The sequence below is a fragment of the Nelumbo lutea genome, chromosome 1 (assembly GCF_056320005.1).
Source record: "Nelumbo lutea isolate HS-2025 chromosome 1, American lotus-T2T, whole genome shotgun sequence".
Lineage (NCBI taxonomy): Eukaryota > Viridiplantae > Streptophyta > Magnoliopsida > Proteales > Nelumbonaceae > Nelumbo > Nelumbo lutea.
Window position 1 is genome coordinate 183553324 of NC_142684.1, and position 72089 is coordinate 183625412.

At 38.6% G+C, this 72089-nt stretch overlaps 2 protein-coding genes and 1 pseudogene across 5 annotated transcripts; 2 read left to right on the top strand and 1 right to left on the bottom strand.

Moving 5' to 3' along the window:
- The first annotated feature begins 5785 nt into the window (after positions 1 to 5785).
- LOC148879704 (uncharacterized) lies at positions 5786 to 17938 on the top strand. 3 transcript variants are annotated; one of them, XM_088961339.1, is made up of 5 exons: positions 5786 to 6065; positions 6358 to 6410; positions 6736 to 6900; positions 15732 to 15833; positions 17371 to 17938. In XM_088961339.1, the coding sequence occupies exons 1-5, from the start codon at positions 5867 to 5869 to the stop codon at positions 17503 to 17505; spliced, it is 654 nt and encodes a 217-aa protein (XP_088817465.1). In that variant the 5' UTR covers positions 5786 to 5866; the 3' UTR covers positions 17506 to 17938. The 3 variants fall into 3 exon arrangements, with proteins under 3 accessions (XP_088817465.1, XP_088817467.1, XP_088817466.1); XM_088961341.1 differs by lacking the exon at positions 6736 to 6900 and having other exon boundaries at positions 5788 to 6065; XM_088961340.1 differs by lacking the exon at positions 15732 to 15833 and having other exon boundaries at positions 5795 to 6065.
- Positions 17939 to 21103: 3165 nt separating this feature from the next.
- LOC148879705 (Galactosyltransferase family protein) lies at positions 21104 to 52736 on the bottom strand. Of its 2 annotated transcripts, XM_088961343.1 has the most exons (12): positions 52219 to 52736; positions 51906 to 51969; positions 51370 to 51419; positions 51071 to 51264; positions 40737 to 40800; positions 40582 to 40654; positions 39889 to 40012; positions 29767 to 29854; positions 29602 to 29652; positions 21884 to 21955; positions 21667 to 21779; positions 21104 to 21553 (listed from the first exon to the last, which is right to left on the bottom strand). In XM_088961343.1, the coding sequence occupies exons 1-12, from the start codon at positions 52329 to 52331 to the stop codon at positions 21531 to 21533; spliced, it is 1029 nt and encodes a 342-aa protein (XP_088817469.1). In that variant the 5' UTR covers positions 52332 to 52736; the 3' UTR covers positions 21104 to 21530. The 2 variants fall into 2 exon arrangements, with proteins under 2 accessions (XP_088817469.1, XP_088817468.1); XM_088961342.1 differs by lacking the exon at positions 51370 to 51419 and having other exon boundaries at positions 51071 to 51293; positions 52219 to 52524.
- On the top strand, positions 32163 to 33553 carry LOC148879706 (putative methyltransferase At1g29790 pseudogene; annotated as a pseudogene).
- Positions 52737 to 72089: the final 19353 nt, after the last annotated feature.

Genomic DNA, 72089 nt, shown 5'->3' on the forward strand with positions numbered 1-72089 from the left:
TTCAATTAATGAATATCACTACCAACTTATATCAAAATATCAAATGTAAAAACACAAAGCCAATGTGAATTAAAATTTTTTAGAATATGATAAAACTAAAAATTAGAACAACAAGAGTCTTTATTCCTAGTTGCTTTTCAATTCAGTGATTATTCAAATTATAGAAATAATAAACAATAAAACTAATATTTTGATAAAATAACATATGGTAAGTTGGTAATAGCCTAACAGGGATAGGGGGACCTAAAGGGTGATTTGAGTTTGACCCATACTACATTTCAAGGCTCGGCTCATACTGTATTTTAGGGTTCGGCTCATACTGTATCTGAGCATTTCATTTGGGTTTGGCTCATACTAATTTGAGTACTACATTCCAGGCATTCTATCTAAAGTCTGAACTATATTAGAAATTATTTTCTAGATTCTAGAATATAATGGAAATCAATCAAAGTTGAGAGAAAGACTGAGTTTGAGAAATTGAGACTGAGAGAGAGAGAGAGAGGACCGTTGCGAGAGTTGAGGTCGGCAACAAGAGAGAGAGTCTAATGGGCGACGATAGATGAAGGTTGAAGGAAGACTAAAGAATTAAAACTCTTCTTTGAGTATCTATTCTTTGTCCTATGTCCAATGTCTGACGGGCGAGTGGCGACAATGACGATGGTTGACGATGAAGACGAAGCTAGGGTTCAGAGTTCTCTCTTCTCTCTATCGAAGACTCGAAGTCAAAGTGTTTTACTGTCGAGTGTTTTAGTGCTTTACTATTTTTTAAGCTTTACTCTTTTAAAAAACTGAATAATATTTATTATAATTATATAATATATAATATAATATTATATTATATATATGATTATAATATATATATAATATATATATATATATATTAATTGGGGTCAGGGCAGGGCAGGAATTGCATTCCCCATCCCCGTCCCCGAACCTGATCGGGAATTCAAGGATCGCCCCATCCCCGACCCCAACCCCACCAAAGTACCCCCCATACCCAACCCTATCGGGTCAGGGAGCCCAGGTACCTGTTGGGGATGAGGAAAATTGCCACCCTTAGCGAAGAACACCTCTAAACGCTGTTATTCTATATGCGAGTAGTTTTTCTTTATCAGATCCAAAGTCCTACTGGCATAATAGATAGGGCACTTGACCTTTTCATCTTTCTCTTAGGCTAACAAACAACCTATAGCTTCTGAGTTGGATGCTATATATAACCTGAATTCTCAACCGCTCTTCAGAGGGGACATGGTTGGGGTTTAGCTAGGGTCTGCTTCAATTGGTCAAAAGCATGTTGGTGTTGCACCTACCACTGGTATTTTGTGGATTTCTTAGTGAGCTTAAGGAGAGGCAATATGTGTTCTAGACCAAGGATGAACCTTCTGAGGTAGGAGACCTTTCCTAAGAATGTATTCAACTATAACTCAATACTCGGGGTGGTAAATCGATGACTGCTTTTACTTTATCCTCATCTGGGTGAATTCTAGTGTGATCGACTCAATAACCTTAGAATTTTCCCGATTGCACTTCGAATGCGCACTTACGTGGATTAAGCCTCAAGTTGAAGGCTCGACATCACGTAAACACTTTCCTCAATACTTCAGAATGATCCTCTTTTTTCTTGGCCTTGATTACGATACTATCCACATAACACTCTATCTCCTTGTGCATCATATCATGGAAGACACTCGCCATTGCTCTCTAGTATGTGGGCTTGTCCGCTGTACAGGGTGCATCTATGGGGTCCATATAGATCTGATTATAGCCACTGTATGCATCTAGAAAGAGAACATCTAGTTCTTGGCCATAGCATTAATAAGGGTTTCCATATTCGGCAACGGGAACTCATCCTTAGGGTAGGCTTTGTTCAAGTCCTTGAAGTCTACACAACACCTAGGGTAAGAGAGAATGGAAGTTAGTGCGCTAGACCTTCACTAATGACTATAGGCTAGTGTGTTGGGATCTGGATACTAACCTTAGTTAGCCATTCTTCTTCTTGATTGGAACAACATTTGCTAACCACTACGAGCGAGCGATTGGCTTTATAAAGCCCACCTTCAAGAGTTGTTCAACTTTTTTGATCTTTAGGGCAATTTCTAGTTTGAAAGCACGTTGCAGTTGTCTCATGAGCCTAAACTTGGGATTAATGCAGAGCGAATGCTTAATCAGTGCCAAGTCCAACTCAGGCATCTGGTCATATGACCAGGTGAAAACATCTTGGAATTATTCTAATGGGAGAGGAAGTAGTTTAGTTATGTTTGACAAGGCTTCTAGTCTTGCGATTAGGGTGAACATTTAGTACCTTTTAAAAGGTTTATCAGTTTTGTCTTTTCTTCAGGGTCTAACTTGGCTGACACATACAACAACCTCTTTTCCATTCCTTCGGTAGCCATTTCAATTTCTTCCAGGGGCTCTTCCACGACGCCATTTGAGTCTTGCATGTGCATAGGAGGCACGTAGACCTCGTCATAGTATTCCATTGTTTCTCTAAGATGGTCATGTTATTAGCACCATCTCAGTATTTCTCCTATCACTAATGGAAGTTTGAGAATGTTGATTCGTGTACCTTTACTATTGTTGTTTTGTCATGATTGTTCAGATTTTGTTTGCGATGGGAACATTGCAATGTCGTTGCATGGCAATTTCATGGTTGTGCCTTTAATGCGGTAGTTCTGACAATGACAGAATCCATAATGATCAATAAACCATTGTATTAGCATGTTCACATAGTCACCATCTAATGCAAGTGCACGGGGAGGGGATTGGTTTCCACCTGTTTTGGTTTTCTTTTAACAAAACCTTTTGCACGAAGAGCTGCCAAAGAGTGAAGTAGTCCACCAAGTCATGGTTTGGCGACTGGTGATAGTTACACCTCCTCCCTCAGTGTCTTTCTTTCTCAAGATCAATCCTAGATGGTAGTGGCAGAAAACTAATCACATGGTCTTCCACGAGTTTGTCCATGATCATTAATACTTCATTCTTGCTGCAAGGGAAAGCAGGAGGGGGTGGCAGCAACGGGCCATTTTGTTAGCTTTGATTGCTATTGTGATAGTAAGGCCCTTGGTTGGGCCCTCTGGTGTTCCGGGGTTTGCGATTGACAGCATTGCTTTGTTCCTAGCATACGGTGATCTTGATGTAATTGACTGCGATGTCAGGGTGGCAATGGCCTGTGCTATCCTCTCAACGCACTTCCAGAGTTGGCTCAAGGTTTCAACCTCGATGTTCTCGATCCCAATTCTCTACACTACGTGCATTGCATGGATTCACTACTCCACAATGCCCTTTTCTATCACATGCTCTTCGAAGACTGAGTGCGTTAACTTCTGAAATCGCATGATGTATGTCAAAAGGTCTTCTCCAACATGTTGTTCGGTATTGCAGAGGTCCGCCATCATTAGTCTCCGTTCGAGTGTGAACCACTTAGATAAGAACTTCTTTGTGAGCTCTGCCCACAAATCAATGCTCCCCGTCATTAGGTTGATGAACCATGAATATGTCGGTATAGTAAGAGATTTAGAAAACTCCCAAACTTTCAAGTCCCCATCCAAGGCAAATGCTCCCAGTGCATCTTCGAATTTGTTGACATGTTCTTATGGGCTCTTTCTTTGCCCATCATATTGCGGCCACAACTGGGGGAACATAGCTAGAGGGATATAGTTTGTATGAGATACGATTGGAGTAAGCGTAGGCTGGGTTTTGTTTTGGCTCTCCTCCACTAGGCCTTATACATATTCTCTTATCTCCATTTGGCTTATGGGTGCCTTCGTCATTGTATTACCCCATGGGATTGTACAGGGTTGTTCAATGGCAAAGAGGCGGGTCCTCTGTACTACGTTTGGTGCAAGTGCAAGGTTGGCTTCGAAGGGATGCTCAGTTGCTCCAAGATTCAAGCCTCCAAGGTGGTTAGTAGGGATAGATGTAGAAGGGCCATTAGGGGTGAATGGGGAGTATTCGGTTGCTGTCATTTTCTGTAGGAGTAGTTGTAGGGTATTCCTCATCTCAGCTTACATCTATTCTAGGCGGTCGAAACGGGCCTCGAAGTCATACACTTTGTTGGTCAATATCTCAATATTAGCCTAGTCAGTGGTTTCCTAACCAGCTTGGTCCTCAACTTCCAAGTTAGCATTCTTGAAGTTGTTGGGTTGTTCTTCTAGGATAGGGGAAAGGTTGATTCATTGAGCAGCCATCCTCAATGACCAAGGATGCATCCAGAGATTCTAATGTATATGTGGTGGTGAGGCTAGGTAGAATAGTCTCCTTGAAGGATGGAGAAGGGCTAAGTTAGTGAAGCTAGGTGATCTGTCAACTTTGGATGAGTGAATATGGATTCCCCCATTTTTTGTCTAATCCCCCTTAATATAGGGAAGATCTCAAGGCCTTATAGAGAAACACCCAAAAGGATCCAATTCCTATAGGGAAGGGGATCTTTGATTCGGCGTCAGCTGCTAGGAGGATACTACTCGGGGGTTCGCCACGTGTCAGACGAGATTTTCCTAGGACAAAGTTTCCTTTCGTTCGAGGATTCTCATGATACATGTGCGCTATTTCCTTTTGCGGATCTCCTGTGTTGTCGTGTCATAAAGATTAGTTTCAACATGTCTTATCTGATGGCTTCATTATCCGCTCGATATTAAGAATAATCACAACCGCACAATGTTTTTTTCGTTCATCGTGCATTCCATGGTAACCACGAACCTGTTGCGATGCAGTCCTTTTATGTGTCTATGTGATTTTATTTTGGTGTGGACATTACAGTTATAGTTACAGTAAATTACATATGCTTACAACATGTTTTTATTATTTATCTTTAACTTAACAAATCCCGCACATTGCATGGGTCCCTACTAGTTTTATATTAAAAAGATTTTGTAAAAAACACATGTAATGCAAGTATGTTGATACTTTGAACGTACCTTGACCATCGATTCATTTATTAGTCCTTCAATATATGCCCATTTCAATCCCTCTCTCTCTATACCTCCTCTACACAATTGAACAAAAGAAAAAGTACAGATAGGCCCAATATAGATTTCTGAATTCCACTACAGATCTATAAACATTCGAAATGTCAAATATCTCCACTCTATACACCTATGCCTCAATTGGCATCAATTCTGAGTTGACACCTATCCAAACGGTACTTTGGGCTTAATAATTGTAACCCTGGACTGAACCGTGATTCTCCCTAAATAAAATCATTTTAGTAGAAGGGTCAACGATTCCTTAAGAAAAAATTAAAAAAAAAAATTAAGAGGGACTTGTGGCAAATCAGTGCTCTTGCTTATTTCCTCCCAACCACTCACGAAGACCATTGCCGTCTTATTTTGTTAAATACTGTTGGGATGAATTATAAAATCCCAAACTGGAGATTTCAATAATAACAGATACCCATTCTATCCCATCCTCCCATGTTTCTGAAATTGCAATCACCCCCTTTAGTCAGATCCCAAAATAGAGTAGGTGATATTAGTAATAAATGCAATATCAAAATGATTTTACACAAGTAACCCTAACTTTTTACATATACTAAATCCATTAATTCATTGTATTCAAATAATACACCAAAAAGGATGGCTCAATTCTTAAAAGGTTTGAGGGCAGTAGGGCACTCATAAAGGTTGAAATTATCACAATTTTTTATAAAAAGGTTGAAATGATGATTATATGATAATAGTATGGTACTTGTTTAAGGTAGCGATGGGTAATTTAGAAACTTGGGGTACGTATTCGATATTATTGAAAACATTTTTGTAATTTACACAAAGGGCCGTTATTTCCCCGAAGATTGTTTCCTCTCTCCTCCCAGGCTTCCAAACTCTCTCACTTTTTAGTTTTTTCCTGCCCGTCTGCTTTGTTCTCGGCTTCGATGGATTACGATTTCAGGAACAGAGCAGGACCACCATACGATTCGCACAACTCGATGTACAGGCCAAACGCGAGCTCATCATCATCAAGCCATCCACACCATGGCTCATCTCTTTACCCCAGAGTTGGCCAGCCAGGTCATGCCGTTATCCCTCCGGCCAGCCGGACGACCCCCCATCATCAAATTGCTTCACCTTCCTGTAATCTTTCACCTTTACCGATTTGAATTCAAATATAATTCAATTGTTTTTTCGGTAGCTGCCAACGTAAATTTGAATTCAAATATTTAATACCGATTTGGATGATTTCTGATTGATGATGGTCTAGGTTTCTAGGCTTTATAATCACACAATCAAACTAGTCACAGACCTTATATTTCCACCTATATGGTGAAAATTCTACTAGAATTCGAAGTACTTTATTTTTATCTTCTGCATAATCAGCTTTGATATTAGGGTGCATAACAAGTTTATTATTTTCTTTGGTTTGCAGTAGGATTGGGCATTAGAGTTGCAATAAAACCAGAGTATCGAATAACTCCACCAGTAAGTCTTTCATAACATATTTATTTCAATTGCACCAATGAGTAAAACGCAACATATTCACATGTTCTGCTGAAAGTTAAGCTATCTTTCGGCCATCTTACTCCATAAGTAAGAACGAGCAAATGGTGTTTTACATTTAGGATGATGCTAATTACTTTAAAAGCAAGTTGAATCTGGAAATGCTGTGTGTGTGTGTCTTGACCTCCTAAATCGACATGTCATTACAACTCCAAATAGTTTCATGTGTACAAATGCTTGTGATTCTTTATTTGTTCTTAGTACTCAATATGGATCCATCTTGCATGTTAACATGCTAAATTTGCAGCCTCAGCTGTCCCCACAAATGGTAGATATTCCCCGAAGCACGTTTCAATTTGATTTTGAATTTGAGAAAAAAATTCTAGCTGAGGCAGAGAAGGAGAGCCAGAATTGGAGCAAGCTTGTTTTGGAAAACCTTCCATCTAGAGGGACGGAATCAATTTCTTCTTTGGTATGATGGTTTTTCCTGGTATTTTAATGATAATACTACTACTAGAAATGCATACATTTAACTTCTTTTTTTCGCTGAAGGTTTTACTATAGGGTTAAGTTACCTTGAAATGGGCATACATACCTTTTCCCTGTAGTAAAAATTTAGTTTTATCACACTTTTTTTTTTAGTCATCTCAATCTCAATTCTGTTAAATATGTTATATAATAAAATATCAAGCGAAGTAGAAAGATACAGAAGGAGATATGCTTATGCAGAAACACTTGGAGGTTCATCATAAAACACCAAGGTGACCAATTAGGATGAAGATGATTAGTGGAGCTGCAATTGTGGTCATTGAATTTGCATAACATTCAAGTACCAAAGTGGTTTAGAATAATTAAAGTTGAGCTTATTCTGTAATTCCTGCAAATTCTTGGGGCATGGAAGCAACAAACTGCCTTGATTTCTTCTCTAGCACGAGTCAAAAAGACCACTACAAATTCTCCATTAGCTCTTGAGAGTTTTTTGTTGTCCTCATGATATGGTACAAGTTTGAGATTCTCTTTTTGCCAGCAGATCTGAGCACCTTATAGGGAGTGCTTGTTTTCATCCCCTTTGATTATTATTATTATTATTTTTTCGTACAGGTTTGATAGGTCATTTAGAATTTGAATTAACCTAACCAGTAGCCTTATAGGCATAATAATAGCACTCTAATACAGAAGAAATACCACTATAATGCAAAACCAAAATGATTGTTACCCTTCAAGTATCTAGATACTCAATTGATTTCTTTCCAATCCCCATATTTTTTACACAATATCAGGAAATTAACTCCAGTAGGCTGCAGGTACTATGAATTTCTGACCCAATTGAGTTGTCTTCCTGTGCCTTTCCAGTGCTGCTTGTAGGTCATGATGTGCATGTGCCTTGGGACAGCTGTCTCCTGTCCCCCTACTGGTGGAGAATCCGCTCCAGAGTTGTCAAGTATCAAAAGTTTAGTAGGTTATCATCCCTCTTAAACAAAAACAAAGGAACTCATCATTCATCCCATGGACGGGATGTCAAGTATTTGTGTTTTTTATGGGCCTTCCATCTCTAAAATGGATCATGGACCATGTCTCTCTCTAAATAGAGAGTCTGATTCTGCTTAATTTGTAAACTCCAGCAAGTCTACAGCCATTAGATTAGTTGTAAATAATTGTTGATAAAAAAAAGATTGGATGTAAATAATTGGTACTAGGACGTAATAGGATGTTTGAATGGGAGTGATGAATCAACTAGATGTAGATGGCACTTCCTTTTTTCTTTTTTTTATGAAGAACTTGAATTTCATTAATAAACTTTGTCAAATAAAATAGACCTATTTACCTCTGACTTAGCCAAAGCATCCATGATCCACTATCCCATTTTCTGATCTCCTTACCCATTGAATCCTCAAATTCATATTCTTGGTTAGCCACATGAAATTTGTCATTTCATTCTGATAGCACCGAATTATAGACTCTGGATTCTTTAGCCATTCTGCCACCATTTTCAAATCCCGTTCAATCACCACATTTGTCAAGCTTAGCTCACTAACTATCTGTACCCCTTGAATTGCAGCAAGCAGTTCCACTTTGTGGGAGTCACCATACCTGCCGGGCCAGAAAAAAGTATTGTAAGTTTACCTTCTACATCTCTCAAACCCCCTCCTATTCCAGAAGGGCCTTGATTACCTTGGCTGCTCCCATCAAAGTTCAGTTTAACAAAACCTTCAAATGGTGGTACCCAGACAACCTTCACTCTGTCCTTTCTCTTAGAGCTTTTAGCAACTGTTTCCTAATTCCTCCAAATATCATCAAAAGAAAACTAGGAAAACACCTCCAAATATCATCACACAAGCTCTGATTTCTTCCTTCTCTCCTTCTCTGAGAATATTCTTGCATTCCTCTCTTCCCAGAAGGTCCAAATCAAGGCTGCTGTTGAGGGCCCGAGAATAGGATCTCGTCACGGGTCGGTCCACGGGGAAAACCTCCTGTTTTCCCTTGTTCCTTCCTACTCTTGATGAACCTATCTTGGCACCTTGGTGATTTGTTCAAGAAATCACCAACTCTCCTAACTCACTTCTTTAACTGAATACTCGATATCTCATTCAATAATGGTGTCTCCTTAAATAGGAGATTACAAGAGTCCTAATCTTAGGGAATCTCCTTGCTGAATAGGGAGACTTCCAGTCCTATCTTGCTAAGGATAAGATAAGTTAATCTTAATCTGATAATCCACTAATAAGATAAGATAAGAGCAATAGAATAAGATAAGAACAAGCAAGATGATCTAATCTAATCTACTGTTGCCGAACTGGGTAGGACGAGGATTATTGAATCACTGCTGCTATTGGCGGTGGGTCAGGTTCCTGTTGCTGCCGACGGCGATGATACTTTTTCCCAAGGAATGCGTCCATAACATTACTCCCCTCCTGGACTAAGAGCTTGTCCTCAAGCTCGAACTCCAGATACGTGGCTTGGAACTCTGCCAATGGAATCCAGGTGACTTCGGCCGATGGTAAACTACCCCATTCCACAAAGACTTCAAGAATTCCTCGATTGAAACGAGAGCGGGTGAGAGCCTTAGGCTGGGGAACAAGTTTGCCATCTTTCAAGGGCGGCAGAGAGGGGACTTGGTCCGGAGGATCACCCGTAAATGGTTTCAGCAAGGAGATATGGAAAACATCATGAATCCAACTGTTCTCCGGCAATTCCAGCTGGTAGGCCACACTGCCAATCCGTCGTAGAACCTTGAAGGGCCCATAGAACTTAGGGGCTAGTTTCGGGGCAGCCCTGTGGCGCAAGGAGCGTCGTCGATAGGGCTGGAGCTTTAACCAAACAAATTGTCCTGGTTTGAACGACAGTTCCCGGTGGTCCTTGTCATAATTGAGCTTCATGCGGAGCTGGGCCTGTTGTAAGCGAAGGTGGACGTCGACTAGGAGGGCATCGCGTTCTTGTAAGGAGTGATCAATTTCTTCCAAACAAGTAGAACCGGGCTCATAGGACAGCAAGCGAGGAGGGTCCCAATCATAAACGACGCGAAAGGGAGTCATGCCGAGGGAAGAATGGTAGGCCGTGTTGTAACAGTACTCGGCCCAAGGAAGCCAATCCACCCACCGTCGCGGTTGATCCCCTACGAAGCAACGGAGATACATCTCGATCGTGCCGTTGACCACCTCCGTCTGACCGTCGGTCTGTGGATGATAAGCTGAGGAGAAGGCTAGGGTGGTGCCGTGCAGTCTGAATAACTCCTTCTAGAAGGCACTAGTGAAAACCAGATCCCTATCGCTGACGATGGATTCTGGTAACCCATGTAAGCGGAAAACATGTGTAAAGAAGGCGAGGGCAACTGAAGTGGCACTTTATGAATGTGATAGAGGGATGAAGTGGGCATACTTAGAGAAGCGATCTACTACCACGAAGAGGACCGATTTGCCACCTACCTTGGGTAGTCCCTCAATGAAGTCTATGAAAATGTCAGCCCAGATTTGTATCGGGATTGAAAGGGGCTGAAGGAGGCCTGCCAGGTCTAGGTTTTTCCATTTATGTTGTTGACACATGGAGCAATTCCGGACAAAATCCCGAATAGAAGTCTTCATACCCCGCCAATGGAAATCAGCCCGGACGCGGTGTAGCGTCTTCTGAACGCCTTCATGGGTGGAGTTATGGACGCCAGTGATGATGGTGGAAATCAACGGAGAGTCAGGCGGAAGATGTACCCGGCCTTTACATAGTACCAACCCGTCGTGAAGCGACCAATTGTTGTTGGTAGCACCGGACTGGATCTTCCGGACTAGGAGTGACCATTCCGGAGACTGTGGCGTTGCCTTTTTAATGTCGTCTAACAGGGAGATCCGGGGTTGGGAAATTGCATTCAGAGCCATCGTGTCTTCATCTCGCCTAGACAAGGCATCAGCTGCACGATTGGAGGATCCCGCCTTGTATTCCACCTGGAAATCGAACCCGAGCAGTTTGCTAACCCAATGTTGCTGAGGGGAAGTGGTGAAACGTTGCTCCAACAGGTATTTGAGGCTATAATGATCAGTTTTGACGACGAACGACCGCCCCCACAAATACGGTCTTCAGTGCTGGACGGCTCGGGCTAGGCCGATTAGTTTGCGCTCATAGGCCGGAAGTTTCAGGTGCCGATCGGCCAGTTTGCGGCTGAAGAAAGCAATCGGGTGCCCTTGCTGCTGTAACACGGCCCCGATACCCATTCCAGAGGCATCGCACTCGACTGTAAATTCGAGAGCGAAATTTGGTAATTGCAGGACTGGGGTGGAAGATAGGGCATTTCTCAGTGTTAGAAAAGCTGCATCGGCTGTGTCGTCCCACCGGAAGGAATTTTTCTTTAACAGGTTGGTTAACGGGGCCGCCAACAGTCCATAATTCTGTACAAATTTGCGGTAGTAGCCCGTTAATCCGAGGAACCCACGTAAGGCCTTGGCTGATTGAGGCTTGGGCCATTCCTTGATAGCCTAAATTTTGGAACTATCAACCGTCACACCCTGCCCGTGGATGACGTGGCCGAGATAAAGAACCTATCGCTCCCCGAAGGAGCACTTGGACCGTTTGAGGAAGAGTTTGTGTTGGCGCAGGAGCTCAAAAACGGTCCGCAGATGGTGCACATGCTCTACCCATGATTTGCTATAAACGAGGATGTCATCAAAGAATACTAAAACAAATTTGCGTAGATGGGGCTGAAATACCTCGTTCATCAATGACTGGAATGTGGATGGGGCATTGGAGAGACCGAATGACATGACTAAAAATTCGAAGTGACCATGGTGGGTTCGAAAGGCAGTCTTTTCCACGTCACCGAAGCCATGCGAAACTGGAAGTATCCGGACCTGAGAACCAACTTAGAGAAGTACCGAGCACCATGCAACTCGTCCAGCAGTTCGTCCACAACGGGAATAGGGAACTTATCCTTGATCGTCCGGCCGTTAAGTTCTCTGTAGTCAACATAGAACCTCCAAGTTCCATCCTACTTCGCCACCAACAGAACCGGCGAAGAGAAAGGAGAGTGACTCTTGCGTATGATCCCTTGTTTCAACATCTCTGTACATTGCTTTTCTATCTCGTCCTTCTGTAGGTGAGGGTAGCGATAAGGTCGAACAACGACTAGTTCTGAACCCGCCACCAAAGGAATTCGATGGTCGCATGCTCGGGGAGGAGGGAGCCCCTTGGGTACCTGGAATATATTTGAAAACTCGGCGAGGAGTCTTTCCATGGTCGCCGGTTCTGTCTGAAGTGCATGGACTTGTGGTGTCCTCTCTTTAACCCTGCAACCATGCCATGAAACTTGTTTCCCATTCAGATGGAATGTCATTGTGAATGCACTGAAGTCCCATAAAATCGGATCTAGGGTAATTAACCATTTTACCCCAAGAACCACATCGAACCCATCCAAGGAGAGTACAAATAAATCAGCAAAAAATAGTTCAGAATTGACTTGTATCGGGACGCTCTTACAGATGCCCAGACTGTGAACTCTTTCACTGTTCGCGACGGCTACCTGTAGTCGTGGCCGGAGTTCCATTGGTAGTTTTAACTGAAGGGAGGCATGTTCACTTATGAAGTTGTGTGTGCTCCCTGAATCGACAAGAATGTGCACCGGTTGACCTGCTATCTATGCCTGTAACTGCATGGTCTAAGAGGTTTTAATACCGGTGATCGCATGGAGGGAGATCTCTGGCTCGAATACGACGGGTTCTTCTTCCTCCTCTTGCTCATCAACTAGGAGGCAAAAAAGCCTCTTGCACCTATGTCCTGCCGAGTAGAGGTCATCGCAGTTGAAACATTGGCCTCTTGCTCGGCATTTTGCCATTTCTGCCCTGGTGAACCGCTTAATGGGTGGAGCGGCCATGTTGCTACCTGCACTTGTCACCGATCTAGAGGTGGTGGTTGTGTGAGATCTCAGTTCCCGGTTGGCTGCCGACAAGGGGGTCGCTGTCGCTGATTTTGGGGGTGCCCATGAGTTCGGTGGATGACCCACATTGTAGGTCCCACTGCTGAGCTGCAGCTTGCGCTCGAACGTGCGGGCTAAGTTCATGGTTGTAACCAAATTTGGGGGATTCTGCATTTCGACATCCACCCGCAGGGGTCTGCTAACTCTGCTGTGAACATGTCCACCTGCTGGTCCTGTCACACGGAGGATGCCCTCGCGATGAGGTTTTGGAACTGGCGCTGGTATTCTGCCACCGTTCCAGTCTGTTTGAGGTTGATCAGCTCACCTAGGGGGTTGCTGGTCAATGGGGGTCTGAACCGAAGGAGACAATAGGACTTAAACTGGGGCCAACCAAGCCCGGGTTCTTCTTGCTCTAACCGATAGAACCAAAGTTGTGCTTCCTCTGTTAAATGAAAGGCGGCGAGACTTACCTTATCCCGGTCATCTGTCCTCTGATTCCGAAAAAACTGCTCGCAACGATACAGCCAGCCCAAGGGATCTCCGTTGCCGTTGTACGACGGAAATTCCAACCTGCTGTACTTGGGGATGATTGCGGCTCCTTAGCTAACGGACTGCTGTTCGCCGGGGGACTCCGGCAGATCTGGTCGGCGGCCGCTAGTGGCTGTCCCTCCTTCAGTGTTCCTTTCCTTGTTAGAAAGGAACAACTCCATCAAACGTCGTAGCTCCCTTACCTCGTCTTTGATCTCACGTGCTTCTGAACTGGTCTCCACGAGTTGGTGCTCGAGGTCATGGACCCTGGATGGCAGCTGTTCCAGATCTCCCATGACGCCTTGCTCTGATATCAAGTTGTTGAGGGCCCGAGAATAGGATCTCGTCACGGGTCGGTCCACGAGGAAAACCTCCTGTTTTCCCTTGTTCCTTCCTGCTCTTGATGAACCTATCTTGGCACCTTGGTGATTTGTTCAAGAGATCACCAACTCTCCTAACTCACTTCTTTAACTGACTATTCGATATCTCATTCAATAATGGTGTCTCCTTAAATAGGAGATTACAAGAGTCCTATTCTTAGGGAGTCTCCTTGCTGAATTGGGAGACTTCCAGTCCCATCTTGCTAAGGATAAGATAAGTTAATCCTAATCTGATAATCCACTAATAAGATAAGATAAGAGCAATAGAATAAGATAAGAACAATAAGATAAGAACAAGCAAGATGATCTAATCTAATCTGCTGTTGCCGAACTGGGTAGGACGAGGATCATTGAATCACTGCTGCTGCTGGCGATGGGTCAGTTTCCTGTTGCTGCTGGCGGCGATGATACTTTTTCCCGAGGAATGCGTCCATAACAGCTGCTTTGACACATCTCCACGTTATCCTCCCTCTCTTCTTCAACCAAGTAAACAAGGAGGGATCAAATAGCATATTAACCTCCGTTCATAAAGTCCATCTGCATCCAAACAAAGAAAAAAACCAAAGCCAAATATCTGCAATAAAGGGGCAGGAAATTAGTAAATGAAGACAACTCTCATTACTGGATTTGCATAAGACGCACCAATTAGGGAAAAGATAGGACTTAGGTCTCCCCTTTTGTAGCAAGTCCATAGTATTTATCTTCATATGAATTACTTCCCAACAAAAAGCTCTTACTCTGGGTAGGATGGGTCTACACAAATACTCTTTCAAGGGAAAGGAAGAAGCCGAGGAGTCACAAAAGGTCTTCAACAAAGAAACATAGGAAAACAAACCCTTGGGGGCCCAAATAAGCTCGTCCTCCTGAGAAGAGAAAGAAAAAGGGATTGGGAAGAAAAGGAAATATTCTTTATATGATTCTAACTAACCGCTGAGGCCTTATATAGTAGTGGCCTTGTTACAAATCTCTCGCACATGGGAACCTCACTGTCTCTAGCAACCTTCACGTGGCTTCCTGGTGTAGACAAACGGAACAGGGGGTTTCATGGGCTGCTCTTTGATACCATTCTCCTGGGCTGCTTCCTGTCTGTGACCACCATGGGCCTGGTTCTCGTGGGCTCTAGATTGCGGGCTAACCAAAGTCCTATCAATTTAAGTCTGGTGTCGTGAACTGAAAGTACTGAATGGTTTGGGTAATGGGTAATGAGACCTCACTTGACAATAGATGGTTACTCATGAGGATTTGCAAGGGTAACCCTGCTTACCCAAACAATTATGCAACACCATCTGATCTGGCGGAACCCTCTTTTTTGATAAATTGTAAATTTCATTAATTTGAAAGAGGGTGAGATCCTCTGAAAACTTGAAAAAGAGAGAAACTAGGGCCCTATCTATTATTGTTGTCTCTGGTTGTTATTTTTATTTATTGCTTTTGTGTGTGTTGCAGACAGGGGGTGGGGTGGGTAGTCTCATTAGCCATGCCAATAGGGCTGGCTCTTAAGGCTTACAAATTTAGAGTGAGCTTTGTCCTTTATCCGTCTCTCCCCCCATTGTCCACCCATTGAATGGTGACCAAATAGCCAACCTCCTTGTATGAGGCAACAGAAGCTTGCTACAAGCTCCAGAGACCATACTTTGTGCCAGAGCAACCTATTTTTACCTAGTGCTATTTGAATGAGACTCCTTCCATCAAATTTTTAGCCTTTTATACAGAAAGATTGTTATCCCCCTCCCCCTCTTCTCTTCCTGACTAATAGTAGCAATACATCATGAGATGCCCAATAAAGGATTGTTTCTTTAAAGTGTTGTTTAATTTGATTTGTCATGCAGCTATGCAGAAGTTACTTGAGATCAATTTAGATCAAGTAACTTTCATAATGTGAACTGCCTGTATTTGAGATTGTTTCGTTGATATAAAACATAACTCAATATGTATTTAAGAAGAATTAGTTGTAAAGATTGCAAGCTAACTGTCAAGCTGGAAGCTGAGAATTGTCTGATGCAGGGATCTGCCGCAGATCCAGTGGTGAGTAAATACATTGCTTCAGGACTCAATAGAGAAGCTGTGGCCCTTGCAGTTGCAAACTATGGAGATAATCCAACAAAGGTATGCACTTAATCTTAATAAAATATCTAACATGTTTTCATAAAGGATAGGGCCAGAAATGAAGTCATTCGAAAGAACCTAGGAATAGCTCCAATAGGTGATAAAATGAGAGAAAGTAAACTAAGATGGTTTGGTCACATTCCTAGAAGACCACCAACAGCATCCATAAGAAGTGATCTGTTGCAAGTTGTAGGGGCGGATGGGGCTGGAAGGGCTAGGGATAGAGGTAGACCAAAAAAGTTATGGATTGAAGTATTTAGAAATGATTTAAGCGCTCATAATTTAATAATGGATATGGCATTAAACAGAACAGAATGGAAAAAAAGGATTCACGTTGCCGACCCCATATAGTTGGGATAAGGCTTGGATGATGATGATGATGTCTCCAACAGGTTATGACCTTGGTACATGTATATGTAAAACCTAGTGGTATATGTAGCTTGGACAAAGGTGGCACTGAATGCACATTTGATGATTTGTACATTAGTGACCCATGAACCTTTAACATAATGGACCTTTTCTTGCTGCAAGCCATATTTCTTAATTTAAAGAAGGGAACCTATTGATGGAATGGATGCGATGATCCAGTCATTGGTATTATTTAATTTTTATCTGGGAGATAATGGTTGGGCCTAACATGGACAATCTGGGCCATCAAGAATGTAAGCACATGCTGTCTAGGAAGACTGATGATGCTGTCAGATTTGTTGCATGACCTAAAGTATCACAGATTAGTTTGTACAAACTATTCTTGATTCATGGCATACAGTTTGCCACATTTTAGGCAATCTAACAAATTCATGTACTGGCAACCTCATAACCTGTAAAAAAGGACAGCCCAATGCACAAGGCTCCCACCAATGTGGGGTCTGGGGAGGGACAGTTGTACACATACTTACCCTGAAGATAAATAGATAGGCTGTTTCCAAGATTTGAACTGTGGTCAACCCAGGTGGCAATGGAACAACCCAACTGTTGCACCAAGTCTCACCCTCAACCGTTAAGCTGTAAATGTACATTTCAACTGGCAAGACATGACGTGGAACAACTTCTGGTTTAGGGATCTACAACAATCTTTTTTTTTTTTTTTTCTCTTGGCGTAAAAGCTGAAAATCAATTGAATTGATACATTAGATATATCAAACTTAATTATTATCACGAATTTAATTAAAGAGCCTAACGAATCAGTGCTATGGACTGATTAAATCAGATTCACTGCTAATCTATGAACCATGTACTGTGAATTGAGTATTAATCGATTGAATCACAAGTACTGTAAAACATGGTAGGTTGCACCTCATCTCAGAATTAGCTGGTTATAATGATCTTAACTGGTGAGTTGTTGAACTAATTGCATTCTTTTCATATCTGCATATTTGAATTCCAGTAATTATTGCATGTCTGCAGGATCCACCAGATGTTTATCATCTTTCATATCTGCATATTTGAATTATCATGCCTACATGGAACTATATGACTGAGCATGAATTATTTTATCATAATCTAATGAAGCATCTATGATTCTATTCATGTTCAGGTTCGGGAGTTTGTAAATGGGTACAACCTTCTTAGAGAAATGGGATTTTCATCTAACAGTGTTGTTGAAGCACTGGCAATGTATGATAATGACACAGAGAAGGCATTGGCTCATTTCCTGAACAACCCATCGTGATGGTGCTGGGAATTGATGGTGTCATACAGGAACTTTGATTGTATAGCGCTTTATGCATTCTCCTGTTTACTGATTCTGCCATGAGGAGTGCCCAATCCTTGAGAAACCAACAGACATTGGGTATGTATCTTTGCCTATCAACTAAGAAAAAGAAAACTATCTGGGTATCCTATTAGCGTGGTGGTTCATAAACCCATTGCTCATTTGTATATAAAGAACTCTGGTGGTGTCAAAAAAAAAAAAAAACCGAGGCCATTGCGTATGTATTGCCTTATCTTTCTTTCTTTCTTTGTTTTTTTTTTTTTTTTGATCAGCATGTGTAGGCTGTGTAGCCTTATCTCTTTTAAAGCAATTAGCAGTTGGATTTTCCAACAATTACAGCACTTTAGTATGTAATCGTTCTCCTTGATATGCCAATAATTTATCAACTGTATATCTAACATGTAGTACTGATATGATTACTACCGTCACAATTGGTGCCATGGCGAACCTAGATAAATGGTCTGTGATTTTTTTGAATGGGCATGGTTATTTACTGGAAGTACAGATTGAAATTGAAATCCTTTGTTTTAGATAATTGGAAGACCCCTCCTTTACAGAAATTTTGTGGTCGAAGTGGTTTTCAATCAGAGTGAATGATTTTTTCACCTTTTGGAGTGAATGATTTTGTATCGTACATATGTCCCTTCCTCAGACCCTGTATTGCTGGGGTAAGGCTGCCTCATGCACTGGGGTGTCCTTACTAAAGAATGCTGTGTTCACCGTTCAAAGTAGAATATGCCTATTTTTGGAGGGTTTTTCCTTTTGCTGGGAAGGCCCCATTTTTTGCTCATAAATAAAAAAGGTTAATACCTAATGTTGGCACCAGTTATCTAGGGTAGAGCTGTAAATCAGCCGTGCCGCCTACGACCCAGCATGATTTTGGACTAGCTTGGCATGACTCGACACAGTGGAACGGGGGCTGTGCTAGACACGATACAATTCTATGAGCCGTGTTAGGCTTGGGGTTTCATGTCCATGGGCCGGCATGACTGTTCTGTGCTACCCACATGTTGGTACAGCCCACCACGTGGCATGACACAGCTTACGCCCTTGGGACCACCCCCCCTCTCCGATTAGTTAGGGGGTATATGTATTTTAGCTTTGGGAGGGTGGGGGGAAGAAACAATGATGCTCGTCCAACAGTTATATTTTATATAATAGGTAGTGTGGGATTTTGGGTAATTGAATTATTTACAATTCCTATAAATAGCTCTATCCTCTACTATTCTCATCATACCTTTCAATTCTCATATTCTTTCAATCTCTCATATAGTCTCATACACTTAGCAATTTAAGAGGAGGCTTTGAGGCTTCAACCATTGAAATCAAATTGAGATTCCGAACCATTAATTTGAGTAAGTGCAATTAAATTAATTTTTATTTTTTTAGAATTAAGATAAATGGTCGACTTCTCCTCCCAAAACCAATTCCCCAACATTAAGTTGACTAACCCGATTTGGAAAATATTTAAAATAAAGGACTAAGAGTAGATTGAAGGGAAGGGAAAAAAGCCATTTGCCATAAGCATTAGAAACATACATCTACATTAAAGATTTGTTGGATGCTGAGGATAAATTACAAGACAAAGGAGGACATGGCACTACACCTGATTAAGTAGATGATTAAAGTCAAGATGGAGTAATTTTTTTAAATTTTTTTTTAAATTATTTGCTATTTTTTCAACAATGTAATTTTTTATTTTCAAATTGTATGTTTTTTGTATTTTAAATGAAATAAAATTCTTTTTTTTTCAATTTGTTGTCCATTTTGTATTTTGGTAATTATTATTTTTCCTTTCTTTGTTAGATTTTTTTATGTTTTTCAATTTGTTCCAAAAGGAAAGGTAAGTATTTTAGTATTGCTTAGCAAAAAAATCAAAATGACAAAAAAAGTTTGGGCCTTCTGGCCTAGTTTGGCCTAGGCCCAAGGCCCAACCCATAGCCCCGCCCGACACAACCTGTAGCCTCATGTTGGCCCAGCATGCCCCAATTTACACATTTAATTTAGGGTGTTTAGGGGTACAACTTGGGTGGGCCTAGCCCAAACCCGAACCGACCCAGTTCAAAATTTTACACAGGCTAGGCTTGGATTTTCATCCTCGGGATGGGCTCAGGCCCAAGAAGTTGGTCTTTTTTATTTTTCAAGCCAGGCCCAGGCCTAGCCCTTAGCTAGCCCAAACCCAACCCAACTATACACATTCATATATATATATACATATGTGTGTGTAGTGTGTGTGTATAAACATTTGTATACATATATACATATATAATTTTAGAGCAGCTTCATTGATCAACCCAAGCTCCGCCTGGGCCTGAGCATCAAATTATAGTGTGGGCTGGGCTCGGGTTGAAAAGATCGGGCTTGACCTCGGACTCAGGCCTTAAACCCAAATTTTAGGAGCTTGGATTGACCATAAACCTGGCCCAACCTGCCTATTTTTGGTAATTTATAAATATAAAATAATGAAAAAATAATAATTTAGTAATTAAAATTAATGAATTGCATATGATGTGATATGTATCTCAAAGAAATTAATTAGCAATTATCTATCATGTTAGAAATTTATGATTAAGTTGACTTTTTTTGCAGATATACAAAATAAAAATAACAAAATATAGAAAACATTAATTTAATAATTAAAATATAACAGTGGCTATATCCTCAGATAGTCAAGGAAAAAAAGAATACCGTGGAGATGCACTAAGCATGTTTATAATGACTTATAACTTCATTTCAGATAATATAACCTTAATAAAAATGACAGTAAATTGGTCAATTATTTTTGTTTATATGTTGATAAATCAAGTGTTTTATACCAAAATTATTTTATATATATTATCTCAATAACCTTAAATGTAGCGTTTTAGGTACAAAATATGACAAAAATTACAAGAAAAAAGACCCTATATTATTAACTCAATAACCAGTTCAAGTCTTAATTGTTTCGGAACAATCAAAACTAAACCAACCAAATTATTAATAAAGACAAATCACAACCATTCAAATCGGTTTGATTTGGTCAGGTAGAACCGACCATCCTGCAAAACAAACGCGGCATTAGTATAAGAACGAAATACAATGCAAATTTCTGTATCAGATGATTTACAAGCAAAGCATTTATTAGACGGCACTCCAAGAAAAGGATACCCGACCGAACAAGACCACCACCAACGCATGGTTCTCCAAGCTCAGATGTCGCTCTTAAATCTTAACATTGCCGGCTTTTGGCTAACGTGACTTTTTTTTTTTTTTTTTTTGAAAAGCCCGCATGAGCAAATTTACAAGCAAAGCATCAGTCTGACTTATTAGACGGCACTCCAAGAAAAGCTTACCCAATCGAACAAGACCACCAACAACGTAATGCTTCTCCAAGTTCAGATGTCACTCTTTATCAAAAAAAAAATGTCGCTCTTAAATCTTAATATTGCCGGCTATTGGCAAATGTGAGTACGTGACTTATTTATTTTTGAAAGCCCGCATGAGCAAGAAACAAATCGCAGAACTTACACCAAAGAATGGATAGAGAAACGGGGAATCATCAATTATGTAGACACACTGAAATGAATTTTCGTTTTTTCTACTGATACGAATTTTAATTTTGTATGGATTCTACATGGGAAAGAATGGTCAACCCCTTTTATCACCACACGTTGGGGAAAAATTGCTGGAATGCAGTACAAAAAAATCATTGGATCTTTTCCTCTCTTCCAAAGTACCGTCAAATAGTTGCAATTGCCTGCATCCACACTCCAATCTCTGAAATATTGAGTTTTGACGACTCCTCATCAGGTGTTAATCGTTTCACAGCCTCAATCCTCTGACTAGCTTCTTGTTGGGGAACTTACTAAGAGGAAATGAATGTTGTCAGATGTGTCGAATCAAACGCCTGAAAAGTGAAATGGGGCAGTGAAAATAACACCCTCTACGGAAGCCTATTGCCACTGGGCCGACAGTCTTCTATCTATGGATCTGGAGATATTGAATCATACGGCTCCACAAATAGCCCCTGCAATTGGAGATTTTCAGTCTCTTTGAGGAAGCAATGCTATCATGTCCAATGACAAAAATAACTTTGTAAGTGCAACTGTGTATGTGTGTGTGTGAGAGAGAGAGAGAGACCTGAAGACCAAGACGAGCAGCAAAACTTCCCTTCGTCTATATGTTTGACATCAATGCCAATAAACCATGATCCGACGCTAACATCGTCATGTGCATATGTACGAAGAATATGCCTGCCAACACAATAAAAGAGGTATTTGGTTTACAAATACGAGTGCGAGAATTCAATGTACAAAGATAACAACAGAGCAAAATAGAAAGAGCAATGGAATATTACCTATTTATGGAAACAAACTGGGCCAATGCTCGGGATATAACAAACATCTCACCAGAAGCATGACGAAAGTAGCTGCAAAAAAACAAAGTATAAATTCCACATTGAAGATGTGAAATTTATAGCTCTAGGTCAGGATTTTCATCAAATTCTACATTGAAGATTTTTATGGATAACCCTCCAGTTAAGCATTAGTATGCTTTTTTACTGAATAAATACAAAATATTTATATTTACATTTTTATTGGTCCTGAGCTAATGTCAATTTATCAGAATACTCGCCTGAACCTCATGTTGACTATATGTGAAAATCAACAAGTAATATCGACATCACAGAAAGTTAACTTCCTAGTGCCCAAGGAAACAAGTGTTAAATAATATTAAGCCCTCAATAAACTTTTACTTTATTCCCACTTATCTGATCTATTGAAACTCTAGAAAAGTCTTCAGAGCTGGACCAGATGATCGTGTTGCTTGGACCAGGGAACTAATGCAAATGCAACTTAATTTTGAAGCACGTGAAAATAGAACAAAATCCAGATTAAAAAAAAAAAAACAAGAACACTCGAACAAGAGTTTCATAAATATGATAACTTAAGCATATGCATTGGTCAAATCCATCCTTAAATATGAAGCTTCAATATTTGGGTCCCACGTGAACAATTTTTAATGCATAAAACCATATGCACTAACAGTGTTAGACGTTGAAGTCAATCCACAGTTGCCCACTAATTCTGAAAATCAAGGTTCAAACTATCGATACACCCCGATACACGGGTATCAGTAATTTGAACCTCATGAATCATATTTTTTTAGTTTTTTTTCAAGAATTCCTGAGAAAGCTCCTTTTAATGTTATTTTTTAATTCTTTTGAAGGGCTACACAACGGGGGTAGCACATCCCCCAACACAGGTGCAAGCGGGATACGATCCCAAGTCTCTGCTATGACCAGCAGGAGACCTTACCAACCAGCTGGTTGGCACCTTGCACCCCTTTTAATGCTATTTATATTTAATTATTAAAAATAGTGTTTCCTTAAAATACCTTAAAAAAGCCATATTGGCCACCTGCCCATACCGGGCATATCATGTCAAAATTTTGAGCCTTGCTGGCAATTAATCCCTATGGGAGGCCATTGGCACAAAACATAAATCAGGATAGGTTTCCCACTTATTCTGGTAGAAGAGGTAAATATAGTATCCTGTGGAAACTTTCTTAACATGAGCCAAAAGCAACTAGCAACACTAACGTGCAGCATCATTTTGACAAATGACACATTAATTCACCATGGCAAGTTACAAGTCAATTAACATATACACTAATTTTTTCAGTAATAGAAAATTTTATTAATTAATTTAAAAGTAAACAGTTACAACAAGGGTAGCCTCGGTTAACCCTGTAAATCAAAGTTTGTGATCCCCATAACACTTTGTTTTTACAGTTACAACTGAGCCCAGAAGCAGATTTCCCTATGGACCCCAGTTTTGCTAGTTGATCCGCTAAATTGTTATCCATTCTTCGGATCCACTGAACTTATACACTAATTCTGACTCGTATTCTTTTTTCCAAATCAGTCAGCTAGCAATAAGCCCAACTACTCATTTGGATAATGTTAAAATAACTTAGTTGCAGATATTAAGGCCTGTTTGGCTAATTAAAGTGTTTTTTATTTTGTTTTTTTATTTCTGTTATGTCTGTTATTGTACTCAGGGGCACAAGGGTCTTTTCCCTTGTTATTTTTGTCACCCTATATATAGTAATATAAACACTGGCACCGCCAGTACTGTTACATTGCAAACCTTCTCTCTTCTCTCCTCTCTTCTCTCCTCTTCTTCTTCTCTTCTCTCTTCTTCCTCTTATCTCTGGCCGACCACACTGTCAAGATGGTATCAAAGCGGGAATGCTGATTAAAAGTGAGCAGACCGATCAACCCTACTGTCAAGAGAAGATCGATCAACCCAAAGAACAAATCGAACAGACTAGCAGAACAGAAATCTGATTCTGGACTACAGAAGAGCTACAACTGGTACAGTTCTCCCTATTTTTCTCTTCTTTACTCTCCTTGGTCATGTGCCGAGTGAAAACCCTATGAATCTAGGGTGGCTGAATGCTGTCGAACCTGTGTAACCCTAATTTTCTTGGATTGTGTGATCATGTGATCCTGTTCATGTGTTAAGACAACTGTAGGTCAAGGATGACCTGTCTTCTCAATGGTTTGAGTTGACTATAAGTAAAAAGGATCTCTCCTGCTGATTAGTGGTTGTTAGACATTCTGGAATTCTGGTGGGTGGGGACTGTTAAAACTATACAGGTCTGAAATCTGCCGAATATTACCTTAGTTTTTGTCCGGAATTTGGTACTGTTTGTGCTCAATCTGGTTGGTAAACCCGAGTGTGGGTGTGAACTGAGTGGAGCATTGTTTTGTGAATAAGGAGGGGTCATAAGTCCGGTGTTTGGGACTGATTAACTGCTTGACCATGTCGACTGAGAATTCTTCTACTTCAAAGATCTCAGAGAGCCACAATGGAGTGAGTGGGGGAATGGATATGAGCTTTCCCATGGCTGTCATTCCCTTTGATGGTCTAAATTACCTTGAGTGGTCTAGGGGGATAAAACTCTACATCACTGCTAGGGGGCGAATAGGATACATCAATGGGAGAGTAAAGGAACCAAAGTATGGAAGTGCTGAGCATGATAGGTGGAACCAAGAGAACAGTATGGTGATGTCTTGGCTCTTGGTTTCAATGCTGCCACAAGTAAGGAAGACTTTTATGTGGGCTGAAACTGCTTGTGAGATATGGGAACAAGCGAAGTCCACTTATTCAAAATAGAGACACTATGCCAAGATATATCAACTACAAGCTGAATCTTCTACTTGCAAGCAGGGGGAGAGGAGTCTCTCGATGTACTATTTTGATTTGACATCAATATGGAAAGAACTTGATCACTATCAGAATGTGAATTGGAAGTGTGATGAAGATGCAAAGGCCTATGTCACTTGTATCACAGCAACGAGTGTTTGCCTTCCTCCTAAGGCTGAATCCGTCATATGAGTCCATAAGGGTACAGATCTTAGGTAGTAAAGACTTGCCATCAGTCCAGGAGGTGTATGCCTTGGTGCAGCCAGAAGAAAGCAGAAGAAGTGTGATGAATGGTGTAGAAGGGGAGTCAGTTGCCCTAGCGGTCCAGGGAAATTCAGATACAAATGTCGGAGGTGGCTTTAAAAGGGGTGACACTCAGAAAAAATCAGAAGATAAAAGCAAGCTTTGGTGCACTCACCGCCAGAAGACACGACACATGAAAGATACATGCTGGGATCTCCATGGAAAACCTAAATGGGCACAGGATTTGGGTAAGAAGTCAGCACCAAATCAGGGCAAGAAACCAGGCCAGCAGAATCAAAAAAGGTATAGCTCAGCTAATATGGCATCGACAGAGACTAGTCCTTCCGTAACTCAGAAGAGACATCCCGGTTCTGACCCTAAGGAAGATATTATCAACTCCTTCCGTGAACATTTGGAATTGTATGGTAGGACTCTCCGCCAGGTGGATTCTGGGCCTACTCCTACCTCATTTGCATCTACATCAAGTAATGCCACAGCCTTCCATGTGTCATCTCATACTACTGATTCACCTTGGATTATTGACTCTGGAGCCTCAAATCACATGACCGGTAAGTCAAATTTGTTCCAGACATATAACCTTCTCTCTGGGAGAGATAAGGTAAGACTGGCTGATGGTTATTTTTCTACCATAACTGGCCGAGGCACCATATCTCTCCCACTTGGCCTTACTCTTCCTAACGTCCTGCATGTTCTGAAATTACCTATTAATTTGTTATCCATTAGTAGTCTTACTCACTCTTTGAACTACTCAGTCACCTTTTTTCCATCTTCATGTGTGTTCAGGATTTGACCTCGGGGAAGACAATTGGTAAAGGAAGCATGGTGGATGGTCTCTACGTGTTGGAGAATAATATTGGTCTAGTGGCAACTGAGTCCACAAGTTCATCGAGTGAGAGTCAGGCCTATTTATGGCATAGTCGTTTAGGTCATCTTTCTTTTGAGTCGTTAAAAGTTATGTTCCCAAAGTTGTTTGAGTCCTTGTCAGTGAGTCAGTTACAGTGTCAAACTTGTCAGTTGAGTAAGCATTGTAGAAGTTCTTTACCTTTACGAAATAAAAGATCTGAATTTCCATTTCATATTGTTTATTCTGATGTTTGGGGCCCTGTTACTCTACCTACTGCGATTGGCTATAAGTATTTTGTTATTTTGATTGATGATTATTCTCGATACACTTGGATTTACCCTATGCGATCTTGAGATGAAGTGCCACAAATTGTGAAAGATTTTCAACGCATGGTATTCACTCAGTTCCAAACGGATATTCATATCTTCCAGTCGGACAATGCAAAGGAATATTTCCATAGTGATCTCACGTTCTTTGCTTCGAGTGGGTCACTTCAACGAAGCTCTTGTGCCAGGACACCCCAACAAAATGGTGTGGCTGAACGAAAAAACCGTCACCTTCTCGAAGTTGCTCGTGACTTGCTGATTCATATGAATGTGCCAAAACAATTCTGGATGGATGCAGTATTGTGTGCGACATATATCATCAATCGCATGCCCTCTCGACTACTAGAGTATAAGGCCCCACATCAACTCTTGTTCCCTACAGCCCCGTTGTCCACCATTCCGATGCGTGTTTTTGGGTGTCGTGTTTTGTCCACAACCTGTCACCTACTCGTCGTAAACTTGACCCTCGGGCTATTCCTTATGTTTTTCTTGGTTACCCTTCATCTCAAAAGGGGTATCGTTGCTATGATCCCATTGCCCGCAAGTACTATGTTTCCATTGATGTCTCATTCTTTGAGAGTCAACCGTTCTTCTCGGTTTCTCCTCAGGGGGAGAGTAGGGTTGAGGAGAAACAGGCGACGACTCAGATTCAACTACCTCATTTACCCGATCCTCCTCCGTTCCGGGTTTTTCATCGTCGCCATAAGAGCCAACAGAGTTCAAGAGCCGTGGAGCCGGACACTATGCAACCAACATCATCGGATTCACCCGAGGCAGATCCGTCTCATCAGCCAGGTACACTTGCTCCCATTGCTCCTTTAAATGTTGATTCACCTGTCACCAATGATCTTAATATTCCTATTGCTAAGAGAAAGGGTGTTAGATCTTGTACCACTAATCATCCTATCTCTAATTTTGTGTCCTATGAGCATGTTTCACCTTCGTACCGTGCCTTTCTCTCTTCTATGGATAGTGTCCCCGTTCCTAAAACCGTGATAGAAACTTTGTCAAAACCTGAATTGACAGATGCAATGCAGGAAGAAATTGATGCCTTACACAAAAATGGTACTTGGGAGTTGGTAGATCTTCTTGAGGAAAATGAACTAGTGGGGTGCAAGTGGGTGTTCACAGTGAACACAAAGCTGATGGAACTATTGAAAGGTACAAGGCTAGACTAGTAGCAAGAGGCTTCACACAGGTATATGGAGTGGACTATGCAGAGACTTTTGCTCCAGTAGCGAAGATGAACTCTATCCGGATTCTCCTTTCCTTGGCAGCAAATCTTGATTGGGATCTTCACCAATTGAACATCAAGAATGCCTTCTTGAATGGTGACTTGGAAGAGGAAGTGTACATGACCCAACCCCCAGGGTTCTATGCCAAAGGCAGTGAACAAAAGGTGTGTAGGTTAAAAAAGTCCCTATATGGGTTGAAACAATCACCTCGGGCTTGGTTTAGTAAGTTCCATTTAGCAGTCCAACATATGGGATTCAAACAATGCCAGTCAGATCATACCCTGTTTGTGAAAAGTGGTGAAGGTAAAATTGCAGCTCTTATTGGGTATGTGGATGACATAGTGATCACAGGAGATTGGGAGGCTGAAATCCAGAGACTAAAAAAATTCTTAGCCAGTAAATTTGAGGTGAAGGATCTAGGCCCTTTACGATACTTTCTTGGAATTGAAGTTGCCCGCTCTCACAAGGGCATCTTTATTTCCCAACGGAAGTATGTACTAGATCTACTAGAAGATACGGGCAAGTTGGGGGTAAAACCATCTGATTCACCAATTGAACCTAATCACCATCTGGGAGACAATCAATGAGAGTTTTTGAAAGATGTAAAGATGTTCCAGAGACTCGTGGGGAGACTTCTGTATTTGTCTATGACCAGGCCTGATATTGCCTATGCAGTGGGTGTCCTTAGTCAATTCATGCACAGCCCGAGGACAACTCACTTTGAAGCTGCAGAGAGGATCTTGAGATATCTCAAGAAATTTCCTGGAGCTGGTTTGTTGTTCTAGAAACATAGTCACTTAAAAGTAGAAGTATATACTGATGCAGATTGGGCAGGAGCAATCAATGACCGAAAGTCTACCAGTGGTTATTGTGCCTTTGTAGGAGGAAACCTTGTTACATGGAGAAGCAAAAAACAAAGTGTGGTGGCTAGATCCAATGCTGAAGCAGAGTATAGAACGATGGCTCATGGGGTTGCGGAAATCATGTGGATAAGAAATCTGTTAGGTGAATTGGGTTTCGCAATAAGCAATACTACGTCACTCTACTGTGACAATAAAGTTGCCATCAATATTGCTGCTAATCCAGTTCTACATGATAGGACGAAACACATTGAAGTGGACAAGCATTTTATCAGAGAGAAACTTGAAAGTGAAGAAGTGTGCACACCATATGTCAGCTCGGAAGAGCAACTTGCAGATATCTTCACCAAAGGTCTTCATCATGTGCGGCACAAAGATTTGTGTAACAAGTTGGGCATGATTGACATCTATGCTCCAACTTGAGGGGGAGTGTTAGAATAATGTCAAAATAACTTAGTTGCAGATGTTAGGGCCTGTTTGGCTAATTAAAGTGTTTTTTATTTTGTTTTTTTATTTCTATTATGTCTGATATTGTACTCAAGGGCACAAGGGTCTTTTCCCTTGTTATTTCTGTTGCCCTATATATAGTAAAATAAACATTGGCGCCGCCAGTACTGTTACATTGCAAACCTTCTCTCTTCTCTCCTCTCTTCTCTTCTCTTCTTCTTCTCTTCTCTCTTCTTCCTCTTATCTCTGTCCGACCACACTGTCAAGAGATAATAATCATTTTTTTATAATAATAATAATAATAATAATGATTATTTTTTTATGATATAACAAGTATATTTGAAAATTCGGGTTTATATCTGGGGTGTTATCGTACACTTGAGCTATTTTGGGGGCCTATATAATTCTTTTATTCATAGTGGCCTTGTCCAACAAGATAAATGGTTTTAGCTTATTTAAGCCATTATTGATCTCTGGTGACACAAGAGAGGATGGATGGATATAGACCACTGGGTGTATAGGGTTCAATAACCAGATTGGTACCATTTCTTATTTCTGATAATGTATTTGTGCTGCCCTCTCTTTCTCCCTTGTAGTCAATGAGCCAAACTATTATAAGTCTCGTTTCTCATTTTTCTGTTTGTTTTGTTGTTTAATCTTTCCTGGTATGTTTTCTGTTCTCATAGATGGCGATCTGGCTTCCACCTATGCTAATTGTCTCGGTATGAGTTTCCTTCTGGTTCTATCTGTTTCTCAGTCTAACAGGGTATCGAGAACATCCAACAAATTGAGCTGTGATTATGATCCATGTTAAGTTTTTTTTTTATTACTATTATGATGTGATAATTTCTGAAGTTAAAAGACAGAAAGAAACGGTTTACTTACGATTTTCCATCACCAAATTTCCACCAGTCTGGTTCATACCACTTGTGGTTCCTGTAGCAAGTCCAGCAACAAAGCATGTTACCACAAAAAACAGACGAAGCTCAAATATTATAAGCAACAGCTCATTTCTGAAATATTTGATTACAAGTATTTGACCACACTTACAGTTCAGAGAAAACTTCTCCTGATTTCATACACCCAATATAAACACGAGGTTTGTCCAAATGAGTTGCAAGCCTAGCACCCAGAGCATCTGTATTACAGATAAACAATTACCTGCAGTTAACAACATATACTTCTCTGCTTACATTCTTCACTTCATCATTGTTACCACTGGACCCACTAATTTAGTAGTGAACCTAATATCACTTCCTCTTTAGAAAACTGGATCTATAAATTAAACAGCTTAGAAGCATTAATTTATATAATTCATCGGAATATATTTCCTCTTAAAATGGAAAACAATTTTATTACAGTAGAACCACACAGATCTACAATGATGCACATTAAAAGAATTTATAGATAATGATACAAAATCCATTCATTTGAACTGTGAAAAAAATTGCATAGGCATTAAACTATCCCAGAGATATCAGATACCATTTGGTGTATGCATTATGACGAATTTATGTTACACAGATTACTTGACCATGTCATTACAATGGCTACTAAAAGTAAAAAAAAAAAAGGTAAAACTACCACAAAGACATAATGATGATATACAGGGGAAGGAAAAAAAGCAAAAAAAAAAAAAAAGTGCAACCAGCAAAACTCAAGGCAATGGAGTTGGAAACCCAAACAAGACCCAAGAAAGCACGAAGGATTATTGCCTTAAAATCTAGGGAAAGCCCACCAAAACCTGAGGACCTGGATCCTCAAACTAGCAAATGCACTATTACAAAAAATCATAGCTCTAATCAAGTTAACCTCAAATTTCCCATAAATTTCAGATGCCTGCAGCATACAAAATCTTCAAACATGTTGGCATACTTCGTCTAAGATGATTAGATGAAGAATAGCCACATATAAATACATAACACTGACAAAAAAGAACATGGATATTGATAACTGGAAACAGGAATAATGCACTTTACATTCAAGAATCCAGGACAGACAGAAATATGATATAATTTTTTTTTTTTGAGAAAGGTATACTAATAAGGGTACATTTCGAGTTGGAGACCAAGAGATCAATCAACGTGACCTTTTCCATTACCTTGGTTCGAAAATTCATAATGCAGAGATTGAAGAGGATGCCGCCCATAGAATTAGAACAAGATGGGCAAAATGGAGGGGTGGATGATATTGCAGTGACTGGAAATCATGGCGAGTTATTTATTTATTTATTTTTGATAGACAACCATGGTCAGAATCAGAAATTGCAATCTTTTTCGGCATCAAAATTTGGAATCAAAGATTTGGGGGAACTGAAATACTTTTTGGGAATGAAGTTGCAAGATCCAAGGAAGGTACATTCATTTCTCAAAGGAATTATACTCATAATCCACTTGAAGAAACCAGGAAAATGGATGCTAAGCCTTCTAAGACTTCCATTGATCCTGATCACCACCTAAATGGGAGTAATGGGGAGCTTCTTGAAGACAAAGGAGTGTTTCAAAGGCTTGTAGGCAGGCTTTGCTATTTGTCCTTTACAAGGCCAGACATTGCTTATGCAGTTGGTGTAATAAGTCAACATATGCATGCACCTTGGGTTCCTCGTCCAGTGGCAGCTGAAAAGATTCTCAGATACTTCAAGGCTTTACTTCGAAGAGGCCTTTTGTTCTCCAACCATGGGCATTTGCCATTGGAAGCCTGTATTGATGCAGATTGAACAGGATCAATTGATAATCAGAGGTAGATTTCAAGTTATTGTAACTTCCAGGGAGGGAATCTGGTGACTTGGGAAAGTAAGAAATACAGCATGGTGGCTAGGTCAAGAGCTGAAGCAGAGTTCACATCTATGGTCAATGAAGTATCAGAGATAATGTAGCTGAAACAGTTAGTAAGGGATTTAGGTGTCGAATTCCAAGGCAATGAAGTTGTATGGTGCTAAGAACTTAACAAGGCAGCTATCAACATTGCTCACACTCCAATATAGAAGACCGATTAGCTTTTTATCTCCGAAAGGGATGATAAAGAAGAAACTTGAAGCTGTTTTGAGCAAAATTGAGCATGAGACATTTATGCTTCAATTGAGGAGTATAGGAATATATAGCTTTGTAATAATAAGAGAAGGGGTAATTGCTGTAATTTTCTGTTTTTTTAAGAATAACTATAAATTGTTTGGGTGACCCGACCCTAAGGGAAACTCACCCAATTCCACTAACCTTTCTCCTTCATTTCTCTCTTATTCTACCTTCTTTCCTTTCTTCTCTCAATCTCTTAACTCTTTCTTACTTCTCACAACCTTAATAGATACATTAACAAGAATGATGAAGTGTCAAGCACCCCAGTCACCACAGTGGTTACTTTGTCCCCCTTTTTCCATCTCCCCAAGTGTTTGAAATCCTGTTGCAATTAAGATGCATCATAGAAAAAAAAAATGACAAAATTGACTTTTCTATTTCTCTACATATCGATCGCGCTCCGGTCGCAAAGACGAGCCATGACAGCTGCATCTTCTTCTGTTTCCCAGGCATAGAAGAGAAGAAGAGCAACTCAGAGAAAAAGAGGAAGTAGGGGAAGATGGAAAGAAAGATGGGATTGGGAATGGGGCTGAACATGCTTCTCTTGCTGGCCATGGTGGCTACCAATATCCTCTCTCTGTACCACCTCACTTCATCCGTCCAGAGTAAACCCGCATCTCCTCCCCCAGTCCCAGACCACCTACATCACCAACTCAACACAATCAGAGCCACCGTTAACCACCTCACCCGCCTCCGCTCAACCACTCCCACCACCGCCACCAGCGCAAAAGCCACTGTCCCTTCAGATCTCCTTCTCTATGCACATATAGCCCCCATTGCCTCTGCCTGCCGTGACAACCCTGATCTTCTTCACCGTTACATGAACTACACACCATTCTCTCTCTGTCCAGATGATACGGATCTCTCCGAAGCCCTAATACTCTGAGGTTGCCACCCCCTCCACCATCGCCGCTGCTTCTCTCGCACTTCTTCAAAAATCCCTTCCTCTCTCACCTCGAATCCCTTTCCTTCTTCTCTCCCTGACTATGCTTTACTTTGGTCCCACTATTCTTGCAAGATTTTCGCTTATCTTAACCGCTTCAATGACAACCTTGGCTTTGACATGAAACTTGAGTCCACTAAATTCCTTACCGCTAAATCTGATCTTGATCTCACCACTCCCCAATTACTGCAAATTGCAAAGGGCTCTTCTTCAGTTCTTCAACTTCCACTTGATATTGGAGCTGGAACTGGGACCTTTGCTGCAAGAATGAAGCTCCACAATGTCATTGTTCTATCCACAACCATGAATTTGGGTTCCCCATATAATGAAGCAACTGCACTGAGGGGGCTTGTTCCATTGCACATTCCATTGCAACAGCGGTTCCCAATATTTGATGGGGTTGTCGATCTTGTTCGCTGTGGGCATGCTGTTAACCGTTGGATTCCAATTACAACAATGGAATCCCTATTCTATGATGTAGATAGGGTGTTGAGGGATGGGGGGTACTTCTGGTTAGATCATTTTTTCAGCAAAGGAACCGATCTTGAGAAGGTTTATGCACCATTGATCAGGAAGTTGGGTTACAAGAAAGTGAAGTGGGCAACAGGGAATAAAACAGATTCCAGTGGGCTGAAGAATGGAGATGTTTATTTGACTGCCCTCCTGCAGAAGCCTGTATCAAGGTGAAATTCATTAGCAGTGGAAAATGGGAATATCATCTACTATCAATGGAACTCCTTATATCCATTTCTGCTCTTTTTAAAATGAAAGGCTAAAAGGGTAGATGTTGAGCACATTTTAAACTTGGATACATTTGCTACACAAGTCGGGTAATACCAAGCCACCATTCTTTGTTACTCCTGAGAACAACACTAGTTTGGGCTATCCAAGACTAGCCCTTTCAGGAGTCAGGACAAGTCTTGGGGTAAATGATAAGCTCCCTTTATTTCTTCAATGTATTGTACAAGGCTTTGTTTGTTGAAAATTTATTTAATCCAAGAGACCAGGCTTATGTGTCTTGATTACAACTTGTATTGAGAACTGCTGCCTATTATGTTTCAGAAAAAAGAAAGAAAAAAGGATATCTAATATTAACTGCAAAAAAAATGACAAATTCAAGAGAAGAAAAAGAAGAAGGTAAAAAGAAAGAAAATATAGGGGCTGAGACACTGAACCCCTGTCTTGTCCTAGTAAAATAAAAAAAGGTTGGAAGAGGAAGAATGCATTGATTAAACAAAATTTTAAGTTTTTCCTTGCTTATCAGTTCAGGTTTTAAATTCCTGAAGGGCTGATGGCATGTGTGTTGATTGAACCCTAATAAATAAGAAAATAATAAAAAGAAACTAGTGTATATATATAACCCATAAAATAAACAATTTAGTGTAATAATGTCTATTTTATTATTATAACCCCAAAAAACAAAATATAAAAATATTTTATAGTGCCATGTAGAAAATAGCTAGGCACTTAAGCAAGGCAACCCTCCATGGGTACCTTGTGTCCTAGATGCCTGCCTAGGAATCACCTTGACAACTATGCACATGGGGTCAGCTCAAAGCAGGTTCACCACTTGAACTGACCCATTTAAATCCCTACAACTAGGATAAAACCCTAAACATCAAATCTTTTTTTTATTAGTAGTTGATATTTTCATTTATAAACAAAAGCCAGAAGTTAAGTGCAGATGTACACTGTACTACTACCACCTCTACACCCAAAACAAAATTCCAACTAAATACAATTACAAATTTATTTAAGAAGCTAAAGACTAATCCATGAAACAACTAGAATCCACACAGATGAATCAAAGATCTCTTGTTTCCCTCAAAAATTCTGCAACTCTTAAATCCTAATCACCAGTTGTATCACACATCCCAGAATCTCCCCACTTAAGAAAAAAGGAGACTTGAATCATGTTAAAGAATGTGGTGCTGTTCCTTCATTATTTAAATTTCATTAACAACCAAATTCTGGAATTAAGTGTAGCCCCGACTTTCATGAATTGCATTCCAGACTATCATTCAACTTGGTAAAAACCACCTCAGTGATTATAGTGCCATGATCCCATGACTATTGGAATTGTTTTGAAGGACTGACTTATATAGTTAAATCCATGGTTTAAAATGTCTCTAAATTCACTAATATTTCCATGACATATTTGCATTTCCATGGGTGGCAACACAAAATTTTACCAGAATTGACATATTCTCCAATGAATACTACCAGCACTATGTGGCGTACAAGAGATAGTTTCCACAACATATTTCCATTTCCACTTCCATGGGTAGCAACACAAAATTTTACTAGAACCGAAATATTTTTTTTATGAATAATAGTAAATTTTATTAGTTCAAAAACTGATTTAGAGTTGTGAATTCATACAACATCCCAGGGAGAGGTGCGAGCTGCAGCCCCTCCTTGAATCTTACAAGTAAAACTAGGAAAGAAAAACAAGAAAAAAAGCTGAGCCCAAAACAATTCTTCCCGATTTACCCCTTGCTTAGCTAAAACACCGGACAAAGTATTTGCTGATCTCCCCACCCACTGTAAAGAAACCACCATATTCCTTGTCAACCAACTGAATTTATTCATTTCATTCTTGTAGCGCCATATAGCGTCTTCAGGATTTTTCAACCAGCCCACCACCACTTTGGAATCTCCTTCAATTACTAGATGTTGTACCCCCAGCTGGTTTGCAAGTTGCACCCCTTGTATAGCAGCTAATAGCTCTGCCCAGCTGGAGTCCCCAACTCCTAGGGGACCCGAGTAGAGCAACAAAATCTCTCCCTTCTCATTTCTCAAAAGATCCCCCATTCCGGATAAGCCTGGATTACCCATGCTACTTCCATCAAAGTTCAGCTTCAATGAGACTTCAAATGGAGGAGACCAGTTTGTAATTGACTTATCCTTTACGGGTGAACACCTTGCTACTACTGACCAGTTTCTCCAAAGGTCATTAAAGGATAATTGATGAAATATTTCCAAAGTATTGCCCTATGCAGCACACAGTCTTTCAATTCCTCACTGCTCCTTTCCTTTTCTTGAAAGATTCCAGCATTCCTTTCTTCCCAAAGAGTCCAAATCAAGGCAGTGCGAGCACATCTCCACATAATTCTCCCTCTTTTTGTAGGCCAAGAGACAGTAGAATGGTTAAAGATCATGTGAACTTCTATTGGCATATTCCAACAACTCCCAAACAATGAAAGTAGCCAAGCCCAAAGGTTTGCAGAAAAAGGACAAGATAATAGTAGATGGTAACAATCCTCCCGTTGAGCTCTATAGAAGATACACCAATTGGGAGAAATACAGAGGAAGGGTCTTCTCTTTTGTAGGATATCTAGAGTGTTTACTTTCCCATAGAATACTTCCCAACAAAACGCCATAATCTTAGGGGCAACGAGCCTACACCAAATTTCCTTTGATGGAAAAGGTTGTTGAGCAGAATGCTGAGAGATGGACTTGAAGTAAGAAGCACAAGTAAAGGTTCCTTTGGGTCTAGGAGTCCACACCCTTTTATCGGGCTTGGAGGGATCCAATCAAACCTGATTAAGGTAGTGTAGCAAATTAGAAAGAGATTTAATTTCATCATCCCTGAGTCCCCTATGAAACCCAAAATCCCAATTAGGAGCCAAGGGTGTTACCAAAGGTGAGACAAATTTTGAAACCACCTCTTTTTTATAAAAGGAAACAGAAAATAGCAAAGGGAAAATGTCCTTTAGGGGGTATCTCCTAACCAAATATCCTCCCAAAAGCGAACAGCGTAGCCAGAACAAACTTCATACCTGATAAAATTGAGAAATTGAGAAAGAGTGTTGTGAATGGCCTTCCAAGGTGCTACTAGGTTAGCCTACCTTGATACACCAGCATCCCATCCATTCTCTGATCTCCCATGAATGCTTTCCCCCACCACCTCATGCCACAGTCTCTCACTTTCCAATGGCCAACGCCACAACCATTTCCCTAATAAAGCTTGATTTTTTTTTCAATCACCCTTCCAATTCCCAAACCCCCCTCTTCTTTACTTCTGCAAACAATTTCCCAACTAACCAAATGATCATTTTTTTCTTGTCCCGACTCCCACAAGAAGTCTCTCATCAACTTCTCCAACTTCCTAGCTTCCCTAGTTGGTATCCTAAAGACAGACAAGAAGTAAGTTAGCCAATGTAGCTCTTATTAAAGTAATTCCCCCTCCCAAAGAGAGATGATTCTTCTTCCATGAGGCTAATCTCTTCCCAAACTTTTCTAACATTGGGGTCCAAAATCTGCTCTCCCTAGGGTTTGCCCCTAATGGAAGCCCTAAGTATGACATAGGCCAGGTAGAGATGGAACACTCAAGACATTCCGCAATAACCTCGACCTCCCCATCCTCCAAGTTTATACCTGCTATGCAACTCTTTTCTAGATTTATTTTTAGATTAGAAATCCTTTCAAATCCTTTGATCAGCTCTTTTAGGTTTGCTACCTTCTCACTAAAGCCTCCTTCACAAAAGATCATTAAGTCATCTGCAAACTGAAGGTGGGTGACTAGGATTTGGTGTCTCCCTATTCTCCAACCCCTAATGGCATCTTCACTATCAACCTCAGTAATGATCCTACTAATCACATCGGCTACTAATGTAAAAACAAAGGGTGAGTAGATCCCCTTGCCTAACACCCCTGCAAGCTGGAAAAAAGTCCCTCACCACACCATTTACCAGAATGGAATAGTGACAAGTACTAATACACCCAGATATCCAACTGCACCACTTGTCCCCAAATCCACAGTTTCTCATCACCTCTAGTAAAAACTCCCAGTCTACCAAGTCATAGGCCTTTTCAAGATCCAATTTACAAATAAAGCCTCTTTGCCTAGACCTTTTCATTTCCTCCACACACTCATTCCCAATTGGGATCTGATTTGTTATTTGTCGCCTTTGAATGAAGGCCCCCTGAGTTTCACTAATGATAGAAGGGAGAACTATTTTGATCTTCAAAGAAAGCACTTTAGCCAGAATTTTATAGATACTTGTCACCAGACTAATAGGCCTGTAATCTTTTGGGTGGTTGGCATCAATCTTCTTAGGAATCAAGGCCAAAAAAGTGGCATTGATTCCAAGGCTTATTACATGATTATCTGCAAATTCCTTAAACACTTCAACTAAATCCTCTTTCAGCACCTTCCAGCAATCTAGATAAAAGCCCATTGTAAAGCCATCTGGACTTGGAGCCTTGGATCTATCCATTAAAAAGACAGCTTCTTAATCTCTTCTTCCTTGAAATTCCTTTCCAACCACCTTGCCATTCCGTCCTCAATTCTTGGCCATTCCATCCCTCCCACAACTGCTCTCTCATTCAAAGGTCTTCTATAGATCGATTTGAAATGGTCCACAAATTTTTTGGCTATATCATCCTGGTTGGTAATCACCTCCTCTCCTATCTCTAGCTTGGTCACAAAATTCTTCGTCTCCCATTGGCCAAGTCATGGAAAAATCTAGTGTTCCTATCGCCTTCCTTAATCCACTTGTGTCTAGATTTTTGTCTCCAGCTAATTTCTTCCCTCAATAACACCTCTTCCAAATCCTTTTTCAACTATCTCCTTAACACTCTATCATCCTCAGTCAAAACATTTTGGAATTCCTTTACATCCAAGTTTTCTATTCGAAAGATTAGGCTCATTTTTTGCTCCTCAATTCTGCCAAAATGTTCTCTATTCCATTCTTTTATTTTGGCCCTCAATCTCTTTAACTTCTTATGAAACTTGACCCCCTTCCATCTTACCCCTCTCACCTCCTCACCCCACCATTCCTTCACTTTTTTCACAAAATATGGATGGGTAAGCCACGTATTTTCAAATCTAAAAGGTTTGGGTCCAGTAGGAAAAGTCTCAATGCCTATCTGGATAGGACAGTGATCAGAGGTGACCCTAGGTAATGCTCTAGCAACCAAGTTTTCCACACTATCCTCCCAAGCTAGGTTAAATAAAAATATATCCAACTTCGAACACAAAAGGGTTTCCTAAAGGTTGCACCAAGTAAAACTAGTTTGCAGCAAAGGTATTTCCTTCAACTCACAATCTTCAATAAATCCATTGAATTTCCTCATACTTGTTGTGATTACCTGGAACCGAAATATTCCCCAGTGAACACTACCAGCACTATGCAAAGTACAAGATAATGTGGAGTATTATAACATAAGTTGGTCACATTAGTAGATATGTGGAGTAACAATGTTATTGCTTGCCTAACTTATGTGATACTACTTTGAGCTAGCTCAATGTTAATTTCAAACATGAAGTTACATATTAGTTTTTGTTTGTGTAATAAATTATTTAGTTGATCTGTTAGAACCATTTACATTTCCTATAAGTTTAAATTTTGCTTTAACGTATTCTATCATGAAGTTTTGAATCTTAAGGTTTCATAGGACAACTTCAGAATGTATTCTTTTGTCTATAACCTTAGTTTTTTTAGCTCTGTTTAATGATTTGGAACAAGATAATAATTTAAAAGGTGTGTCTATGCTTCTTTTATCATTTTATTTTTGAAAATTCTTTTTCATTTCATAAAATAGCAATCTATACGTTTGCATATTTTACAATGTTTCCACCATGTTTATAATTTTTACAATATTTCCAACCAAGGGTCAAAATATCGCAACGTATTAGGGCGTATTGGCCAATACGTATTGTATTAGGGGCTTCCCGATACACCCCCATAAGGGGTATTTCGGGGTTTGGTCTAGTTCAGGGGGTAAACCAGCCTTAAACTGACACCTCTGGACCATTTTCAAAGAAAAGGTAAAGAAAAAAAAGCGAGCAAAGATACAGGCCAATATGCCAGTAGGGGCGTATCGGCCTGTATCAATAATTTGAACCTTGTTTCCAACACTTCCGACATATTTCCTACACTTAGACGACCAACATTTCCATCGACACTGACATTTTAAACCTTTGGTTAAATTGGATAATCTCAGACATGCTATTTTCTTTTTCCTATGCACAAATCAATTTTATGTGAACTATAGCCTTTCGGTGAACAATAATAACAATTATTTTACAGATGCAGCAGCAGCAGCAGCAGCAGCAACAGCAACAAACAAACAAATGATAAATAGAAATAGAAACATCCAACAGACACAGGAGCATCAAGCTATCCAGTGCTTCATCAATGGAATACTTACCAATATTAACATACACATCATCATTGACCTTTGCATAGAACTCAGCTTCCCATGTATCTGCTGCATGTGCAAAGAAAAATTTTGTCTTCTTTGGAATCTCTTCAGGTGCCTCAACATGATTATCCTATCAAAAGAAGGAAAGTATCATGATAAAGCACATTATCTACCTCATACACCACAAACATTCATGAATCATACTTAAATTTGCAGGTATCTATTTTAGTTGGGACTCAACACATAATACAGAAAAAGAGCTCTTATTGGAATATATGGTAATTAGGTTTATATCAAACCCTTGGATTTTGGACTTGCATAAAGTGAAATTCATTGTCTGCTACCACATCATTATTATTTACATAGCCACTTCTCTTTTTGAAAAGGTAAGGAACATCTTGTATTAATGTCAAAAAAAAAATGCTTACATTTTTCTTTCACATAAAAGACTGTTGAGTTGTGTACATTCACCAAAAAGAAAAAGGAAAAAAAAAAAGCTATTATTAGATTATGTTAAAGAAAATGAATTTTATCAGCATTAAAGAAAATGATTATTTAAAACATCAATTGTTCTTCGTTTCCTACTTAAAATTACTTAACAGAGTTTAAGCATAAAAGTTAAAACTGCTTGTTCAAGGTATGCAACAGTTAAAAAAGTCAACTCATTTGAACATCATTTTAATGATAAGCTGAACATACAAGAATAATGAAATCATTGGTCTGCCTATTTTCTTTGTCAATGTCCCTGTCCATACTGTCTCCACGATTGGCACTGCAGATCAATATTTGAAACTTGGTTAAAATGTAGATTTCTAAATAATGGTTGGAAATATCTCTACAAACACACAATATACCTCCTTCCTATCACAAATCGTACAACAATGCCCTTCTCATCTTCCAGCTTTTTCAGCACTGCACCTGCACACATTACATTTAAGGTCTCTTACATCCAAAGAAGAAAATCTGATGAGAGCTTAATAAGTACTTCCATAAGCTCAAATAGTTTGTAGTTTTGGACAAGGCATTTGACAACATAGTGAAAGGTTTTTTGCATAAAGTGCAATTGCTAATTTTACAAATCGAAGCATCTTGGCCTGATAGAGAGGATTTCCAATTAGTAGTGGGATGACACTTTTGCAAGGGATAAGATTGGGGAAATCCTTATGGTTCAGTTTAGGAATAGTGCAAATACAAATATGTTCGGAGCAAAATCTTGTATGAGATATTTCTAAGCCTTGTATTTGTACTCTTCCCAAACGAAGCCTATACTATATTAACTTGGTGGTGGAGGGGGGTTCCAAGGTAGTAGTGGGATGGTTCAAGCAAAATAATACTGCCCTTGGTTACACAAACAATAAATAAGAGAAGCAAGAAGAGCAGATTCAAGAAAGGAATGGGAACAGCTGATCAGAAGAGAAGAAATTTACTGGAGACAAAGATCAAGAGTGAAATGGCTGAAAGGAGATAATAATTCCAGATTCTTTCACACTTATGCCTCGAGGAGTAGGATGAATTTCATCTCTAAGCTGAAATTGAACCAAAGGAAAGTGGAGAATCCTGAGGAAATTAAGGAAGTCTTCCTTTCCTTCTTCAAAAACCTTTACTCCAAGGATAGTAATAACCAGTTTACAATGAACAGATGGGAAGGCACAACTCTATCAGCTGAAAAGAGGGTTTGGTTGGAAAGAAGCTTTGAAGAGGAAGAAGTTAAAATGGCTGTCTTCAGCATGGATGAAGATAGGGCTCCAGGGCCGGATGGTTTCCCCATTTTTTTCTTCCAGCAATGTTGGGAAATAGTAAAGTCAGATCTCATGGATTTTTTTTAGGGACTTCCACTCTTCTGCCATTGTTAACAAAAGCTTTGCCTCATCCCAAAGAAAGGGGGGGTCTTGGAAGGTAAAGAATTTAGACCAATAAGTTTGATAGGGAGCATCTATAAAATTCTGGTCAAGGTTTTGGCCAAAAGACTTAAAGAAGTCCTAGAAGATCTAATTTCCCCAAACCAATTTGCTTTTGTAAAAAGAAGACAAATTATGGACAGCATTCTAATTGCAAATGAGTGTGTGGAAGACAGAAAATCTTCTGGGAACCCGGGGGTCCTCGTCAAACTAGACCTGGAAAAGGTGTATGATAAAGTGGATTGGGATTGTATTTTAGATTTTGCTTAAAGATGAGAGGCTTTGGTAGAAAATGGATCAGGTGGATTAAAGGCTGTATTGGTTCTTCATGGTTTTCAGTGTTGATAAATGGTGAAGTGAAAGGCTACTTTAAGGCTAGTAGGCGTCTTAGACAAGGTTGCCCGCTTTCCCCCTTTCTATTCACTTTGGTAATGGACATCTTTAACTATCTCTTTGATAAGGCTATTCTCCTTAACTTGGAGAAATGATTTGAAGTGGGAAGGCAAGATTCACATTTCACACTTACAGTTTGCTGATGACATAATTTTGTTCTTGGATGCCTCCATAACCAACATCACAAACACTAAAGGGATAATTGAATGTTTCGAGCTTATCACTAGTTTGAGGGTTAACTTTTGCAAAAGTAATATAGTAGCTCTTAACTTAGTGGAAGTGGAACTTCTAGAAAGCTTTAAATCTTTGTTGGGGTGTAAAGAGGAGAATTTTCCTATTTCCTATCTAGGGATGCCTCTTGGAGGGAATCTAAAATCTCTCAACTTCTGGAGACAAGTGGTGGAGAAATGTGAGAAGAAACCATCATCTTGGAAGAACTGTTATCTCTCAAGAGGAGGAAGGCTTACCCTCTTGAAGGCCTCCTTAGCAAATTTGCCAGTCTACTTCCTTTCAGTCTTCCAAATTCCAATCAAAGTTAGAAATCAGATTGAGAAGCTTCAAAGGAACTTTCTTTGGGAAGGAGGTGGGGAAAAGAGAAGCCACTTAGTCAGTTGGAAACATGTATGCAAGCCTAAAGAGGAAGGTAGTTTGGGAATTGGGCACTTAGAAGAGAAAAATTCTTCTCTTAGGTAAATGGCTGTGGAGGTTCCCTAAAGAACCCAATGCTCTATGGACAGCTATCATCTCAAGAAAATATGGATCAAATGTAAATGGGTGGGATAGCAATCTCCATTTGAACAGGATAAAGTCCACAAATCCTTGGAAAGGTATCATCTCTTCTTTCCTTTTATAAGATATAAAGTGAAAAATGGCTCTAAAATAAAATTTTGGAAAGACTTTTAGTGGGGGAAACTAACCTTGCAACCTCTTTCCCTAGACTTTTTAACCTTACCCTTGACCAAGAAGCCACTATTTCTTCCTGCCTTCCCGACCAAACTGTTAAGAACACCCTAAACCTTCGACTCAGAAGACCCCTAAGGGATTCGGAGATTTCTGAATTAATAGACTTAATTCAGACCCTAAAAGAAGCCTACATCTCCCCCTCCTATTCTGACACCCGAATCTGACCCTGCACCCTACTGGCGAATTCTCTTCTAAGTCTATATTCAAGATTTTGATTGCTGATGAACAACATTCCTCCTTTCCTTTTAAGATCTGGTGTTGCCACATCCCTTCAAGAGCTTGTTTCTTTGTCTGGGAAGCTTGTCTCCAGAAATTAAATACTTGTGATCTCTTGCAGAAAAAGTTTTTGGGAAGACTGTCCATCTCTCCTCATGTTTGCATTTTATGCTTCGGTGAAGGTTAATCAGCAGATCACATTTTTCTTCACTGCAAGTTCACCCAAAAGATTTGGTTCCATTTCTTGAAAATGGCAGGTTACAGATGAGTTATACCAGAATACATTATGGACTTTATGCATCAATGGCAAGGAATAGGTTTAAGTAAAAGGGGTAAAGTTTATTGGCAATCAGTGCTACATGCAGTGTTGTTTGGGATGAAAGAAACAAACGCCTCTTTGACAACAAATTCAGGCCCCTGGATGAGTTAATTTCAGACATTACTTACCTTTGCAACCGCTGGACGGTGAACTCAGATCTGTTCAAAGGACTCTCAGTCAATGATCTCAATAGAGATGCTTACCCCTTTCTGTTTCTCCCTCACCTCCATCAAGCCTCCTTGAGACATCCCGACCCCATCAGTGGAGTGATGACCCTAAACTTCAATGGAAGTGCGTTAGGTAACCCTGGCTTAGCTGGTATTAGAGGCACAGTAAGGGATGAAAGAGGCAACATTTGTTGGACTTTCAGCGGTCCAATTGGTTTAGCTGATTCCACAAAGGCTGAAGTGATGGTTGCTCTCACAGGAATCAGAATAATAAAAAATTTGGGAATCCAGAATTTCATCATTGTAGGTGATTCAGCAAATACTATAAAATGGTTAAGAGACAAAGAGGGGGGACCTTGGAGATTGAGTCACTATTTGGCAGAGGCTAGGGACTCTTTGAACTGTTTAAATGTAAAATTAGTTTGGATTCCTAGGGAACACAATCATACAGCAGATGGCTTAGCCAAATGTGGTGTGTATTTGGAGCATTTGTATAGCAACAAGCTTCCTCCTTTGTAATTTGTAGGGGTTCTTCCCCTGCTTTGTACATCTCCTCATGTACCTCTTCTCCCTTTAATGAATCCTGGTTAAATTTTCTCAAAAAAAAAAACAAAAAAGAAGATTATCTGTGGACCTAAGGGCAACCTTCCTCACAAATTAGCCACAAACAATAAAGAAGAGAAGCAAGAAGATTATCTATGAAGCAGACACAAAGTCACAGACAGACTGTTTCCAAGATTTGAACCCTGGCCACCCAGGTCGCAATAGAGCAACCCAACCATTTTGCCAAGGCTCACCCTCTAACCAGAAATTGCAAACTAATACACAAATAATAGAAGAAAAAGATATCTTACAACAATCAATAGAAGTATACTGAGAGCAAACAAACTAGTTCTTAATAGCAATCAACCAAAGAGAACAATGGAAGAAAATCAAACTTTATTGATGGGACAGAAAATGAATTCAAATGAATAAGATGAAAAATGCATGTGAACAATGTAAGGAGTCTTTAGTCTCCTAAACCCTATAAAAGACCAATATTAACTGCCTAAACTACCCTTGATCATTGGGCACCACTAAAAGACATATTGTACTCTCCAAAATACACTTGTATGGAAGAAAAAAGAAAGACAAAAATTGGCTCAATTTTCTCTAACCGAAAAAACTACAATAACTCACTAACACTGACCCAATTAACATGAAATGTAAACCACAAATACTCTGTCTTGGGGCAACTGAAGATGTGGGGCCCATTGGTCAAATGTTTTACTTTGACCAATTGTTGGTAAACCCAAAAATCCAGCAACAATAACCTCCTTAATAAAAACTTACCTTTAGTCTGATTAGCTTGAGATTTATAGGGTCTCTCCACACTTCTTAAGTTTCAATATACCCAAATTTCAGCTCAACCCAACAGTTGGACCAATAGAAATTAGGTCTACAACTACTGCCCAAAAATTGGGCCATATACATGAATAGGCTTCTCTTTCATCCTTCTCTAGCCTTCTACTTCTTCTGAGATTTAGTCAAGGATTGATGAATACCATCTATATAAGTCCCTCCTTGGAAAGCGCTCGCCCTGAGTGAATTGAGTAAAAAACATAAAGAGAATGAGGATTTAGTTGCTGCAACTCCTTTTTAGAAACCCAGAGACCATTATCCTTTTAATCTATCTTTTATCATTCAGCAAGCACCTTGCTATCAAAACAAAAGTTCCCATCCGTCTACAATGTTGGATCTAGGGGTGACTGGCCCATGATGTACATTTACAATCATTCTTGTATTATTAAACAATAAATTAACCATTTGCAGATAAAAACTGAAGTATCTCAGCCTGGACACAACACATGATGCATAAAATTTTTACATGGTTGACAAATCCGAGGAACACAGACGTTACTTACTAAGAATCTCATCAAAAGAGAGTTGTGTTGTGCAACATCTTCATGTTAATGGAGTATAACCAAAATAACTTTGGAATTTTGCAGCTAAAACTAAAAACCATGATTTTCCTCTTCAATCTCAATTGAGTTGGCAAATTACATGATTTAAAAGTTCCAACTAATGCAATCAAAAACCCTGACAGAAGAAAAGCCAACATGATAAAAGAGATAATGGGATCTAAAATTCAACTGAGATATTGGTTTTATTTTACAGAAGACAATCTTCTGTTGTCTAAAGAGTAGAATAGACAATGGAACAACAATAACAATAGTAGTTGGTATTGCTCTGCCAATTATATTAACAATAACAACAAGAATACAAGAATTATATATATATATATATATATATATATATATTCTTTACAGTAACTAAGTAACATAATAAAATCCGGTAGATATTTTGACCATCTCATTGTTAATATACTAAGATCAAGTTCACAATTAAAGTTCCAATACTTAATGCACAGGCTCCAAGAAAGGGAATGGTTCATAAATATCATTGATGCTTTTAACATTACATATAAGCAACTTATAGAGAATGCTAACGAGAACACCACAAAAAACATTATGTTTTGTCATCAAATTAACAAATCAAACTCCAATTATGAATAAAGTGTAATGTGTTCAGACAATTTCAAAATAGAAGAAGGTGAAATATTAAATGTAAATTCATAGCATTGTGTCCTATAAATGACCACTAGAAGGTGACTAAACATAAATGGGATGACAAAGGAAGAAATGGGATTTTGAAATCCTTAAGCTAGGAATTAGAAGTTTCAACCTTTATTCCAGTGTAACAATCCTGTGCGCAATGAGTCGCACTTAACAAATCCATAGGCCTCAGGGCAAAGACTTGAGTGAAGATTTGAGAGTGCAATCTTATACTTTGGTCATACTCTCAAATGTACAAGGAAAAAAAAATCAAACTAGCAATATTCAACTACAAGATTTTTTTGATAGGAACAGGAAGGTATTGACCATGACAAAGCACACCTAGGTTTATTGCTTTTCAAGGAAACATAGAATATCCTTGAGAAGTTCTACATGTTTTACAAAAAGGCAAAAGGGTAAAGCAACCAAAATCATAAAATATCATCCAAGTCATGTTCTATCTAATCTTATTTGTTGCTTATCGAAAAAAGGTAGCGCTAAATCATGTTATGTCATTCTAATCTATCTAGGGTTATCTATAAATGATATTTTTATTCATAAAAATAAATACAAATAATATTCCTAATCTGACACCGCATCTAGACGAGTGGGATCCAAACTGGTCTCTCATCAAGTGTTGCTAATGTGTGAGGCGATGATTAGTCGTTTGACTCTCTGGGTGGTGTGGTGACTAGTTGGCGCCAAGGCACTGACTAGTTGACCATAAATAGAATATATCCTAAATTTAATATACCAATTAACTGTTACATATAAGTTATCATAAACAATAAAAATGCAATAAAAGAATGATATAGAAAATATGATTTGCAGGCATCACTTTGAACAGATAAAAGAGAAGGCTAATAGGATGAAATATAGGACTGTATTTTTTAAATAAAGAGTGCATGATCAGTATTTGATCTGCCCCCCCCCCCTTCTTTGTGGTATACCAAGTCATCAACACAAGGCCAAAATGAACTACTCCAAGTCCAACATTATTTTATGTTATGCCTTCTTTTTGTTATTTTATATACCATCACCCAACCACATCCAATAGCAAATGCTTATAGCATTTAGCTTGTAGATAACAAAATAAAGACATTATTTTAAATAATTAGAGATAGACTGATAGACACACTCAGACAAATGAAACATTAAAATAATTGTGTTAACTAGCCTGACTACCCATTAGTTAACCTAGTTAATGTGTATTTGTCCCAAGTTACCACATCACGAGTATCAACTGACTAGTTAATAATGCAGTCAACATGGCACTAATCAGTTGATTAGTCAATGCCTTGATAGCCTTGTTTATGCCATGAAACCGTTATCATATTCTACAAGTACACCCTCAACACTCTATCATCCAGGGACCTAACAACATCAGTGTCGAACCATCTCGGTGCATCATATGACCACCTAAAACCTTGGCTTGTTCAGCAGTATTCCAAGGGCATATAATGACAACTATAACAACTTGCTTGGTGTTTTGTGTAACTTTATCCAAGTCTTGGTTTCCTTTATAGACAAAACCGGGGGTTCCTTGGAGTACCAATGTGCTAAGGGTCTGTTTGTTCCTCTGATGTCTGACATCTGAAACTGTAATAATTACTTTAAGAGGTGTATTGGAATTGGAGAACTTTTCTTGGTTCTAATCAAGGTTCAAAATTTTGACACGTATCAGGCCGTATCGGCCGATACATATTGTATTGGGGGCTTCTGGATACACCCCTACAGAGGGTGTTTCAGGGTCTGAGCTGGTTCAGGGGTAGAAGGGCCTTAAACCGACCCCTCTGAACCAGTTGCAGAAGAAAAAATAAAAATAAATAAAAGCAAGCCACAATATGCCCCTACCGGTGTATTGGCCTATGTCGATATTTTGAACCTTCGTTCTAATATCTGAATGTAGATGATATTATTCTGCAATCTGAATGTTGAATGCTGAGTTCTGAAAAAAGCAATTGACTGTTTTAACCCTGAATATGAGAACGTTTATTTAACTATTTACTGAAATAATTAACAATTAATTAATCAACAAAAAATTATTAAAAAATAAATAAATTGATCAAAAAATTATAAATAATTAAATAACGAATTTTAATAAATATCATCATCATCATCATGCTTTATCCCAACTATATGGGGTTGGCTTTTAATAAGTATATAACTAGAAATTATTAATAAATAATTTAAATAGGTAAAAATGATTACATAATTGTTAGAATTGGAAGGAGTGCATATCCAGAAATTAAAATTAAATAATCAATAATATGATAATTATTAATAACATAGTTGTCAAGGCGACGCCTAGGCGACAAGGTGCCCTTGGGGGCTCGCCTCGCCCAGTCACCAAGCAGTTTTGTGCACTGGATTATAAAATACTTTTATATTTTTAATTTTTTGACATTATAATTATAAAATAGACATTATTAAACTAGAATATTCATTTATGTGTTTATATACTAGTTTCTTTTTATTATTTTCTTATTTTGTTAGGGTTTAATCAACGCAAACAACTGCTCTATTAAACCCATGGTTCAAAGTATCAATACACCTCTGTGTATTGGCAGAGGTGCATCGGTACTTATAACGATACTCCCCCTATTTTTTGTATTTCTTTGGTTAAATTTCATTTTTAAATAAATATATATATATATATTATTTAAAAAAATGGGTCCCCGAAAACACCTATAAACAGGTATCGCGGCCCCAAAGATACAATACAATACACCCGATACGGGGCATATCGTATTGAAATTTTCATCATTGATTGAACCCTCAAAATTTTCAAAACCTGAACCAATAAGCAAGGGAAGAACTTAAAATTCTATCTAATCAACACATTTTCTTCTTCCACCTTTTCTTTTCTTCTTTCCTATAACAAAAGTAGGGGGTCAGCCCCTATATTTTTTGAATTTTCTTTCCTTTGTTCTTTTTCTTCTCATAAAATGTTGATTTTCTAGACTTAAACATGAAATTTATACTTTTCTGATGAATAATTATTAAGGAAAAATGGTTATGGAACCTAGGGAACTACCCTAGGATATATGGTTTTACTTAAAAAATCCATTGCCTAGGCGACTAGGCAACAAGGCGCCCCCCTGTCGCCTAGCCTCGCCTTGGTGCCTTGAAAACTATGATTAATTATCAATTATTTAAAAATAATTAAATCATTTAATAAATAGTTAAGTATTAATTAAATATTGTTCTATTAATTAATTAAAAATCAACCTGGAGATTGAACCATGTATGCCTCCAGGTTCCGGGTCAACAGTAATTCCAACCCATGAGCAACCAATTGTATGTTAGGATAAAGGAGATTTTGAGAGAACTATGATTGCCCCTTAACAGTTCGGCCAATGACTCAATGAAGGAGGTCATTAAGGAGGTCAAAGTGGTATAACAGGAAAACCTTAAATTTGATCAAGTAGTTCTCTCAATGGCTCAATGAAGGAATCCAGTTCATACCTTAAGCAAGACAAGATTTGGTTTAGTGCCTGTTTGTTTCCTCTTAACTCTTAACTCTAAAGTAGCATTGTAACACTTTCAAAGAGGGGGTGTTCAGTTGCCACTTTTTATTCAGCCTTAATGTACTGAGTGATATCATAAAATCTATGTCCACTTTCCAAAAATACCCCCATTTCCTCCTTTTATAGACATATATCAAGGTCTAATCCATTTGATGGAGAGCATTTGGAGCTATGTAACATCCTCAAAGATCTCCATGACCTACTTAACAGCTAACACTAAAAGACAAAGCAATAAATCACTCAGTTCAGTCACTTCAGCTGTTATCAAACGGTCCCCTTAGCCAAATTTTATTAATAGACTCAACCACATTTACAGGCATTTCTAATCCACACACTGAATTCCCCCTGCCCCCCTGTTCTTATAAAATAGAACCCAGGCCCTGGGCCACAGCAATAACTCTACCCTTATAACCCCCTCTCTAGCTAAAGAGCCAGCAAGGTTGCTTGCAGATCTAGGTACTCATTTGAACAAGCAATTCAAATTGGATGCCAACATCTTAGCCTCACTTTTCAAGTGTCACTAAGCCCAAGGGCCCTCCATTGAAGAGTAGAACCAAAGTATAACCACCTGCCAGTCACCTTCCACTATCAAGGTTGAGTAATTGCATAAACAAGACAGTTTGAGTTATTGTAGGAGAAAAAGCAACTCAGCCCTCAAAGAGTTTCCTAATCCAATTGGGCCTGCAAAGTATCCCATTCTCATTCTTCATCACATACCTTCAATGTATACCAGACTGCCCCAGTTTTCGAAGACAGCAACCATCAAAATTGAGTTTTACTCTCCTTAAGTCAAGATGTCCAGAGTTGGATTTTTAGCATGAAGTGACCGCTCTCATAATTGATTCCTCCCCTAAAGATGTGCCTATTTATCTCAGTTGACATGCTAGACCTAGCTCACTCATACATAGACACCAGTTAGAAGGTGGAATACCACAGATCACCATGGCTTTTGTGCACAATTAGCTTATTGTCAATGCAAAAAATAAAAATAAAAAATAAAAAAGATTGTGATCTAACATGAAAAAAAGGAACCATTACCCAAGTATGTGTGATCTAACATGAAAAAGCACATAAAGAAGGAAACTCACAAAGAGGGAAGGTATTCTACCAGTTGGCATCCATGCCTTACGGATCGCATCCCTATTGTTTTTGTGGCCAAACTTTGTAATTATTCCAATCACTGCTAACAACCTTTTCTTAGAACTGGTGCCATCTGTCCCTGACAAATGCTTTGAAACAAAGCCTTCCTGTCTAGCTGCAGCTAGCTCCATCTCAAGGGCAGATAATTTCTTCTGTTGTTCTCTGAAAGAGAAATGAACTTTTATCAAAACCTTCACCAAAAGAAAAAAATATGTATTAAAATTAAGAACTCCAAATAAACCAACAATTCTGATGATATATTCTTACTTGCAAGCTATGATTTTCAATGTATCATCTACTGATATAGCCGATTGCCCCTGAAAATGTACAGTTGTCAACCCAAACAATTTATTGGGAATCCCATATTATAAAATTAACAAAGGTAGAAGAATCTGACATGACTTCAGCAGCATTACCGAACCACCTAACTTCAAGAACCATCATGGATGGATCACAAACCAATGTTTGCACATGTTTAGGTGTTGCTGATCATCCAACCAATGAAGTTGTCAATTAATGAGACTGATCAGATCCTAAAGATTTCCTCCTTGGTCTGATTCTGCAATTACCATTCTTACTATTTTTTATTTTCTCTTGGATCTCCTCTACTGATCTGGACCGTCCAGCTCTTACCAAAAAATAGGGCAATCAGGCCCAATGGAACGGAAAATGGCATGTCAACAAATTTCCTCGGAAAAATGTTATGCCGTTTGATTATCTAAACACGAGATAGAGTGCAACAAACTGGATTTCAACCTAGAAATTAAATATGAATATATAAGCGGGAAAGAGAACATAACTACCTGCCCAGTTATTCTATCAAGCTCCTTAATTAAATAGACCCTGTTTTCTGCATCCTGCCATAGGCTATGAAAAACATTTATATCAATTAGCAAATGTTTAGTAGATATAACTTTAGAAAACCAATAAGATCACATAAAATACAACAAGAAAAGATAGAAAAAAAAAAAGGAAACAACAAGATCAAAGTTATAACAGATTGCTCTCGCAAATAAACTGTAGAAACTGATCAAAACAATGCCATGTTTATAAACCCTAGGATAGATGCAAAATACACGAACAGTATTTCAGAAATAAAAAATAATAAAAACTCACCGGCCGGCGACGTAAATCGAAGCCATCGTAGCGAACATAGAAAGCATCAGAGCCGAAATCCGGGATCGGATAACCAGACTAGGTAGCTTGTTACTGGATCCCCGGCTCTGCATCTTTAGTTGTATTCTGTTTCTCTTTATCGACCCGAAAGATAAAACAGTCCTTCAAGCACTACTCATTCGACTGGAAATCGACCGAGAAACTTCGAATTCGAATCAGATCTGTCAAGATAAAGAGCTCGAACTAATTTCGAAATCAAATATGAGAACAGGAAGAGTGAAGGTTGGTAGAGGGACAAGACATTCTAACCAATTTCTGGGTTTGTCCTCTCAATAACAAGGGGAAAAGTAACAAGTTCAAATCAGCCCCCCGCGAGATTGCCCCCAACAACGTGCTACAGCGCATTTCCGCCGTGTATTGAGAGCATCTTCCGATGATAGATTATCATCGGGAGAGATGTTTCCAATACATGGCGGGGATGTATAGTTGGATGGTGTGGGGGGCAATATGGTGGGGCTGATTTGGTCTAACGGACCATCTTTTTTATTCACTTATTGTATTGAAGTACGAAAGTACCCTTACCTTCTCACGTGTAAATTTACTGTAGAGAGAAAAAACAAAGGAAACAATTTTGGAATAAAAAAAGAAATGCGTAACAGCCATGGCCAATTGGCCATGAATCTACCCGATGATTCGTCGAGCCCGGATCTGGTATAAAACGTAAATACACACTCAATAAATAATATTTCCTAATTTGTAAAATTAAGTAAGACGTATCAGCACACAGAGTGTGAGTGTGACCCTGAGATCATAATCATAATGCTCTCCTTTCAACGATTATCGAAATTAAATTGTGTTTGGGATTCAACGGATTGAACAGAATGGCCAATCCAGTGGGCCAAAACTCTGGTATCGGTCAATGCAGAAAGGTACCAGCCGGTGCGTCTGTTGAGTATGGATACCGTAGAAACTAGTCACTCGGAACCGTCTGTCCCCTCTTCCATACTCGCATTTCATTACTTTCATTGCCATTAATAGTTAGCCATCAAAACCATTAGGCCGCGTTTGGAAACTATGCAAATAAGTATGAATATAAATTTGTAGAGTATAAAACAGTTTATATAAATTGTAAAATTGGGTTAATTTTGCATCAACAATTTTACCTTATTATCAAATAGACTTTTAACTATAATGAATGCAAACATGAATTCCAATAAAGATTATGCTTTTTTTATCAAAAGCCCACTTGAATGTAAATTTACTTATTTTTTATTAATGGACTTTTACATCTTATTATCAATGTAAATATGCATTGATCTGTCATTTGTCAATGCATAAATGTAATGTTGCCAAACATAGGCAAAAGTGAACCAGAGTGCAAATTAAAAAAAAAAAGAAAAGAAAAAAACGTCTTACTTGTGCAGAAATGTCATTTTGATGTTTGGTTCAATGGATGGCTGTCACACAATATGAAAAAAACATTTTTTAATAAATACTTTAATCAAACAAACTTTTTAAATTTATTATAGAAAATACTTAAGTGACATTGAATTTGCAGCAATTATTTGATAAATGACAATAGAACCAAAACACCATCATAATGGTGAATCACTTTTTTTTAGCAATACTAGCACTCAAAGTCCATTCCATTTCCAAGTCAAGGTCTTTGTGCATAGTTGCTCCCTACATATATGTATGTTCTTCACCATATTTACAAGCTCACCATGCCAACCTATGATATTATGTGTTCTATACTTCTGTTAGCATACATTTACATTAGAAAAATAGTGTATAGCAGTTAGTGATCATTACTGTTGTTGTTGTTACTATTAAATTATGTATTCCATTTCTGGCATAAGTAAAAATAATTTTATGATGAATATATAATAATAATAATAATAATAATGATGATGATAAAACAGTAGGAATGTTCCTAAATGTTTTTGACAAAATTCTGCACTTTTCATCTTTTTGTGTTTTACCTTTTTTTTAATATTTATTAATCAATTATGACATCATGAGTTTATTTGATAAGTTGGACCATTGACCCACCATCCACATAAGAAAATAGCTTGGCTTTTTGATCAGTTCTGAATTATATATTTCATCAAAATTTTATAAATAGTTTTTACTTATCACACTTAATTATCATTTGACATAATTAATATATAATTTTTATACACTATTTTGATGACTTGTATTTTTTATTTTTTAAAGATTTATTATTCAACTATCATCGATTAATCCATTTGACCCGAACTACTAACCCACCGCCTAAAAAGGAAAATAATTTGATTTTTCTTGACAGTATGGCCAGCCAGAAATAAGAGAAAGAGAAGAGAAGAGAAGAGAAGAGAAGAGAATAAGAAGAGAATAGAGAAGAGAGAAGGGTTTTGGCAATGTAATAGTGCTGGCGGCGCCAACCTTTATTTTAATATATATAGGGCGGCATAAATAACAAGGGAAAAGACCCTTGTGCCCTTGAGTACAATAAAAGCCATAAAAGAAAGGATAAAACGAAATAAAAGAAACACTTTAACTAGCCAAACAGACCCTAACATCAACAACTAAATTATTTTAACACTCCCCCTCAAGTTGGAGCATAGATGTCAATCATGCCCAACTTGTCACACGAGTCTTTGTGCCGCACATGATGAAGACCTTTGGTGAAAATATCTGCAAATTGTTCTTCTAAACTGACATATGGTGTACACACTTCTCCACTTTCAAGTTCCTCTCTAATAAAATGTTTGTCCACTTCAATGTGTTTCGTCCTATCATGCATGACTGGATTAGCAGCAATATTGATGGCAGCTTTATTATCATAGTAGAGTGACATAAATTGCTCACTACGAAACCCAATTCACCTAATAGATTTCTTATCCACATGATTTCCGCAACCCCATGGGCCATCGCTCTATAATTTGCTTCAGCGCTGGATCTAACCACCACACTTTGTTTTTTATTTCTCCATGTGACTAAGTTTCCTCCTACAAAGACACAATATCCACTGGTAGACTTTCGATCATTGACTGCTCCTGCCTAATCTACATCAGTATATATTTCCACCTTTAAGTGACTGTGTTTCTTGAACAACAAACCAGCTCCAGGAAACTTTTTGAGATATCTCAAAATCATTTATGCAGCCTTAAAGTGAGTTGTCCTAGGGTTGTGCATGAATTGACTAAGGACACCCATTGCATGGGCAATATCAGGCCTGGTCATAGACAAATACAAAAGTCTCCCCATGAGTCTCTAGAACTTCTTTACATTTTTCAAAAATTCTCCCTGACTATCTCCCAGATGATGATTAAGTTCAATTGGTGAATCAAATGGTTTTACCCCCAATTTGGTTGTATCTTCTAGTAGATATAGTACATATTTCCCTTAGGAAATAAAGATGCACTTGTGAGAGCGGGCAACTTCAATTCCAAGGAAGTAACGTAAGGGGCCTAAATCCTTCACCTCAAATTGAGTGGCTAAGAATTTTTTTAGTCTTTGGATTTCAGCCTCCCAATCTCCTGTGATCACTATATCATCCACATACACAATAATAGTTGCAATTTTACCTTCACCACTTTTCACAAATAGAGTATGATCTGACTAGCATTGTTTGAACCCCATCTGTTGAACTGTTAAATGGAACTTACTGAACCAAGCCTGAGGTGATTGTTTCAACCCATATAGAGATTTTTTTAACCTGCACACATTTTGTTCACTGCCTTTGGCACAGAACCCTGGGGGTTGGGTCATGTACACTTCCTCTTCCAAGTCACCATTCAATAAGACATTCTTGATGTCCAATTGGTGAAGATCCCAATCAAGATTTGCTGCCAAGGAAAGGAGAATCCAGATAGAGTTCATCTTCGCTACTAGAGCAAAAGTCTCTGCATAGTCCACTCCATATACCTGTGTGAAACCTCTTGCTACCAGTCTAGCCTTGTACCTTTCAATAATTCCATCAACTTTGTGTTTCACTGTGAACACCCACATGCACCCCATTGGTTCCTTTCCCTCAGGAAGATCTACCAACTCCTAAGTACCATTTTTGTGTAAAGCATCAATTTCTTCCTGCATTGCATCTGTCAATTCAGGTTTTGACAAAGCTTCTGCCACGATCTTAGGAATAGGAATATTAAGATCATTGGTGAAACATGCTCATAGGACACAAAATTAGAGATAGGATGATTAGTGGTACAAGATCTAACACCATTTCTCTTAGCAATAGGAATATTAAGATCATTGGTGACAGGTGAATCGACATTTAGAGGAACAGACATATCAATAGGAGCAAGTGTACCTAGCTGATGAGACGGATCTGCCTCGGGTGAATTCGATGATGTTGATTGCATAGTGTCAGGTTCCACAGCTCTTGAACTCTACTGCCTCTTATGGCGACGATGAAAAACCCAAAATGGAGGAGGATTGGGTAAAGGAGGTAGTTGAATTTGAGTTGTCGCCTGTTTCTCCTCAACCCTACTCTCCCCCTGAGGAGAAACCGAGAAAAAAAGGTTGATTCTCAAAGAATGAGACATTAGTGGAAACATAGTACTTGCGAGCAATGGGATCATAGCAACGATACCCCTTTTGAGATAAAAGGGTAACTAAGAAAAACACACGAAATAGTCCGAGGATCAAGCTTACTACGAGTAGGGGACAGGTTATGGACAAAGCAATGACACCCAAAAACACGCATCAGAATGGTGGACAATGGGGTTGTAGGGAACAAAAGCTTATGTGGGGCCTTATACTTTAGTAGCCGAGAGGGCATGCGATAAATGATATACGTAGCACACAAGACTGCATCCATCCAAAACCGTTTTGGCACATTCATATGAATCAATAAGCCACGAGCGACTTCGAAAAGGTGGTGGTTATTCCGTTCAGCCAAGAGCTTCGCTAAAATGAAACACTCGAAGCAAAAAACTCCGTGAAATTACTATGGAAATATTCCTTCGCATTGTCCGATTGGAAGATATGGGTTTTCGTTTGGAACTGAATGAACACCATGCATTGAAAATCTTTCACAATTTGTGGCACTTCATCCCGAGATCGCATAGGGTAAACCCAAGTGTATCTAGAATAATCATCAATCAAGGTAATGAAGTACTTATAGCCAACCTCAGTAGGTAGAGTAACAGGGCCCCAAACATCAGAATAAACAATATGAAATGGAAATTCAAATCTTGTATTTCACAAAGGTAAAGAACTTCTACAACGCTTACTCAATTGACAAGTTTGACACTGTAACCGACTCACTAACAATGACTCAAACAACTTTGGGAACATAACTTTTAACGACTCAAAAGAAAGATGACCAAGACGACAATGCCATAAATAGGCTTGACTCTTACTTGACGAACTCATGGACTCTGTCGCCATAAGACCAACATTATTCTCCAACATGTAGAGACCATCCACCATGCTTCCTCCACCAATCGTCTTCGCCGAGGCCAAATCCTGAAACACACATGAAAACAGAAAAAAAAAGTGACTGAGCAGTTCAACGAATGAGTTAGACTACTAATGGACAGCAAATTAATAGGTAATTTCGGAACATGTAGTACATTAGGAAAGGTAAGGCCAAGTGGGAGAGGTATGGTACTTCGCCTAACTATGGTAGAAAAAGAACCATCAACTAGCCTTACCTTATCTCTCCCAGAGAGAAGGTTATATGTCTTGAACAAATTTGACTTACCGGTCATGTGATTTGAGGCTCCGGAGTCAATAATCTAAGGAGAATCAGTAGTATGAGATGACACATGGAAGGCTGTGGCATTACTTGATGTAGGTGCAAACGAGGTAGAGGGAGTAGGACTAGGATCGATTTGGCGGAGAGTCCTACCATACAATTCCAAATGTTCACGAAAGGAGTTGATAGTATCTTCCTTAGGGTTAGAACCGGGATGCCTCTCCTGAGTTATCGAAGGACTAGTCTTTGTCGATGCCATATTAACCGAGTTATACTTTTTTTTTTATTACCCTGGTCTAGTTTCTTGCCCTGATCAGGTGTTGACTTCTTACCCAAATCCTGTGCCCATTTAGGTTTTCCATGGAAATCCCAACATGTATCTTTCGTGTGTCGTGTCTTCTAGTAGTAAGTGCATCAAAGTTTGCTCTTATCATCTGTTTTTTATTTTTTATTTTTCTGAGTGTCACCCTTTTTAAAACCACCTCCGACATTTGTATCTGAATTTCCCCGGATAGATAGGGCAACTGACTCCCCTTCTACACCATTCATCACACTTCTTCTGCTTTTTTTTTTACTGCACCAAGGCATACACCTCCTGAACTGATGGCAAGTCTTTACTACCCAAAATCTGCACCCTGATGGACTCATACGAAGGATTCAGCCCTAGGAGAAAGGCAAAAACTCGTTGTTGAGATTCAAGTGACTTATAGGCCTTTGCATCTTCATCACACTTCCAATTCACATTCTGATAGTGATCAAGTTCTTTCCATATTGATGTCAAATCAGAAAAGTACATCGAGAAACTCCTCTCCCCCTGCTTGCAAGTAGAGGATTCAATTTACAATTGATATATCTTGGCATTGTGTCTCTGCTCTGAATAGGTGGACTTCGTTTGTTCCCATATCTCACAAGTAGTTTCAGCCACATAAAAGTCTTCCTTACTTGTGGTAGCATTGAAACCAAGAGCCAAGACATCACCATACTGTTCTCTTGGTTCCACCTATCATATTTAGCACTTCCATACTTCAGTTCCTTCACTCTCCCATTGATGTATCTTATTTTTCCCCTAGTAGTGATGTGGAGTTTTATTCCCCTATACCACTCAAGGTAGTTTAGACCATCAAAGGGAATAATAGCCATGGGAAAGCTCATATTCGTTCCCCCACTCACTCCATTGTGGCTCCCTGAAATCTTTGAAGTAGCAAAATTCTCAGATTACATGGTCAAATAGATAATCAGTCCCAAACACTGGGTTTAAAAAACCCAGGTTGAGCATAAACAATACCAAATCCAAGACAAAACAGAGGTAGTATTCAACAGATTTCAGACCTGTACAGATTTAATAGTCCCAACCTACCAGAATTCCAGAATGTCTAATAGCCATTAATCGGTAGGAGAGATCCTTATCACTTATAATCCAATCGAATCATTGAGATTGCATGCCATCCTTGACCTACAGTTGTCTTAACATATAAACAGGATCACACAATCCAAGAAAAACAGGGGTATATAGATCCGACAGCATTCAACCGCCCAGATTCATATGGTTTTCACTCGGTACATGACCAAGGGGGGTAAAGAAGAGAAAACAGGAGAACTTTACCAGTTGTAGAGTTGTTTTTTCAGTCCAGGTTCAGATTTCTGTTCCGCCCAGGTTCAGCAAGTCTGTTCGATCCGTTCTCTCAATAAAGGTTGTTTGATCTGCTCTCTTTAATCAGTATTCCCGCTCTGATACCATCTTGACAGTATGGCCGGCCAGAAATAAGAGAAAGAGAAGAGAAGAGAAGAGGAGAAGAGAGAAGGGTCTTGCAATGTAATAGTGTTGGCGGCGCTAGCCTTTATTTTAATATATATAGGGTGGTAGAAATAACAACAGAAAAGACCCTTGTGCCCCTGAGTACAATAACAGACATAACAGAAAGGAAAAAACGAAAAAAAAGAAACACTTTAACTAGCCAAACAACCCTAACATCAACAACTAAATTATTTTAACAATTTTTAGGTTGACATTAAATTTTGTATTACATTTCCATCATTGATAAATTTAATTCTTGAGTATAATAAATATTTTTGCTCAATATAATGAATGTATAATATTAGAGGTGCACCCAATATTTTATTTTTATAAATATATAACATTAGATATGTGCCCAAAATTTTCTCTATTTTTTTAATGTTTGTGATTCTTTGTATTATTTATTTTCAAACTTTTACAATTTTACTATGATATCATTTCATTTATAGGTTAATTTTAAAATTGGCATTCCATTTTCATCATTAATAAAAATATTTCTTACATTTCACACTTATTTTTGTTTAGTATAATGAATATACAATATTAAATATATGCCCGGTTCTTTTTATTTTTTTGTATTATATATTTTATTAATTTTATTTTTTATTAGTTAACTATGGCATTATTTATTAACCCATTTGACCCCAAATGGTTGAATTGCTCACCCACCCCCAAGAGGAAAGAAAACGATTATGTTTTTAAATTATTTTTCAAAATATTTATATTTATATTGTTAAAATTAATGTTGTTGATTTAATTAGTAGAACTTAATGATGAGAAAAATATATCTTAAATATTGGATTTAATGAGAAAATATACCCTAGATATGATATTTAATGAGAGAGAACAGGAAAATATCTTTATTTTTATTAGGTTTTAAATTTTACATTCCATTTCCATCATTAATAAAAATATTTTTTATTTATCATACTTATTATTGTCTATATCTTTTGCATATTATATATTTTGAATTTTATTATTTAAATTTGACAACATGGATTGACCCATTTGACCCAAAATGGTTTAATTTTTACTACCATCTAGATGAAAACACTATTGTTTCCAGGTAGATTTAAAAAGTATAGTTTATTGTGTTATTGGAACTATTAATTTATTATGTGTGGATTTAATTAATAGAATTTAATGATGAGAATAAATAAAAATGCCTTAAATATATGATCCAATGTGAATGCAAGTTAATACATTAAATGTTGGATTTAATGGGGGACAATTAAATGCATTTATATCTTAAAATTACAACTTTTCAACTCATTTAATATCAATATCTTAAATTTTGTTATCAGAAAATTCCAGAAATATTATTGAGGATATTCGTGCTTTTTAAAATAGTATAGATATATATAGATTTACTAGTATAGATATACAATATTATACATAGTTTGCTAGGCTCTTGATGCCATATTCTCTACTCTCTAGTGAGCTACAACACTAAGTAAGGGCATCAATGGACTGGTTTTGTTAGACCTCGTCTAAATCAAAATCAAATTGGACAAATTGAATGGACCAATAAGACATATTGAATTGGACCGGTCCAGGCTTAATGGTCCAAAGTATTTTAATTTATTGGCTTGGATTGGACTTGGTCCATCTGTAATGGACTTATATTGGATTGGGATTGAACCAATATCTAGTCCATTGATAGAAGAAAAGAATGCAGGTGTCAATGGACCAAGGTTGGGTTGGAACCAATATAAATTAAAACCAAATTAAACAAATTGGACAATCCAAACATTGAATTGGACTGATCCAAAATGACCCAAAGTATTCATCAGATTGGATTGGATCTAGTCCATCTGTAATTGACTCATATTAGACTGGACTGGATTGGGCCAAATTTAGTCCAATTGACACCCCTACCTCTAAGTATGCCTTTTAATCATGCATTGAATCTGCAAGTTGCTTTCCATCCTTTCTTTGGGGAAACCATGATCTATTTAATTTATTACATTAAATCAAAATTTCAACCCATCACACTAAATATATAATATTACATGGCCTATTTGCTTTTCAGTTTAATACTACCCAAATCTCTGGTGTTAATGTGTTGATAATGCCCACTCACCTTGAAAGTCACAACCTTTACTAACTATGATCAGATGATAACTTGATTGTTCATCATCATGATCATCAACTGAAAGTCACAACCTTTATAGCTCAAAATCACTATGAAACCTCACAAAGAAAGTCACATTATATGAAATTTACTCTAGCATGTTCAGTTAAAGCTATACGTGTTTGTTACTTTGTTATTCGTATAATGCATTTTTCTCTTTAAATCAAAATCTGATCGGGTCTCAAATCAGATACAAATTTATCAATCCAATGCTATTTCATTATTTTTTAAATAAATAAAATTTAAAAAATCACCACTCAATTTTTACATATAAAATAAATTTATATAAAATATAAAATATCAAATTTATTAATTATAAGTTTAATATAATTACATATATTGTCCATATGTTTATACTAATATGTATATTATTAATTTTAATAGAATCCTTTGTTGTCAAATCTGCATCCGATCTGACAGTCTTTTTTGGCATCTGACAATTGAATTTGTGCAAGTTTCAAAAGGAATCGGACACCAACCTCACAGCCCATGGTAGTGTTGGGCCCAGCCCATTATGGGATATTGACCCATATTATAGCCCACTCTCCTTCAGCCAACTGTTTCTTTTCAAAAAAAAAAAAAGAAAAGAAAAACAAAAACTAGGGTTAACGCGTTGAAGAGAGAGAGGAAAAGAGAGAAATCGAAATACTGTGCAGATTTCTCAGTGCGCAGAATTCATCAAACGGCCGGAACTTTCCGATCCACCATCCGATCGAGCACAAATTTGGACAGTAAGTGGATAACTCATTTTTCTCCATTCTGAACGGTCGGATCCTTGATCGGAGCTCTGAATCGTCGGTTATTTGAGGTCGAACAGAAGCAACTCGTAGTTGTTCAGGAAAAAAAACATTTCGCGGCAGTCTTCATCAATTATTCTGATCAAGTGTCATTTGTGGTTCCATTTGGCTGAAATTTGGTGAGATTATTCAAAACTCATAGACCTACGATCGGAACGGTGGAGATCTGATTTGGAGTAGTGAAGGTCTCCATGTTGTGGCCTGAACAGTAGCCGCGTTTGTGAGTTTTTCTGACTGTTATTTTCACTGCTTTTGGTATTCTCGTTTGTATGTTTGAGAATCTGTATTTGCTCTAAGTTTGTGAGCATATTGTGGTGTTTGAATTGCTGTAATTGTTACATCAAGTTATTAGTGGAGATTTTTGGTTGGGTCTCCTTGGCCCCGTGGTTTTTACCCTTCACATTGGAGGGGTTTTCCACGTTAAATATCGTGTGTGTCTCTCTTTGCTTGACTTATGATTGTTTTTGTTGATATCTTGTTTGGAATTGTGATAGCTGAATATCTAAAAGTTTTTATTTTTGGGAGAGAAATAGTTTGTGGATAAACTTAGTTTCTTCCCAACAAAGTGGTATCAGAGCCAAGTTATTTGTTTGTGGATTTGTTTGATTGCATGATGGAGCCTAATTTTGGTAGAATGATTAGTTTGAATGGCACCAATTACCACAAGTGGAGAGGAAAAATGAAGGATCTACTATTTGTGAAAAAGTTACATTTACCAGTTTTTTCTACTCAAAAACCTGAAAATAAATCTGATGAAGAATGGGCTTTTGAGCATGAGATGGTTTGTGGCTTTATTCGACAATGGGTAGATGATAATGTTTTGAATCATATTGCTAATGATTCGCATGCCAGAACCTTGTGGGATAGGTTTGAAACTTTGTATGCCTCTAAATCTGGGAACAATAAATTATTTCTGTTGAAACAGGCTATGAATTTGAGGTACAAGGAAGGTACTCCTATTTCTGATCACATAAGTGAATTTCAGGGGTGCTTTGATCAATTGTCCGACATGGGTATAAAATTTGAAGGTGAAATTTTGGGACTTTGGTTGCTTAATACTCTACCTGACTCTTGGGAAAATTTGCGCGTGACTTTGTCCAGTTCTGCTCCTTGTGGTGTAGTGACCTTAGAATATGTAAAAGCTGCTATTTTGAATGAAGAAGTTAGACGACGAACTCAGCAAGCATCATCTTCTCAATCAGATGTTTTGATTACTGAAAACAGGGGGAGAAGCAATGATAGAGACCGACGACAAGGTAACAGAGGTAAAAGTAAGGCTAGAAGCAAATCAATGTCTAAGTACAAAAACCTTAAATGCAACTACTGTAGTAAAAAGGGACATATCAAAAGATTTTGTTTTCAACTGAAGAAAGACAATAAAGGTAACAAAGGTAAACAACAAAATAAAGATAATGACAATGATGATCGTGTTGCCACCACCACTATAGGTGATCTTGTGATTGTCTGTGATGAGAATTTGATTAATATTGCTTGTGATGAGACAAGTTGGGTTGTTGACAGTGGTGCCTGTTTTCATGTTACATCGAGAAAGGATTTTTTCACATCTTATACTCCAGGTGATTATGGGGTTTTGAAGATGGGTAATAATGGTTTGTCAAAGGTAATTGGCATTGGCACTATTTGTCTAAAAACAAGTAATGGGACTGAATTGATTTTGAAAAATGTCAGACATGCACCAGACATTCATTTGCATCTGATTTCTACCAGTGTTCTTGATGATGATGGTTATGTTAGTACCTTTGGTAATGGACAATGGAAACTCTCGAAAAGTTCTTTGGTTGTGGCACGTGGAAAGAAGTGTTCTGGTCTGTACTAGACCAAGACTTCAGTTTCCATTGATGGTGTGAATGCAGTTGAGTGTGATAACTCATCAGTGTTATGGCACAAAAGACTAAGCCACATCAGTGAGAAGGGACTTGATTGTTTGGCGAGGAAGAATCTACTTTAAGGTTTGAAAGGTGCAATGTTAGAAAAGTATGCTCATTGCTTGGCTGGGAAACAAAATAGAGTCTCTTTCAAGAGCCATCCTCCCTCTAGGAAATCAGAGTTGCTTGAGTTGGTGCATTCAGATCTCTGTGGTCCGATGAAGACAAAAACCTTTGGTGGTGCATTTTATTTTGTTACTTTTATTGATGATCATTCAAGGAAACTTTGGGTTTATGTCTTGAAGAGTAAAGACCAGGTACTTGGTGTTTTTAAGCAGTTTCAGGCTTCTGTTGAGAGGGAAACAGGGAAGAAACTGAAATGTATTCGCACTGATAATGGTGGTGAATATTGTGGACCATTTGATGAGTACTGTAGGCAGCAGTGCATTAGACACCAGAAGACGCCCCCTAAGACTCCTCAGCTTAATGGCCTGGCATAGAGGATGAACAGGACGTTGATGGAGAGAGTTAGATGTTTGCTTTTAGAAGCAAAGTTGCCTAGATCTTTTTGGGGTGATGCTTTATATACTGCTACACATGTTATTAATTTATCTCCTGTTGTTGCTTTGCAAACTGATGTTCCTAACAGGGTGTGGTACGGAAAAGATGTATCTTATGACCACTTACGTGTCTTTGGCTGTAAAGCATTTGTGCATGTGCCAAAAGATGAAAGGTCCAAGTTAGATGTCAAGACAAGACAATGTATCTTCATTGGCTATGGTCACGATGAATTTGTATGATCCAGTTGAAAAGAAGCTTGTAAGAAGTCGTGATGTTATTTTTATGGAGGATCAGACCATTGAGGATATTGATAAGGCGGAGAAATCAAAGTCTTCAAGTACTGATGGATTGGTTGATCTTAATCCAGTTCCTGAGACGCATACGCCCAGTGTAGCTGAGTTTGGTAAGCATGATGATGGCCAGAATCATATTCATGATGATTTGGTTGAAGATAATGATGATGATGTTGCTGATGATATTGATGCTTCTACCAGTGGTGCTATTGGTGAACCTGTTGCCCCACTTAGAAGGTCTTCTAGACAACATATTCCCTCTACTCGCTATTCGTCTAATGAATATGTGCTTCTCACTGATGGGGGAGAACCTGATTGCTACAAAGAGGCTATGGAGTCTGAGCACAAGAAAGAATGGGTTGCCGCTATGAATGATGAGATGAAATCTTTGGTTGACAACCACACTTTTGAGCTGGTCAAGTTGCATAAGGACAGGAAAGCTTTGCAAAATCGGTGGGTTTACAGGTTAAAGACTGAGGAGAATACTTCTAATCCACGATACAAAGCTAGATTAGTTGTCAAAGGCTATCGTCAGAAAAAAGAGAATTGACTTTGAGGAGATTTTCTCGCCTGTTGTCAAAATGTCTTCTATCCGAGTTGTTCTTGGTTTGGCAGCCAGTCTTGATTTAGAGGTTGAGCAGATGGATGTAAAAACTGCTTTCCTTCACGGTGATTTGGAGGAGGAAATTTACATGGAGCAACCAGAAGGTTTCGTGGTGAAGGGTAAAGAAGACTATGTATGCAGATTGAAGAAAAGTCTATATGGGTTGAAACAAGCCCCGAGACAATGGTACAAGAAGTTTGAGTTTGTTATAATCCAGCATGGATTCAAGAAGACAACCTCAGACCATTATTTTTTTGTGCAGAAGTTTTTTGATAATGACTTCATCATTTTATTGCTCTATGTCGATAACATGTTGATTGTTGGTCATAACTGTTCTAGAATTGACAAGTTGAAAAATGAGCTTAGTAAGTCTTTTGCAATGAAAGACTTGGGACCAGCAAGACATATACTTGGCATGTAGATTACGCGTGACAGAGAGGCCAAGAAGTTGTAGTTATCTCAAGAGAAATATATTGAGAAAATACTTCAGCGGTTTCATATGGATAAGGCTAAAGTGGTAAGTACACCTATTGTTTTACACTTTAAGCTTAGTAATAGACAAGCTCCTTCTAGTGATAAAGAAAAAGGATAAATGCAACGTATTCCTTATGCATTTGCAGTAGGAAGTTTAATGTATGCAAGGGTTTGCACAAGGCCTGATATAGCTCATGCAGTTGGTATTGTTAGTCGTTTTCTATCCAATCCAGGTAGAGAACATTGGACTGCTGTGAAGTGGATATTGAGATATCTCCGGGGTACTTCTAGTTTAAAACTCTGTTTTGGAATTGGGAAACCTATTCTTTGTAGTTTTACAGATTCAGACATGGCTGAGGATGTTGATTCTAGAAAGTCTACTTCTGGTTATTTGATTACCTTTGCAGGGGGAGCTGTGGCCTGGCAGTCTAGGTTGCAGAAGTGTGTTGCATTGTCTACGACTGAGGCTGAATTCATCGCTATTACTGAAGCATGTAAGGAGTTGCTGTGGATGAAAAAGTTTGTGCATGAACTTGGTTTCACTCAAAAGAGGTATGTCTTATATTGTGATAGTCAGAGTGCTATTCATCTTGGTAAGAATCCAACATTTCATAATAGATCGAAGCATATTGATGTAAGATATCATTGGATTTGAGATGTTTTGAACTCCAAGTTGATTGAACTTGAAAAGATTCACATTGACAAAAATGCTGCTGACATGATGACAAAAGTGGTGCCTCGAGAGAAGCTTGAACTGTGTGCCAGAGCAGCCGGCCTTAAATTTGCAAAGTTGCCTTTTTTAAAGTGTCTCCCTTCTCTCATGGGCTGGAGGGAGAGAATTGTTGGGCCCAACCCATTATGGGATATTGACCCATATTATAGCCCACTCTCCTTCAGCCAACTGTTTTTTTTTTTTCAAAAAAAAAAAGAAAAGAAAAACAAAAACTAGGGTTAGATTTTCTTTTGCGCGCGGCGTGTTGAAGAGAGAGAGGAAAAGAGAGAAATCGAAATACTGTACAGATTTCTCAGTGCGCAGAGTTCATCAAACGGCTGGAACTTTCCGATCCACCATCCGATCGAGTAGAAATTTGGATAGTAAGTGGATAACTCATTTTTCTCCATTCTGAACGGCCGGATCCTTGATCGGAGCTCTGAATTGCCAGTTATTTGAGGTCGAACAGAAGCAACTCGTAATTGTTCGGGAAAAAAAACATTTCACGGCAGTCTTCATCAATTATTCTAATCAAGGGTCATTTGTGGTTCCATTTGGCTGAAATTTGGTGGGATTGTTCGAAACTCATAGACCTATGATCGGAATGGTGGAGATCTGATTTAGAGTAGTGAAGGTCTCCATGTTGTGGCCTGAACAGTAGCCGCGTTTGTGAGTTTTTCTGACTGTTATTTTCACTGCTTTTGGTATTCTCGTTTGTATGTTTGAGAATCTGTATTTGCTCTAAGTTTGTGAGCATATTGTGGTGTTTGAATTGCTGTAATTGTTACATCAAGTTATTAGTGGAGATTTTTGGTTGGGTCTCCTTGGCCCCGTGGTTTTTACCCTTCACATTGGAGGGGTTTTCCACGTTAAATATCGTGTGTGTCTCTCTTTGCTTGACTTATGATTGTTTTTGTTGATATCTTGTTTGGAATTGTGATAGCTGAATATCTAAAAGTTTTTATTTTTGGGAGAGAAATAGTTTGTGGATAAACTTAGTTTCTTCCCAACAGGTAGCTGCATTGGAAATATCTTTCAAGAATAACAACATACAAAAATTAAAGTATGGGAGATATTTCCAATGCACTGTTGAATTTTGAAAATGCAGAGTTGGTGTGAGAGCATATGTGAAGAATAAATCCGGCCTGATTCGTTCTAAAATCTGGGCCCAATCCAATTGGATTATGTAAATGGATCATTATGGATCGTCCAAATTAGAAATTGTGGTTTAGCAATGTAGCAACCTTTGCACAAATCAAAGTGAATACGCAGATACAGAATTTGCTCAGTTTGAAAAGAGTACAAATATGTACAAAGCAAATACATACAAAATAATATAAAATACATAAATTTGATCTAATATATACCCTTTTCAAACTAAGCCAAACACAAGTTGAATTACTTGTAATCGTAAGTTCGTAGATCACTAGTTTGGACATTGTTTTATTTATTTATTTTTTTGCCATAATCTGTTTATTACAAATTTACAATTGCGGCATTGAACGGAACCTTAGTGAAACACAATGCTTTTAGGTTCCAAAAGAAATCCGATTTGTTCTTCACACCAACCTCACAACCCATGGTAGCTGCATTGGGAATATCTCCCATGAATAACAACATACAAATATACAAGCATGGGAGATATTTCCAATGCACCGTTGAAATTTGAAAATGCTATGAAGTTGGTGTGAGAAGCATATGTACAAAACAAATCTGGCCTGATTCATTCTAAAATCTGGGTCCAATCCAATTGGACTATGCAAATAGATCATCCAATATGAATCCAATCCATTCACGTGAATGGATCGTCCAAATTAGAAATCGTCATTTAGCATTTAGCAATGTAGCAACATTTGCACAAATAAAAATGAACACACAGACAAAGAATTTGTTTCTTTGTCTCAATTTCCATTAAACACAAGATGAATTACTTGTAATCGTAGATCACTAATTTGGACATTGTTTTCTTCGCCATATTCTAGTTATTACAATTAGGCCTATTTATGGGTCAGGCCGGGCTTTTTCTCTTTATAAATAGAAAATGACCAGCCCGAGCTCAAGCCCGGCCCAACCATCAAGTCTAGATCTTGAGTCTAAGCTTGAAGCCCAGTTTAGACAAATATTTTATATTATATTAACTATATATTAAGAATAATATATTATATATTTTATAATATTTTTTCATTACTAATTTTATTATTATATAATATATATTATGTAGTATTAACGGTAGGTACTAAATTGGCTCGTTTTGAAAGTTCATCGATTGAATTGTCGTGTTTTAAAGTTCAGAGACCAAAGTGGCACTAGGCCCAAAGTATAGGGTACTAAGCAAGAATTTTCCCTTTTTTTTTTACTTGTACGCAGTGAGTACTCTACAAAGTTCAATGCTTCTTGTATCAAAGTTCTTCAAGCTCAAGATGACTTGGTTAGCTCCAGCGAGGAGGCAGCATCAAAGGAGCTCCTTAGAGTGCCATGATCACCTTGCCTACAAAATGCTTATTAAATATCTAATCATTCAAATCAGTGGCAATTGTGGCAATTTGTTGTTGCGATACACATATTGGTTATTTGTTGTAGAAATTCAAGAAAAACTCTTTATTCAATAGTGTGTTATATATCCCCATATTACAATATCCTCCCTTCCAAAGGAAAAAAGAAAAATGAAGTTTTGTTAGCTCAAGCCATGTTTGGTTCAACTCACATTCTTACCCAAGATGAAATTATAAAATGGACAAGAATGGGTAAAAATAGGTAGAATGAGAATATTGCTATAAAGCGAAAACTTTTTTTCCTAAGGATGAATTATTTTCAAACTGACAAGTGTCATATGTTGCTCAATTTCATTCTTTAAAAAAAAAAAAAAACTGTGCCAATATTCATAAACCGCCAACCTCCAAAATTATTGGCATAGATGTTTATGAGTAAATGGCCGATAGTCAATGTTTATCAGTTGGCATAGATGTTTTGTAAAAATACTTTTGTAAAAGTGTTAGTGCTTTTATAAAAGAACTTTTTGTAAAAGTACTACCATAAATGTAAAAGTGCTTTTATAAAAGTGTTTTCATAAAAGTACTTTCATAAAAGTACTTTTATAGATATGCTTTTATAAAAATGTTTTCATAAAAATGCTTTAATGTAAAAATACTTTTATAAAAGTGCTTTCGTAAAAGTAGTTTACTTTCACAAAAGTACTTTTCATAAATTTATTTTTATAAAAGTGCTTTCATGTAAAAGTACTTTTATAAAAGTGCTTTTATGTAAAAGTACTTTCACAAAAGTAAAATTCCATGGAAGTAGTCTTGTAAGCATGGTTTCCTCAAATAATGAAAATGAGCAAGATGGGGCATGATTATTTTTCATGCTGTAGGCAACTCAGTTTTTGTGCTATGGGGCTGATTTTACATTCTAAAAAAAATGTAGCCAATAGCAAGAATTTTGTAACCAAACACTCTAATGTTATTCATCCTTGCCCATTCTTGCCTAAAATGAACAAGTATTAAAAGAATGAGGCCCAAAACAATGAATCAACCATGACCTCTTATGCTTGCTAGTTGTGGTCTGCAAATAGTGAATCAAACATGACCTCATATACCTGTTAGTTGTGGTTTGCAAATTAGTGCATCTACGTGTATTCTTTTCTTTTTTAAGCATTCCTTTTTTCATTTACAACAATTACCCCATTGTTTATGTAACATAAAAACATATCATAGAAATGTAAAAAATGTAACCAAGTACAATAATTGATCCTAATGCTGCACGATCTGAGTACTCCTAGCTGGAGGGTGATCTAGCTTCCAATCGAGCAGTGAGCTAGATGAATCTTGAAGATAGTGGATCAGAGAACCCAGGGTGGCTAACCCAACGAGGTCGCTCCGATGCTTAAATTAGTGTACTGTGGTGCGATTGAATGCTTTGAGAATCTGAGAGCTTGAGATCTAGAGAGTAGAGTGATCACACGTACCTGGGCCCTGGAGGGGTTGCTGCTCTTATATAGTTGAGCTCCCGCGGATTTCACGGAACAGTTTCGGGATCTTCAGCTTGAGGGGATCCGTTTCCTCTTTAATCAGGGAGTAACGTATCAGTCAATCAAGTCTATCATTTTCGCCCGATCCGGGAGGGAGAAGATAAGGCCTGTCGTTACTTGATGTGATCCCGGTATGTTCAGAGTCATTATGTGGCGGTTCGGGCTATTAGCCCCGAGCTGATACTTTGGTTCTTTAGTTCCAAAATGGATTGAATGTCGAGGTGACTCTATGTCGAGGTGACCCTACGCTCGAGCTCAAACGTTGCGAACTAGGCTCGCTAAGCTGAGCTGTCATCCCTTAGTCAGGTCGTGTCCATGTGTCCCCTTCTCGCTAGGTCAGGCCAAATCACCCTTCATCAATTGTTCCCCACTCCTTGAATCAGGGGTCCCAACTCGGTGCGAGGAGTTCATGGTGGATCTAAGTAGATTTGGCGCGGGGTCTGGACAATATGAAGAGTGAATCGTTGGTCGGGCCTGTTCAACCATCTGGCTCAACCACGAAATAACCAAGATCGCATCCCGGGTATGTGCGGACACCACGTCGTTTATAGACTCCGCGGATGTCAAAGAGCGCGCTCAATCGATTTTGTCCTTGGGTGTCGTGCAACCAGTTTTCATGAGAGCCGTTGGATCAAGCAGGTCCCAGTCGTTGATCGCCATGTGGTGAACTATAAATAGGGGGCCAAGGGGCCCCTCTTCTTTTCCAAAAATCTTGTGATTGAGCTCTCCCGAGGTCGCATCAAAATCCTTTAGCTTGCCACTTCTTCCCTTGTGTTTCGAGGTTGTTCTCATCTTTTTGGTGAGTTCATCTTCTCTTCGTTAGTTTGTTCTCCTTTCCTATTCTAGTATGTCTAGTGCTAGAATAGATAGGCTTCTTAGTGACTCTAGTGAGCCTG

Bases quoted from the DNA above. Each gene is read 5' to 3' on its own strand.
- LOC148879704 (XM_088961339.1), top strand. From the start codon at position 5,867: ATGGATTACGATTTCAGGAACAGAGCAGGACCACCATACGATTCGCAC. The intron at 6,411-6,735 runs GTAAGTCTTTCA...CTAAATTTGCAG, and splicing joins AGTATCGAATAACTCCACCA to CCTCAGCTGTCCCCACAAAT. The intron at 15,834-17,370 runs GTATGCACTTAA...ATTCATGTTCAG, and splicing joins ATGGAGATAATCCAACAAAG to GTTCGGGAGTTTGTAAATGG.
- LOC148879705 (XM_088961343.1), bottom strand. From the start codon at position 52,331: ATGCAGAGCCGGGGATCCAGTAACAAGCTACCTAGTCTGGTTATCCGA. The intron at 51,970-52,218 runs GTGAGTTTTTAT...TGTTTTTCATAG, and splicing joins TCGATTTACGTCGCCGGCCG to CCTATGGCAGGATGCAGAAA. The intron at 40,655-40,736 runs GTATATTGTGTG...ATTGATCTGCAG, and splicing joins CGATTTGTGATAGGAAGGAG to TGCCAATCGTGGAGACAGTA.